We start from the raw sequence: 72089 nt of genomic DNA on the forward strand, positions 1-72089 counted from the left end.
AAAAGTTAACTGCTTCTTTAAATACATAGAGGCAGGAGCGGACTACCTTCTGCTTAACCCCTTATGTCCTGCAGTGTATAAGTGACCCAAAGTTCAAAAGACAAGGAGATATCTGCTTTACTGCTGGTGCACTGATAACCCCGTACCTCTGCACGGAGCTCTGCACGTTTTCCTACTTGATTGAAAACAGAGGTCAGAGGCTGTCAGAGGAGATCTCCATATCTTCTGGTTGTTAATTAGAGATGAGCGAACATGCTTGTCTGAGCTTGGTACTCGATGGAGTATTAGGGTACTTGATGGTACTCGTTACTCGGACGAGCATCTCGCGATACTCGAGGAAATCTCATCATCCATTTCCTGTAAGTTTGCGCGCTTTTTCGCAGCCAATAAACATGCAGGAGACTCTTTGGTACATCCTGAGATCACGTGGGACCCATACACGTCGATAGCAGTGATTGGTTGGCCAGATCAGATGACCCTGCCATATAAAACACGCAGCCGGCAGTGCTCGCTTCAGACGCATGCTGTGAGAGATCAGGGACAGAGCTGCTGCTGGTCAGGGAGAGTGTCAGTGTAGGATTTAGCGTTCCAGTAGGCAGGGTATATACTAGCAATATAAACAAACAGCCCTTATCAGGGCTTAAAAGCTTTTATTAATACTATTACTACAGACTGCTGGCTGGGACTTGCAGTGCTGCTACCGCGATTTAACCAGCACACTGTGGTGACCGGCTGCTGGCAGAAAGGGGACATTAGGTGTTGCATACACACCCCTAAGAAGTGCTCAGTGTACTCCTTTTTGATTTTGGGGCTGGTGGTCCTGGTGTACTGCACTGTATAGCTGGGAGTTGTAGTGCATCTCGCATAGAACTTACTTCAGTGCTCATATTGTATTGGGGTGACAGAAAGTGTGTACAGTTGTTGCCCATACCAGATAGCACCACCTAAACTAGTGTGTACTGCACTGTATAGCTGGGAGTTGAAGTGCATCCAGCATAGAACTTACTTCACTGCTCATTGTATTGGGGTGACAAAATGTGTACAGTTGTTGCCCATACCAGATAGCACCGTCAAGCCCCCCCTAAACTAGTGTGTACTGCACTGTATAGCTGGAATATGTAGTGCATCCTGCATAGAACTTCACTGCTCATTGTAAGGGGGTGTCACAGCATGTGTGTATAGTTCCAGCCAATGCCAGATTGTACCGTACAGCCCCCCCTAAACTAGTGGGTACTACACTGTATTGCTGGGATTTGTAGTACACCTGAATAAAACTTCACTGCTCATTGTAAGGGGGTATCCCAGCGTGTGTCTAGGTCCAGCCACTACCAGATTGTACTGTACAGTCCCCCTAAACTAGTGGGTACTACACTGTATTGCTGGGATTTGTAGTACACTACCCCTCAAGTGATGATTCCTTTGCATGAGACAATTGCCAGATCCTCAAGGATGAAAGTCAAATTCAAAATCAAAACAGCGGTGGGGGGAGAGGTGGTGAGTCACATTATGCAGGGAATGCAGTCAAATTGAAAATCGAAAGGGTGGTGGCGGGGGTAGAAGTCAGTAGTTACATTATGCAGGGAATGTTACCCCAACTGCTACAGTCAAATTAAAACTCGAAAGGGTGCTGGGGGTTGTTGGCTACTTGTTGGCTACTGCGGGGCCTTAAAGGGAACCATTCACCCCGTGGCCCCCGGCAGAATCTGACATACAGTGACATAAAGGTCAATATACTTACCACATCGCTCCCGGTCCCGTCCCGGATCCCGTTGTTGACACAGAGAAATCGGCGATTCTTCTTCTCGCGCCCATTATGGTAATGAGCGCCCCCGGGTCCGAAGTCCAGCCATCTCCCCGCCTCCGACACTTGACGCCGGGTCCTCTTCCTCCTCGTCTTCTTTCTTCTCGCCAGATCCCGCGCAGGCGCCGTGACAGTCGTTTTCGGCGCATGTCGTTTTGTATATATGTATATATATACATACTACCGTTCAAAAGTTTAGGGTCACATTAAAATGACCTTATTTTTGAAGGAAAAGCACTGTACTTTTCAAGATAACTTTGAAGATAACTTTAAACTAGTCCTAACTTTAAAGAAATAAACTCTATATATTGCTAATGTGGTAAATGACTATTCTAGCTGCCAATGTCTGGTTTTTGGTGCAATATCTACATAGGTGTATAGAGGCCCATTTCCAGCAACTATCACTCCAGTGTTCTAATGGTACAATGTGTTTGCTTATTGGCTCAGAAGGCTAATTGATGATTAGAAAACCCTTGTGCAATCATGTTCACACATCTTAAAACAGTCTAGCTCGTTACAGAAGCTACAAAACTGACCTTCCTTTGAGCAGATTGAGTTTCTGGAGCATCACATTTGTGGGGTCAATTAAACGAACAAAATGGCCAGAAAAAGAGAACTTTATCTGAAACTCGACAGTTTATTCTTGTCCTTAGAAATGAAGGCTATTCCATGCGAGAAATTGCTAAGAAATTGAAGATTTCCTACAACGGTGTGTACTACTCCCTTCAGAGGACAGCACAAACAGGCTCTAACCAGAGTAGACAAATAAGTGGGAGGCCGCGTTGCACAACTAAGCAAGAAGATAAGCACATTAGAGTCTCTAGTTTGAGAAACAGACGCCTCACAGGTCCCCAACTGGCATCTTCATTAAATAGTACCCGCAAAACACCAGTGTCAACATCTACAGTGAAGAGGCGGCTGCAGGATTTTGGGCTTTAGGGCAGAGTGGCAAAGAAAAAGTCATATCTGAGACTGGCCAATAAAAGAAAAAGATTGAGATGGGCAAAAGAACACAGACATTGGACAGAGGAAGACTGGAAAAAAGTTTTGTGGACGGATGAATCCAAGTTTGAGGTGTTTGGATCACAAAGAGGAACGTTTGTGAGACGCAGAACAAATGAAAAGATGCTTGAAGAATGCCTGACGCCATCTGGTGGAGGTAATGTGATGGTCTGGGGTTGCTTTGGTGCTGGTAAGGTGGGAGATTTGTACAGGGTAAAAGGGATTCTGAATAAGGAAGGCTATCACTCAATTTTGCAATGCCATGCCATAGCCAGTGGACAGCGCTTGATTGGAGCCAATTTCATCCTACAACAGGACAATGACCCTAAACACACCTCCAAATTGTGCAAGAACTATTTACAGCAGAAGCAGGCAGCTGGTATTCTATCATAGGTAATGGAGTGGCCAGCGCAGTCACCAGATCTGAACCCCATTGAGCTGTTGTGGGAGCAACTTGACCTTATGGTACGCCAGAAGTGCCCATCCAACCAATCCAACTTGTGGGAGCTGCTTCTAGAAGCGTGGGGTGCAATTTCTCCAGCTTACCTCAACAGATTAATAGCTAGAATGCCAAAGGTGTGCAATGCTGGAATTGCTGCAAAAGGTGGATTCTTTTAAAGAAAGCAAAGTTTGATGTAAAAACAATGTTATTTCAAATACAAATCATTATTTCTAACCTTGTCAATGTCTTGACTCTATTTTCTATTCATTTCACAACGTATGGTGGTGAAGAGGTGAGACTTTTCATGGAAAACACAAAATTGTTTGGGTGACCCCAAACTTTTGAACGGTAGTGTATATATATATACACTGCTAATCTGTGGCTATGCTGTTTGTGCCTTACCATAGTGCGGCATGTAAATGTGTATCATATCACACACAAAAGCAAGATTCGAAGATTTTTTACCCGTGCGGGGTACATTACTATTAGTCTACACTCCTGGAGATGGTGGAAACCAGGTGTCAGACTATACTTTTAATTGGATGCATTTAACACTTTCCAGGTGCATTTTATATGGAAAATTACACTTCTAGGTTTACACTCATTTACCCATGACAGCCGTTCAAAGGTATGATAGTGACTATATATGGAAATGTATATTTGTACATGAATGTATTTTTACAGATAAAATAGACTGTAACGTTAAGAAGCATGACTGAATGAATACTGGATCAGGTTCTACAAAAATCTGTTTTCTTATTTTTAAGAGTTCAGAACTCTCACATTTATACAGCGGTATTTTTTGTATACTCAGTTGGCATAGACATCCTAAGCTAAATGTTCCTCCTTATAAGGGTTGTGTATGGGGCAATGATACACATACTCACTCAAAAGCACAGTTTGCGTACGAAGGACAATACTGTCTATGGCTATACAGGTCATCACAGCTCTGTAAAGGTGCTTTTACACGTCACGCTACCCGCTGCAGCTGGTGCTTGGGGTTGCGACCTGTTAGCTGAACCAGGACTTGCCTCTTTAAGCAATCATTGATGAATCACAAACCCTTGCTGTGATTGATAATTGCAGGATGAATAGGTCCTTACAGTACAGAATGTGTGAATATAGCCATACCTGTGTGTTTTCACCCGTATTGTTTGTTTGTGTAACTCTGCTTACCTTCACCTGTCTACCAGAAAACCTCTTTACGTCCACTGTTGTTTCTCCACCAAATTATATAGCATTACCATTTTACTTGCACTTGACTAAACCTGAATAGAGGGAGTGATAGGTTTATATAGGACGCACTTGATTAATGTTAGAGAAGACAGATCAGCAGCCAATTGTATATTTTATTCTATAATTTGACTATTTTCATGATGTGTATAAAGGCATTGGGGTTTATTTTTAAAAACATTTATTATTGTGAATTTTAGGAATATTATATTTTAACAAATCAGACACCAAATATGGTTATTTATAGGAGAGTTGTTGTTTTTTTAACAAAATTTTTTAAAATTCTGTTTAAAAATATGTAAAGATATTGAGAGAGTACAAATTAAACCACAAAAGAATCATTACAGATCATATTCCTGAAAACATAAAATGCACTGACAGCGTAGGCTAACATAGAGATCACCATCAGTTGTACACTTCTGATCTATTCCAAATAAACAATTAAAAAAAAAAGAAAGAAAGAAAGAAAGAAAGAAAGGACTGGGCATCCACCAGAGAAATTAAAGGGGTTATCCAGCGTGGGGGCTATTTTTAGATGTGGCCCGGGAGGAGGTGGCTGAAAAAAAAGATGTCCACAACCGGGGAGGTGAGTGGACATCTTTTTTTTCAGCCACCTCCTCCCCGGCCACATCTAAAAATAGCCCCCACGCTGGATAACCCCTTTAAACAAAACGAAAAGACAAAGGCATTGTAAAATATGCCTGTAGTATTCATAGGGTGAGATCGGTAGACCTGAGAGTTATCAAAGAAATTTCCAAGGGGTATAATGTACATCTGAGATTCTTCTTAAGATACCATTGTGTAAGAGTAAAAGGTCCCAAGGCATAGGCGATTTCAGTGGAGGTGAAATGATTGGCAATTAACCTATTTCATTATTATTATTATTATTATTATTATTATTTTTTTTTTTTTTTTTTATCCTTTTTCCTCAGGACTTCCACTCTATCCAAGAAGAAAAGCTCTTTGAGACACTCTAAACGCTGACACAAGGATGGAGGATGAGGAGAAAGCCATTTACGTATGATACATAGTGATGAGCGAATAGTATTCGATCGAATAGCTATTTGATCAAATAGTATGATATTCCCGCTATTCGATTGCGTTCGAATATTCGAACGATAACGCAGTAAAAATTCGATTTGCCCTCCCACATCCCCTGGTGTTTTTTTTTTCAGCCAATAAACATGCAGTTGGAAGGACAGGCACTTGGAATAGGCAGGGCTTTAAAAAAAAACTCTAACTGTGATTGGCTGGCTAAACTATGTCACCTCCTGAATATAAGAATAGGGGAGTTCACATTTGTGTCACTTGCTGGTTGGAGCTAGAGAGGGACAGACTGTATACCAGGGAGAGAAAGCTTTTAGGTGAAGTTAGGTAGAAAGGGACCCCCAAAAGCCCTTGTTAGGGCTAAAACTGTAAAAACCTTATGTTTAGAAGCTGTTGTGAGACAGGCAGTGTGTTCAGACATCTACTGATCTACTGACCCACATCTGGGATTATGGGATAGTACCTGTTATCTTGCTACTACTGATTTGCTCATAGACTATAATGGGAGTTGATATTCGTTCGAATATATGAAAATCAGGACCTATTCGATTCAAATTACGAATTATCAAATATTTCACTGAGGTTGAGGTGTTGCTATTGATCCTGATTGTCTGTCCTAAACAGGTATACTGATGTGAAATAGGGCTTCTTAAGGTCCCAAATTTTTTTTTACTATACAAACTCAGGCCCCATTCACACGTCCGTGTCAGTTTTTACTGTCAGGAAATCCTGATCATGATGAGGCATGATGAGAGTTGTACTTGTACTGCAACCTGGATGGCCACAGGCAGCAGAACTACAACTCCTATCATGGCCTGCCAGCAAGGAATGATTGGAGTTGTACTTCTGCAACCTGGATGGCCACAGGCTACAGAACTACAACTCTTATCATGGCCTGCCAGCAAGGAATGATTGGAGTTGTACTTCTGCAACCTGGATGGCCACAGGCTGCAGAACTACAACTCCCATCATGCCCTGCCAGCAGAGGCATCATGAGAGTTGTACTTCTGCAACCTGGATGGCCACAGGCTGCAGAACTACAACTCCCATCATGGCCTGCGTAATGGGAGTTTTAGTTCTGGGGGGGGGAAGGCGGGATGTTTCATCTCACCTGTCGGCAGCAGCTGGTGGTGAGTCCCGGGCGGGCGGGGGTGCAGAGAAGACGAGTGGTGAGTTCAGGGGGGGGGGGGGGGGGGGGAGGGGTGATCGGCTGATCTCCTGTCCGGTCCGAGGGGGGGGGGGGTTGTCTGGGCGGCGGGCAGCTGATGTCCGGTCCGGTGTCCGGTGGGGGGGCGTTGTGATCAGCTGATGTCTGGTCCGGGGGAGGGGGTCAATCATCCGGAATCACGGGCACTTTCCTGGTGTACATCAGGAAAGTGCCCGTGATTCCGGCACTCCCATAGACTTCTATGGGGGCATCCGGGCCGGAATTCCGGATAAAAATATACTCACCTTTTTTTCCGGATCTATTTTCCGGAACGGACACCCTTCCGGAAAAATCCGGAAGGGTGTCCGTGACTAAAGTCTATGGGTTCAGAAACCTATCAGGAAATCCGGATGGTTTTTCCGGACGTGTGAAGGGAGCCTAACTGTGCTAGTCAAATTGGAAACTTAAGCCCAGAAAGAGCCATGGTAAGGATATATACAGGGCCGTTTCTATAGGCGGGCGGGCCGGGCGACCACACGGGTCGTCGACAGCTAGGGGGCGCTCGTGTCACCCGCGGCCGAACGCCCGCCCGTCCGCCCCATCATCTGCCCCTCTGGCCGCCCCTTCGCCTACCCCATCACCTGCTGTGGCGCCCGCTCTGCTCAGCTTGTGGCTGGAGGCTGCATGCTGCCTCCGGCCACAAGAGGCCGCTGTCTCCCCCCAGAGCTCCAGCACAGGAGTGACGTCACTCCTGTGCTTGAGCTCAGAGTCGGGGGAGAGGACGCGGGACGCAGGACCTGCTGTGCTGCATTAAGGTGAGTATAACTGTTTGTTGTTTTATACAGAAAGCCTGGGGAAATGCCTACATAGGGAGATAGGGAGGGAGGGGGGGGATCTAACAGGGGATATGCCTACATGGGGGGATCTAACAGGGGGGATACCTACATGGGGGGGATCTAACAGGGGGGATGCCTATATATATATATAGGGTAGGATCTAACAGGGGGGATGCCTATAGATATATATAGGGGGTGATCTAACAGGAGGGATGCCTATATATATAGGGTAGGATCTAACAGGGGGGATGCCTATATATATATATATATATATATATATATATATATATATATATATATAGGGGGGGATCTAACAGGGGGGATGCCTATATATATATATATATATATATAGGGGGGGATCTAACAGAGAAGATACCTATATATATATAAGGGGGGATCTAACGGGGGGGGGTGCCTATATATATATATATATAGGGGGGATCTAACAGGGGGGATGCCTATATATATATAGGGGGGGATCTAACAGGGGGGATACCTACATGGGGGGGATCTAACAGGGGGGAAGCCTATATATATATATATATATATATAGGGGGGGATCTAACAGGGGGGATACCTACATGGGGGGGATCTAACAGGGGGGATGCCTATATATATATATATATATATATATAGGGGGGATCTAACAGGGGGGATGCCTATATATATATATAGGGGGGATCTAACAGGGGGGATGCCTATATATATATATATATATATATATATATATATATATATATATATATATATTGGTGGGGGGGTCTAACAGGGGAGATGCCTACATGGGGAGTTGATCTAACAGGGGAGATGCCCATATATATATATATATATATATATATATATATATATATAGGGGGGATCTAACAGGGGATATGCCTACATAGGGGGGGGGGGGAATCTAACAGGGGATATGCCTACATAGGGGGGGGGGGGATTTAACAGGGTATATGCCTACATGGGGGGGGGGATCTAACAGAGGATATGCCTATATAGGGGGGGGGAATTTAACAGGGGATATGCCTACATAGAGGGGGGGGGGAATCTAACAGGGGATATGCCTACATGGGGGGGGGGAATCTAACAGGGGATATGCCTACATAGGGGGGGGGGGAATCTAACAGGGGAGATATGCCTACATAGAGGGGATATGCCTACCATGGGGATGCTATCTGCTAGGGGGCTAACTAACTACCTAAACTGGGATGTCTCCTACATTGGGTGTTACTATATATAGGGGGGAATGTTTAACTATCAGGGAGATTACTTACAGGGGTTATGGCTAAATGCCTAAGGGGGTGGGGGCTAACTAACGGGGGATTACCTGCAGAGGGAATACTACATACTGGTGGGCTTACTATTGGGGGGATCCCTACCTGCTACGTACTGTGGAGACTACCTACAGGGGATTAGCTACACTGCGGACACTACCTATTGGGGGAGGGGGGGCCAACCTGCACAGGGAGGCCTAACTTCTAAACAGATGCACACAGGGTGGCCTGTGGACATTATTACTATATTGGGGGACACAGCAGAGGATCCTAGATACAGGGGGCAACCCACATACCTACTGACTTTACTGCAGATGACACAAAAAAAGTGGAAGTTGTTGAAAAAGTGCGGAGCCTAAGATTTTTGTCTGGCAGGTTCAGAAGAGATGAATTGTGGCTGCAAGAAATTGTCATGGGGGTACGGGCCAGAAGGAGAGGAAAAGGGGAAGTGACGCCTCAGATCAAAGAAGACGTCACCCGTGAGTAACCGACTGTTTTTTTGGCCCAAATTGAAAAGGGTTGAATAACTGTGCTCTATGCCATAATACATACACTGCTTCTCCCTAGTAACAAATGCCCCCCCCCCCCCCCCACATCGCCTGGGGGGGGGGGGGCGCTTTTAGCAAGACTCGCCCTGTAGTTAAGATTACCTAGAAACGGCCCTGGATATATATATATATATATATATATATATATATATATATATTATTTTTTATTTTTTTTTTATTTTTTTTTTACTCTTAACTTTTTCTCTTTTACGCTTTTTAAGTCCCCCCTTGAGACCTTTTATTAACAATATTTAGATTGTTACACTGATCTATACAATGCATTACATAGATCTGTAAAATTGGTGCTCTCCAAACAGCAGAAACACTTCAGGTGCAATGGAGAGTAGGTTTAGACTGCAAGCTTGTTAAAGGACAACCCCGGCGGTACAAAAAAAAAAATGAACATAGACGCACACATTTTATACTCATCATCTCTCCGATGACAATCGCCACTTGAATCTCCCACCAGTCACGTCCCCGTCAGCTCTGGTCGATATCTTCAGTTGTCCTTTAAGTGACTCATAGGCACCCTGCAATCATATTGATGACTTGTTGTTCGGCCGCAATGCTGCAATCACATTATATTATGGCATTGAAAGGGTTAAATGATTGCCACCGGTTTCAGTCATTAGCTCTCTGTCTATGAAGCAGGCCTAGCTCCTAAGCCCTCTCTATTTTCCCCATTTACGTCAACTCAGTTTGAAACTCAGTTCCATTAAAGTAAATGGAGCTTAATTGCAAACTGCACTTGAACTGGAGACAACAGTAGGGGGAAAAGTGGCCATGTTTTTGTAGCCCTGGATAACCCCTTTAAAGGCCGTATTAGAAGGCCCAAGCCATGTTGTAAATTAGCAGTGATCTCCTAGATTAATATTTGTTTACGGCTCGATAATTGTGCAGCCAGGACTGCCGGAACAATTACTAGATTATTTGTGTGGCCCTAGTGTTAATCAGCCATCTGCCGCACATCCCTAAAAAACAAGGAGATGCAGCAGAATGCAGATTATCTTTTGAAATTTCAGAAGTGAATGATCTGCTGACGGCTGACCCTATTACACAGGATGAGATCTACCTGACTGGGCAGATAATCAACTTGTGTAATTTAAATGAGATCAAGCAGAGAGCCAAGAAATGAAACACACTGAAACCACTTCTTCCGGCTTCTTGCAATCAATGAGCACTGAGACCCTGACCCATCATGTCTGTATAATGTCAAAAAAATTTAAAGTAACAGGAATTAAGCACATAGAAATTTACCCTCTTAGAATCTCTATATTTATTAAGAAGAAAATTACAGAAAGATTTAAAAAGTACAGTCTACAAAAGGACCCTAAACTGTATCTCTATAAAACATTTTGAACAGACCTTTTTTATTTTTTACTTTTGCAATGTTTTATATACATACAGCCTTGCTACTGTTTTACAAGTGCTGTCTTCTATGTTTTATCTTATGTGTTTTACAAACTACATACCACAACTTTATAGTCTAGTTTTAATCATGTAGTAGTTTTTACTTGGTTCTTTGTTCCTTAAAATGGTTGGCAGCAGTGACCCATTGTAAACTATATTGGCTCTCCTGGAACTTGGCTGGTTCTGAGTAGTTTCCAGTTACAATAATGTCTGCCAAATTTAGCGTTCATTGGTGGTTCGGTTATAAGCTGAAATTTACATTTTCCATGGAGACCACCTGCCTGGTGTTAATTAGTTATGGTTTGGTTCTGAATGAACTTTTTCCTTTTTTTTTTACTTTTAAATAAACTAGTTGATTTTGCTTTGTTTATTTTTTATGCCTAATTCGATTGACTTTTGACGGACCTCCCATAGACAGGGAGTTAATCAGGTGAGCTGAGAGGAATTATCAATGGAACAAAGGGTGACAACATTTATTGAAAATGTGCGTTAAGGAATGACGTGAGTGTCTGACTCATTCCTGTCTGACTTATTTTGGACAATCGTTTTAAAAGGTTGGCACGGTGTTTAATAGTTTGCTTTCAGTATCTAAAATTTGCTTCTTTTTCTTTTTTTTAAAGGCTAGATTCACACATAGCATTTTAACGAGTTTTTCTTGGCGGTTTAATTGAAGTGTTTTATAGCATTGCTTTTGGACAAAAAACTGTGGCTATATGTTACTTTAAAGTCTATAGATAAATATGTTAAAGTGTGTTAAAAACTAAATCCAAAGGACAGCGTCTCCTTCATATAAAAAAAAAAAAAAAAATGTTTTGGCCCTCAAGAGCACATACTGAGGCTTTCTCTAGCTTATTTACTTATTGTTAAAGCAAATTTACCATCAATACATTTGCTATTATTTTGCGCATAAATAGAACAGTGTTAGCACTGGAAAGACGGTGCCGTGGTCCCTTTTTTGACGTCGGTATATTCATGTGCAAAACTTAAAGTGTAACTGTCGTTATAACTTTCAAAATCGAAATCAGTAGTAGATGTGAAATAAAGAACGTTTGCAATTTACATTCATTATTTTTTTGTTGTTATCATGCTGTAAAACAAAGCTGTACTTTCTGACTTGTGCTGGCTGAAAAAACAGACTAAACACATGAATTCTGGCCAGTACAGAGAGTCACAGCTTAATGTGTCCATCAATCACATGACTGCCTTCTCTCTGTGAGCGCTCAGATGGCCTGAGATACACAGGACTTCCTGTTTTCTGACTCTTCAAGAAAAAATGAGTCAGCAAACAGGAAGTGCCGTGTTCTCCATGATAACTAAAATAAAATAAAAAATGAATGTAAATTTCAAGCTTGCTTTATATCACATCTACTTTTGCTTTAGATTTTGAAACTTATAACGACAGGTACACTTTAAAGCGAATGTACTGATCGTATATTTGCTTTAATTCTAAATGCACATGATTTTTGTTTTGGACATTGATTGTGTGCTTATGGCCAGTGTTTTTTCTTGAAATATTTTTTTTCTAATATATATATGTGTATATATATATATATATATATATATATCAGCCAGACTTCTACTTTTAGAGCAGCGTTGGTTGGTAACCTAATCAACAATCTAACAATCTGTCAATGGGTGGTAAAGAGCAACATATAAAGGAAGGAGGCAATGCTGTTTATGCAAAATATTTAACTTGAAGAGTACTACAAGTTTATTTATATTATTTAATAAGGGAATACCACTTTGAGGACATGGCCTTATAGACGCAACATATTATTGAAAGCTGTAAATAGAAAGAGCTGAAATAACCAATATGTAAATTACATTCTTTGGTTCTCTGGCCCCTCATTACAATGGTCAACCCACTGGCTTCTTTTTAATCCCCTACTTCATGTATGCATAAAGTAGTGATGTCTTCTTCCCCTGGCTCAAGGTCCTGTGCACTGTCACTGCTCAAGCGCGGGATCTTTGGCCAGGTGGGGAAAATGTCACTCTTTTATGTTGCGATTTCATCTATGACTGGAAGTTGGTGATCTAAGTGCTCCCCTTAAAAAAAAGGAGAAGAAAAATGTTGATCTAAGTGCTCCCCTTAAAAAAAAGGAGAAGAAAAAGAAGTTGCAGAAGTTGTTATGAACAGAAAATTCCTCCAATTTTTTAAAAATAATAATGCAAAATGATTGGTTTTATGAAACACTTTAGAAACAATAAAACAATAACCCAGATTTTTCATGGGCTCTCAGCAGTCCACCCCAAAACCTTAAAAAAAAACACAGAAAAGCGTTTCTTTGGCAAAATTAGGCTGCGGTATTTTAACCCCTTCACGTCAGCCATCTGTATATATACGTTCCTATTGCACATGCCCCGTGCAGTAGGAATGTACATATACGTTCCTGACTTGAGGGGGCTTTGTGATGAGAACGGGATCGCTGCAGGGACAGCGATCCCGCTCTCATCTGTGTACAGCACCGGAGATAATGAGGATCAGCTGCGATTCCGCAGCTGACCCCCATTAAGCCCTTAGTGACCGCCGAAACGGCGGTCACTAATGGGCCGGTGCCGCCTCTGTATTTCATCTCCCCCCACCGTGAATCCACGGTGGGGGGAGATGAAATAAGTAAAAATCAGACCCCAGATCAGCCCCTAGTGCCCCAGTCACTAACCCCCCCCCCCCCCCCACTGTGAACTAATGTCTGTTCACAGTGATCAAAAAAGAAAAATGAATGAAAGCCCCATGCTCTCCGCCACCGGAGGTAGCGGAGAGCATGGGGCAGTCATCGGGACCCCCCCTGTGGGGTCCCGGTACAAGCGATCAGCGGTATATACTATATACCGCTGATCGCTTGTGCCATGTGCCGCCGGCAATTTTTATCCCCTGTCACCATGAATGATTGGTGACAGGGGATAAAAAGTGATGTCCCCCCACCCCCCAAGTCGCCCCCCAGGAGCTCCAGGAGCAGGTGAGTATATGGGGAAGGGGGGCTTCCCCATATACTCACCTGCTCCTGGAGCTCCTTCCTCTTTCGTGTCCTGGCTGGTTATGAAGTGCGCATGCGCTCCACAACCAGCCAAGCTCTGAAAATTTAAAGTGACAGAGACCAATTTGGTCTCTGTCACTGAACTATGATTACTGTGATAGAAAATATCACAGTAATCATAGTAATACAGTGAAAATGAATGTATAAAGTACAAAAAGTGACAAACATACAAAAAAATAAAACACACACTTTTTATTATAGTAATAATTGCAGTTTACTCCCAAATTACCCCTAACTCCCCCCCAGATTACCCGTAACCACCGCAGGTTGCCCGTAACCACCGCACGTTGCCCGTAACCACCGCACGTTGCCCATAACCACCCCAGGTTGTCCGTAATCACGTCAGATTGCACGTAACCCCCCAGATTACCTGTAACCACCGCACGTTGCCCATAACCACCGCACGTTGCCCGTAACCACCGCACGTTGCCCGTAACCACCACACGTTGCCAGTGACCCCCTCCAGATTGTCCGTAATCACCCTAGATTGCCTGTAACCACCCCAAATTACATGTAACCACCCCAGATTAGCTATAAGCACTTCACTCTATCCGTAACAATTCTAGATTGTCTGTAACCCCTCCAGGTTGCCCGTAACCACCGCAGGTTGGGCATAACCACCCCAGATTGCCCGTAATCATACCAGATTACATGTAACCCCCCAGATTGCACGCAACCACCACAGGTTGCCTCTGACCACCGCACCTTGCCTCTGACCACCGCACCTTGCCTCTGACCACCGCACCTTACCTCTGACCACCGCACGTCGCCTCTGACCACCGCACGTCGCCTCTGACCACCGCACGTCGCCTATGACCACCGCACGTCGCCTATGACCACCGCACCTTTCCTCTGACCACCGCACGTCACCTATGACCACCGCACGTCGCCTATGACCACCGCACGTCGCCTATGACCACCGCACCTTGCATCTGACCACCGCACCTTGCCTCTGAACACTGCACCTTGCCTCTAACCACCCCAAATTGCCAGTGACCCCCTCCAGATTGCCCGTAACCACGCCAGATTACAGGTACCCACCTCAGATTACCTATTAGCACTTCAGTTTATCCGTAACCACAGCAGGTTGCCTGTAACCACCCCAGATTGTCCTTAACCACCCCAGATTGTCCGTAACCACCCCAGATTGTCCATAACCACCCTAGATTGTCCATAACCACCCCAGATTGTCCGTAACCACCCCACGTTGCCCGTAACCACAGCAGGTTGCCCGTAACCACCCCAGATTGCCCGTAACCACCCCAGATTGCCCCTAACCACCCCAGATTGTCCGTAACCACCCCAGATTGTCCGCAACCACAGCAGGTTGCCTGTAACCATACCAGATTGTCTAACCACAGCAGGTTGTCTGTATTCACCCCACGTTGCCCATAACCACCCCAGGTTGCCTCTAACCACCCCAGGTTGCCTCTAACCACACCAGGTTGCCTGTAACCACCCCAGGTTGCCGTAACCACAGCAGGTTGCCTGTGACCACCCCATGTTGAACGTATCCACCCCAGATTATCCGTAACCACCCCAGATTACCCGTAACCACCTCAGACTGCCCGTAACCACCCCAGACTGCCTGTAACCACCCCAGACTGCCCGTAACCACCTCAGACTGCCCGTAACCACCTCAGACTGCCCGTAACCACCTCTAGATTACACGGAACCACCCCAGACTGTCCGTAACCACCCCACATTACCTGTAATCTAATTTTTTTTATTGTATTTTAGTAACTGCGCTATTCTAATAACTGTTTCTAGCTGCGGTTTTGCTCCAGCAAATTGGCGCTCCTTCCCTTCTGAGCCCTGCTGTGTGCCCATACAGTGGTTTATGCCCACATATGGGGTACCGTTGTACTCAGGAGAACCTGCGTTACAGATTTTGGGGTACATTTTTTCTCCTGTTCCTTGTGAAATTTAGAAATTTCAAACTAAACCAACATATTATTGGAAAAATTCAAGTTTTTCATTTTTACTGGCCAATTTTGAATACTTTCCTCTAATACCTGTGGGGCCAAAATGCTCATCCTACCCCAAGATGAAATCTTTGAGGGGTGTACTTTCCGAAATGGGGTGACTTTTGGGTGGATTCTATTCTGTAGACATTACAGGGGCTCTGCAAACGCACCTGGTGCTCAGAAACTTCTTCAGAAAAATCTGCAGAGAAAATGCTAATTTTCGCTCCTTCCCTTCTGAGCCCAGCTGTGTGCCCATACAGTGGTTTATGCCCACATATGGGGTACCGTTCTACTCAGGAGACCCTGCGTTACAGATTTTGGGGTGAATTTTCTCTCCTGTTCCTCGTGAAATTGAGAAATTTCAAACTAAAGGAACATATTATTGGAAAAATTCGAGTTTTTCATTTTTACTGTCTACTTTTGAATACTTTCCTCTAATACCTGTGGGGTCAAAATGCTCACCACACACCAAGATGAATTCTTTGAGGGGTGCACTTTCCAAAATGGGGTACCTTATGGCGAGATTTTACTCCGCTGGCACTACAGGGGCACTGCAAACCCACCTGGCGCTCAGAGACTTCTTCAGCAAAATCTGCATTGAAAAAGCTAATTGGCGCTCCTTCCCTTCTGAGCCCTGATGTGTGCCCATACAGTGGTTTATACCGACATATGAGGTACCTTTTTACTCAGGAGAACCTGCGTTACAAATTTTGGGGTACTTTTTTTCTCTTGTTCCTCGTGAAATTGAGAAATTTCAAACTAAACGAACATATTATTGGAAAAATTCGAGTTTTTCATTTTTACTGTCTACTTTTGAATACTTTCCTCTAATACCTGTGGGGTCAAAATGCTCAACACACCCCAAAATGAATTCTTTGAGGGGTGCACTTTCCAAAATGGGGTGACTTATGGCGAGATTTTACTCCGCTGGCACTACAGGGGCTCTGCAAACACACCTGGCGCTCAGAAACTTCTTCAGCAAAATCTGCATTGAAAAAGCTAATTGGCGCTCCTTCCCTTCTGAGCCCAGCTGTGTGCCCATGCAGTAGTTTATGCTCACATATGAGGTACCGTTGTACTCATGAGAACCTGCGTTACAAATTTTGGGGTACTTTTTTTCTCTTGTTCCTCGTGAAATTGAAAAATTTCAAACTAAAGGAACATATTATTGGAAAAAAATTTGAGTTTTTCATTTTTACTGTCTAATTTTGAATACTTTCCTCTAACACCTGTGGGGTCAAATTGCTCATCCTACCCCAAGATGAATTCTTTGAGGGGTGTACTTTCCAAAATGGGGTGACTTATGTTTTTTTTTTCTCTCTGCTGACACTACAGGGGCACTGCAAATTCACCTGGCGCTCAGAAACTTCTTCAGCAAAATCTGCAATGGAAAAGCTAATTGGCGCTCCTTCCCTTCTGAGCACCGCTGTGTGCCCATGCAGTGGTTTACGCCCACATATGGGGTACCGTAGTCAAGAGAACATGTGTTACAAATTTTGGGGTGCTTTTTCTCTCATGTTTCTTTTGAAAATGAGAAACTTTAATCTAAATGTATATATTATTGGAAAATTTAAATTTTTCATTTTTTTACGGCCTAATGGTGAATACTTTCCTCCAGCCCCTGTAGGGTTAAAATGCTCATTATACCCCTAGATTAATTCTTTAAGGTGTCTAGTTTCCAAAATGAGGTCACTTATGGGGGTTTCCAGTATACAAACCTCCTAAATCAACTTAAAATAAGAACTGGTCCCTAAAAAAATCAGTTTTGGAAACTTTCACGAAAATGTGGTAATTTGCTGATACATTTCTAACCCCCGTAACACCCTAAAAAAGTAAAATATGTTTTTGAAATGAAGCCAGAATAAAGAGGACATATTGGTAATGTGACTTAGTAACTAATTTATGTAATACAACTTTCTTTTTTTAGAAGCAGAGAATTTCAAAGTTCATAAAATGCTAATTTTTTCAATTTTTCATGATATTTTGATGTTTTTCACAAAAAACACACAAAGTAGTGACCAAATTTTGCCACTAATATAAAGTGCCATATGTGACGAAAAAACAATCTCAGAATCGCTAGCATACGTTAAAGCATCACTGAGCTATAAGCGCATAAAGTGAGACAGGTCAGATTTTGAAAAATGAGCCTGGTCTTTTAGGTGCAAATAGGCTTGGTCTTGAAGGGGTTAATAATGCTAAAATCTTAAAAATAAGAATAAATCCTGAACAGCCAATAAAAGCAGAACAACAATAAATAATCAGATTCCTCATCCTAAAACTGTTCTCTCAGCGCAAGCTGGATGACCACCCATTAAAAGAAAACTGCGACGGTCCATAAGGGCAAACTAACCCAAAGGTGGGGGTGTAGGGCTTTTCTTCACACAATTTGACCACATAACTTGTCACAGATGCCTTCTCTTCTCCTGACGAACTGCACTTCCAGCCTGCCTTTTCTCTTCTATAATGGTTGGAAAAAGCTAGACGAAACCACCACAGCCAATCAGCTTCCTTCCTTGGCAAATCTGCCCAACAACAGTACCTATAACTGAAAGTTCCAGAGAGGTTAGTACCACACTGTCTCCACCACTGATGGGGACCAAACAATCCAGTAGCAACCCACTGACTTACTCCCAAGAAAAGGGGGAAAAGGAGGGGTCTGTTTGCTTCCGGGGGGCCCCATTCATTTTGCTTAAAACCCATAGAAACCAATCACAGCTCTGCTTTCATTTTACCAGAGCTTTTTGAGATATGAAAGACAAGCTGTAAATGGTTGCTGTGGCTAAATCAGACAGTTCTGCTTTCGAACAGATTGATAAAAGCTTAAAGTGTACCTGTCGTTATACAAAACTTTTGACATGTCATAGAGAAATGTCAAAAGTTTTGATCGGTCCGGGTCTGAGTGCTCAGACCTGAACCAATCGGGAGATAGAGCAAGGAGAGGACCGCAGCTGCAGCACATCCACTCCTCACTCTGAATGAAAAAAGAGTAGAACTTAAAATGGGCTCCTGTGGAGCCTGACTCTTTTTTTTCTAGCTCAGAGCGGGGAGTGGACGCACTGCAGCTGTGGTCCTCATCCCGCTCTATCTCCCGATTGGTAGGGGTCTGAGCCCTCAGACTGATCAAAACTTTTGACATGTCTCTGTGACATGTCAAAAGTTTTGTATAGCAACAGGTACACTTTAAAGGGGTTGTCCAGGCTTTGAATGCATGGCTGCTTTTTTCTAGAAATATCACCACATCTGTTTTCCATTTGGGTGCGGTTTACCAGCTCAATTCCATTGAAATAAATAGAGCTGAATGGCAATATGAATGTTGCAATAACAGCATGGTGCTGTTTTTTGTATGAAAATAGCTGTGTTTTTTGTAATTGTGGGTAATCCCTTCATTGGTTACAGAACACAAGAGGGTGCTTTCATTTGAAGATTACTAGAACTTTTTGAACAAAAATCAAATGCTATTGAACTACACTTGCGAAATAGCCCTTCTTATTATCTTCATACGGCCCACAGTACCACAGGCCAATGGCATCGCCAACATGCTTGGGTCTCAGGATGTCCAATTTCTAGACTTAGTTAGCCAGCTTACAAAGACCTGGCAGTAGTCCTCTCTAAGCTTGGGCCTAGCAGTCCCCGAATCAACATTTTACCTTTCACACCTTTCTTATTTTAGTATTTTTTCCACCAGCACTGACCCCTCCCAAGGCTGATAGTATTCTTAGCCTTCACTATCTCCATGATAACAACCTAAGTTCTCCTCTTCCACAGCTAAAGGCCCTATTACACAGATTGATTATCTGCCGAATCATGCTAATATTGTCCCAATCGGCTGATCGTTGTCTTTTAGCATGTTATAAAATCATTGTTTTCCAGTCGCACATCGGTAAGTGTAATAGGTAGTTTGGCCGATCGCTGTGCATAAAATAATGAAGTATACACTACCTTCCCCAGTGTCCTCCTGGCTTTTCTTTGCCCACTGCAGCTGCTGCTGGCCCACTGATACAACTCTGGAGGGACATGCCTCTCAGCCAATCACTGATCACCATGCTGTCCCGTCTCGGTTAGTGATTAGCAGAGCAGCCTGTCACTGCAGAGATGGGCTCACAAGCTCTAGCGTCGGATGCGGTCATCTAGGAAAAAGCAGCAATGCCCCGGGGAGCTTGGACAGGTAAGTTTGTACTATTTGCTATGTATATTCTTTTTTATTTTTGCCCCTGCTGCACGATTATTGAGATTTTTGGTCTGAGCACTTTCAAATCATGTCATTCCTCACAGACAACCAACAAGGTACTGTACTGTGTAAAAGTTTTAGGCAGGTGTGGAAAGAACACTGTAACCCTTAAATGCTTTGAGGAAAAGAAGCAGCATTTTTCCCCACACATTTCTAAGACTTTTGCATGGTATTTTATATGTTAAAATGTTGGGTCCCTCACATCAATGCTGGAGACTAATACCACAGCTCTATTCACTATCAACTCCAGCTTTTAATCCTCAGCTAGTTCAGCACAGAAAAGTCAGTTGAGCGTTGGACAAACTCCAGTTCCACTTACTCCATTCAGGTCAATCTTAGGGTCCTATTACACAAAACGATTTTAAACAATTAACGACTACTGATAAACGATCGCAAACTAGATTGTTTATCGTTAACCTGAAATCGTTCACCATATTACACTGAACGTTAGTCGTTAGTTATGATCATTATTATGATCGTTTACTCCATCTGAACCCAGCAAAAGAATGAACGATGTGCAATTACACTGATCGATTAGCGAACAACTATCAATGATTTTAGGGATAGATCTAATTCAACAATCAACGACACAAGAACAATTTTTCAATTGTTGCCTGCAATTAAACAGGAAAATTATCATTTAAATTTGAACAATATGATGATTTTCACATGATAATTGTCCAGTTTAATAGGACCCTTTCCAAAGAATTTTTAACAGGTCCTCACTGCTCATCTCTCAGCATTGTAAGGCAAAGTTTTGACTTTACAACACCAGTGTAAGGCCTTTCCCTAGACCATGCAATCTCTAGCACTTTGCTCCTCTTAGTTGACAGCTGGGAACAGATTCATCCACCATCCATCAAACTGAGGAAATCTAGTGAGGCTGCCTAGCATTGAAACCCACCAACCCCAACAACTCAATTACTAAATAGTCTAGTTAAAGGAACTAGAGATGATCGAACACGTTCGATCGAGCTCGAACCTTCTCGAACCTCAGCATTTGATTCCTGATGCCTTCCCATTCCGTGGGGAAGGTGGAGGCAGCCTGAATACCATCTGGAAAACAGGGATACAGCCTAGGTAATAGATTTTCCAGGCGGTACTCGGGCTGTCTCCACCTTCCCCACAGAACGGGAAGGCAGAGGGAGTCAAATGCTGAAGGTTCGAGAAGGTTCGAGTTTGATTGAACCTGACATTTCCCGATGTTCGATGATCTTTAAAAGGAACATGCAGTCACTTTTCTCTGAGTGGATCAAGTTATATAGTTTCCTGGCAGGCCACCATCTTGGATCTTTTTTTTTTTTTTTACATTTTACATCTTTTATTTAGCCCCAAAATAGTCTACAATGTTTTACAAATAATTGTAAAGCATGGGGAGTTTATCAAGGCAATTTATTCGCCGGTCTTAAACAATCTTCCACCAGTGCAACCCCATAAATTCCCATATGTGTTCCAAATCAAACTCACTATCCAGTTTCCCTGTTCCCTTAGGGACAGTTTCACAGGAAGCCAATTAATCTAAGTGTTTTTGACTCTTGGAGAAAACCTATGCATAGATAAGCTTCTTGCCAACGCTAATCCAGAGTCAAACCTGTAGTTCCAGTATGAGGATGTATTGTTGGAGTTCAAGCCACTGTGCTGCCATGTGCATGTATAACTATACAATACAACTATAGCTTGAAAAGAAGCAAAGGAAATAATTTACCAAAAAATATAACTAATGTCAAATACTTAAAGTCCTAGTTGCCGTCTTCATGACATGCTGTATCACCACCGGGGCTACAACTCTAAACTTCTTACGGCCTTGAAATGTTAAAAGCTTCATATAGAATAAACAAATGGCATGTTAGAATCGAGGGAGTCTACAGGGACAGATCTGTTAACCATCAGTGGGCATGTTTCATCTCACCGCTTTCCGAGTATGTAAAGGAAGCTTTGTGTACCTGCTAGCAGACAGGAGCTGGGAATCTCTGACACAGGAAGCCACATCCTTCCCCTCAAGCTCTCATCCAGATAATATATACAGTTCTTTCTCTATTCTTCAAATACTTCCCCTCAGGCACTTTGTACTTTTAATATATTCAAACATCAGTGGTAAAAAAAAAAAAAAAAAAAAGAAAAGCTAACAATCCCAAGTATTTTCAGCTACTGTACAATTACAGCCATTAGTATATGTTACTGTAAAATATTATTTTAATTATTTTATTTACTATTTAATCCCAACATGTATATTTGTGCAGATTGTAACTACAAAATATAGTTTTAGCCTTTTTGAATTTAATAGTATTAATAAATTTTAACATAATCATAGAATGGGGGTAATAAAAACAGTCTCCAATAAAATCCTGTGCAATTTGCAACAAAAAGAAAACTTTGTAATTTGTTTTTAGAAACGTTTTCGGCACCTTTTGGCTATGTTCACACAATGTCAAAAAAAGAGAAAAGGCCTTTTCTATTTAAAAAGATGGCCGTTTTTGCTGCGATTTAATTGACTTCAATGCAATGGATTGAATTCAATGGGATGATGGACGTCCAATGCACATAATGTATTAAATGTCAGACGTTATCTGTGTAACCATCAAAATAATGATCATGGAAAAACTCTGGTGTAAGAACTCTACCTCTAGTGCAGTTATGGAATGGGTGTATAGCGAGTGCACTACTTGGCTGGCACCAAATGACCTAATTAGTATGTATAATTAGTAGGCTCTCTAGCAATACCCCTAAAATATTATCTCGAAGTATAATTAAATCACAAGTAAATATGTATATATAACACTTTATCTAAATCAAAATTAAAATTCATAAAAACATATAAACAAATGAACATGTAACTACACGCTTACAAAAAAATCTCTGTATATAAATCTCATGCGGTTGCAAATGGTATAATACAGGATATAGACTTGATTATTTGTAGGTTAAAATACATATAATGCGGTTAAAATTAATATAGTACGGTTAAGTCCGCATGTAGTTGTTGCATCTGGTGCGGTTAAAACCGCATGCGACTAGTGCAGGGCCCTTGCAAGTCGCCATGGTTTATTACTACTATATTTGATCAAGTCAGTTATCACTGTTCTGTTTCAGTTCAATATAAATTGCAACAGTTAGTGGCGCTTATTAGCGTTTTCACAGAAATATGTTAAAATAGATTCGGTGGGAATCCACCTCTGACCGGTCTGAAGACTCTGATTCTATGAGGTCTGCGGCCGCAGACTGGTGGGAGCAGACAGAGGGTTATTCAACTCATGTAACTCATTACTGAGGAAAGAGCTGAGCAGTGCTCTGAAACGCGTATAAAGAGTTGCTACTACTATTGAATATATTGCAGAAATATACTGCCATAACCACCTACCACCGGTCCCACCATTTATTAGCTCACAGCATAGTGAATGCATACAAATACTCCTATGCTGACAGAGAACACGGGAGCAGCTCTTAAGGGTAAACACCCATCTGATGTCAGGAGAGACAACCGAGCACTGAGCATTGAGCTCCAAACCGGACAGTACCCTAAACAAGACCCCGTGTACAGGACACGAGGAACACAGAACATGAGGAGAGCTCCTGACTACATCTTCAAGTAAATAACCCTCTGTCTGCTCCCACCAGTCTGCGGCCGCAGACCTCATAGAATCAGAGTCCTCAGACCGGTGAGAGGTGGATTTCCACCGAATCTATTTTAACATATTTCTGTGAAAACGCTAATAAGCGCCACTAACTGTTGCAATTTATATTGAACTGAAACAGAACAGTGATAACTGACTTGATCAAATATAGTAGTAATAAACCACGGCGACTTGCAAGGGCCCTGCACTAGTCGCATGCGGTTTTAACCGCACCAGATGCAACAACTACATGCGGACTTAACCGTACTATATTAACTTTAACCGCATTATATGTATTTTAACCTACAAATAATCAAGTCTATATCCTGTATTATACCATTTGCAACCGCATGAGATTTATATACAGAGATTTTTTTGTAAGCGTGTAGTTACATGTTCATTTGTTTATATGTTTTTATGAATTTTAATTTTGATTTAGATAAAATGTTATATATACATATTTACTTGTGATTTAATTATACTTCGAGATAATATTTTAGGGGTATTGCTAGAGAGCCTACTAATTATACAAAATAATGATCATGACAATTAATTTGCAAACAGTGGACGTTACTTTTTAGTTGTTCACACACAGTTTTTCTTTTTAAACCGTCCTTTCACCGTTTTTACTAAATTTAATGGACTTTTCAGTTAAAGACACAGCCAAAGGGCAATTAGACCAACTAAACTAGAATAATGACAATTGGCTGTTAGCCGAAGCCGGACCCGTGCACCCTCTCTCTACATACCAGGATCCAAACGAACCCCAACACGAGGTGAGCTGACTACCATCGCTTTTAAACTAGAATAATGTACCAACAGCTGTCATTACACTGATGGGTGGGCAAACAGCAAAATGACAGATACAATTGTAAACTCAAAATGACGAAAGTCATTTTAAACAGAGAGGCAAAAAAGTTGTGTGAACATAGCCTTTGACCTAGCTCCATAAAGAGGTGGGGCTTCTGTGAAATGGGGACACAGCTTAAATGCACCACAGATGCACCAAACATTCTTTCAACTGTGCACCAAAAACTAAGTCAACTTACAAGAGGGGCAAGCTTAACCCTTTGGTGACCAGGCCAATTAAAATTTTTGCTCTTTCATTTTTTTTCCTCCTCATGTTTTTTTTTCCATTTTAGGGGGTTTCATGTTTATGCCGTTCACTCTATGGTAAAACTGACTTGTTATTTGTTCTTCAAGTCAGTACGATAACAATGATAGGCAACCTATATTTTATTTTATTCCATTTTATTTTTTTAAATGTTCTTAAAATTGCTCTATTACCATCCTATTACCAAGTGTTTGATTGCTATGGGCTGGTGGAGCCCATATCAATCGAATGCTTAGCCATTGGCTAAGGCCTGGCCCGGCAAGAAGCAGGGATTGAGGAGAGAATTTAAATGCAGCTGTCAGTTTTGAACAGCTAATAGCCATGGTCCTGGCTGCTGAGAACCTAGGTTCTAGTGCAGCATTTGCCCCCAAAAACCGTAGTGTTGGTATTTTACCTATCAGAAATTGATAGCTTACCCTGTGGATAGGTCATAAATGCATAAACCCGGGAAACCCTTTAATCTAGACCATGGGTGTCAAACTCAGGCCCTCCAGCTGTTACAAAACTACAATTCCCATCATGCCTGGGAGTTTTGTAACAGCTGGAGGGCCTGAGTTTGACACCAATGATCTAGACAGTCAGAAAGCTGCATCACATTTTCAAACAGCCTGAAGCACTGTTGACAGTCTGGCACATTGTTAGACTGTAGAGTTGATCGAACCTTGGAAAATCCTAGGTTCAATCGAACTTGAACATTCCCGAACCTTACGCATTAGTTTGCTGATGTCTTCACGGTCTGTGCGGAAGGAGGAGCGTGCCTGGGGACCGCCTGAAATTCCGGGATTAAGCCTAGGTAATAGGCTCTCCTGCTTCCCCACGGAATCTAATTCGGAAGATTAAGGAATGTTCGAGTTCGATCGAACCTAGGAATTTCCGAGGCGCAATCAACTCTATTAGACTGTCAAGTTTACATTGTCTAAAGGTCTCCAAATGCCTTATACTTTAGTCGAGGGGTGGGTTCAGCCATTGGTATAAAGTGAATAGTGCTCTCGCAACCATCCACCAACCGATGATGTGGGCGGGACATAGGAGTTGAGCATGTTGAAAAATTAACACCCATCAACCATCGATGGTCAGTCATTAAAAGTGTATGGCCAGTTTAAGTTTTGAAAGTTTTGATTTACCCCCCCCCCCCCTTCCCCCACAACTTATTGATCACCAGTAATTTCCAACCAGAAATATGACTATAATTACAAATTATTTTTCCATTTTCTAAAGCCAGTCATTCTGGAGGTAAAGTCCTTTTCAGGTAACCTTATTTGTACATTTAACACAAACAATTGTTTCAGATGGCTGACAGTATACTAATGCAAACTAAAAATGCAATCTGCAAAGTTGGATTTTTTCAACAGTCATTGGCTGAAAAAAGTTTTTGCCATGATTAATTAAAATATGTATGGCCAGCTTACGCTTACTTGGACTTGGTGGTGATATAGCTCATGTATTAATTTATTATGCCATTTCATTCTGGATTGCTGGACAAACTCACAAAGGATGTAAAATTGTGATTTTGCAAAAATGTAAAAAAAAAAAAACTTTTTGTCAAATTGCAGATGCAGTGAAATCTTTTGGAAACTGTCTGTAGGCATTTTATAGTTCTGTGTAAAGTAAGAATGAATGCAGTATCCGATGTCATATGTCATATACCACAGTGAAAACAGTGACACCTTCAGGCAGTTAGCAAATAAGGCAGTGAAAATATTTTACAAAAATGTTGAGAATTTTTTTCGAATGATTTCCTTTAGTAATAAGGAATTCAGTCCAATCTATGCAGATGGTGTTCTATAAATCATTTATTATAAAATACTGCAAAGCAAGATATTTCCCCACTGGCAACGTTTGATATTCTGTTACATTGCAGGTATAACATTCTTCTGTCATTCTACATTTCTCTGCTCAAGTATACAAGAACTATGACATGTAGTGTGTAGGCAGCAGACTTAAGGCATATTTAGTTATATGGAAACGAAAATCATCCAGCTGATGGCTTTAGGGTAAGGTTTATGTACAGACAATTCTCTGCATCAGGTTGTGCTCCCAGCTGCAGCTGAAAGCCAGTATGAGAATATCTCACGCTGCTTGTTGTATATCCTAATTTTCATGATAAAAACTACACATTAATGAAACACAGAGGAACAAGCAGATGGGAAGGATTAACAAATTTGCTATACAATTGACCAGTACCTATATTCAATGGAGGTGACTAGATAAGCCTTCGCACAAGTGCATTAAAAAAAATTAACTTTTTGATCTTAAAGAGGATGTACCACCCGGTACATCCTTTTTAACCTGAATCCACGGATCGATCGGCGCCGGCACGGGGAAGCTGGTGCCGCGGTCCGTTTTTCGGACCGCCGCCCGGTTGCAGTGCACAGCGCCGTTCAATCCAGCGGTACCGGCCGGTACTGAAGCATTGGAGGTCGGCCAGGCCGCCCCCAGTGGGAGGGACTTCCCTCCCCTGTATGACGCGGCTCCGTTCATTCTAAGCAAGCCGCATCATACAAGGGAGGGAATTTCCTCCCACTGGGGGCGGCCCGGCCGACCTCCAGTGCTTCAGCACCAGCCAGTACCGCTGGATCGAACAGCGCCGTGCACGGGAACCAGGCAGCGGTCCGAAAAACGGACCACGGCACCGGCTTCCCCGTGCCGGCGCCGATCGATCCGTGGGTTCAGGTTAAAGAGGATGTACCAAGGTGGTACATCTTCTTTAATCAAAATCAAGGGTTCAGTACAGGGCTATGAAAAACTTTCCTTACTTAAATAGCAACTACACAATTGGTATAACTGTATTATTTATCTAACACCGTGAGCACTGTAAAAAGGGCAGAAATATCCTGCTGGGGTGCCCAGTGCCAGTTATGGAGGGAGATCTAGTTTAGGATTCGCAGGAAGACTCCGATTTAGAGATGAGCTAAATGCTGATCTCAACGGAGCGAAGTGCTTTGTTTGATCAGCGCTCTACTCATCAAGCCTACAGTTTTTTAGCGCTGCTCCGTTCCCTGCAGCTCCAACCTGGGTGCCAGGGAAAAGCTGGATCCAGTCCTGGGATATAGGAGAAGTTTCCCATGATTGGATCCAGCTTTTTCCGGCATCCTGGGAGGATTGGCAGGGAGCGGAGCAGCGCTGAAAGGCTTGATAAGTGGAGCGCTGATCAAAGATCTTCACTTTGTTGAGATCAGCGATTCGTTCTAAGTACCATTCTAAGGCTATGTTTCCACATAGTATTTTTGCTAAGTATTTTGGTCAGTATTTTTCACCCAAACCAGGAGTGGATTGAAAACACAGAAAGGCTATGTTCACACACTGTTGAAATTTGGATGATGTTGAAAGTGGATGGCCGTCATTTCATGACAAATAATTACCATTATTTTAAAACAAAGTCTGTTGTTTTGAAATAACGCCCGTTATTAGACGTTAAATGGGGGCCATTCACTCAATTTCAACAGTGTGTGAGCATAGCCTTTCTGTGTTTTCAATCCACTCCTGGTTTTGGTTGCAAAATACTGAGCAAAAATACTGCGTGGAAACATAGCCTCAGGGTAAATTCACACTGGCGGATCCCACGCAACCAATCAGTGCACAACCCCGCCACAGTCAGTGATTGGCTGGGCGGGGCCTCCAGGAGTCGGGAGTCTCAGATGCGGCTGGATCGTGCAGCCAGTAATGTATCATCCCGGGTGGCAGTGGGTTAATGGGGCCGGGACTTACATACTGGCAGCGGGATGACAATCCCGCTGCTAGTATGTAATCACATTGGAATTCACAGAGGAGGTATCCACAGTGGATTTAGCTGCGAATTTGCAGCGTTAAATCCGCTGCGGATCCGCCCATGTAAATTTACTCTCAAAGTGTTTTTTTTTTCCCAGAGGGAGGAGTTTCTGTGACATTTGGGAGCCCAATGTTTATGTTCCCATTGGACCTAAAAAGAAATAGGGTCTGATAGAATATATTTTATAGTGACATGGTAACATAATAAAAATATAGCAAACAACCGTGTAGAAGGACATCGGAGAAATATATTTTTATTGTATGGTTGAAATAAAATGTATGTGTTCTTTATCCAATATCAACATAGATTTTTACAAAGTTTTCCAAGCTTTCCATGTTGAAGAAAAAATTATCCATAGTGTGTGGCTCCCAATGTGCTAATTCTTCTAAACAGTTAGCATGTTAGTGACATGACTGCCCATCATCAATATACCAAATACACAGATTGCCGACTTGCCTTTGTTTTCTGGCTTCCATAACTGCATGCCTCTTTCAGGACGGCCTTGTAGGATGTGTAAAAATAAAAAAATCCTGTGCAGGTCATAGAACAAGATAGAGGAAGACTTACATATAATCTTTAACTTTATATAAACAGAGCAAATGAACATGTGGTGGTTAACCCCTGCGGGGCTATGGCGGAGGCACAGCCGGTCACATGCTACATGGTAGAGTGTGACGCCACACCTGTGGTGGTTGGCCGAGATACAGCCTGGCCCAGTAATGTTATGTTGTGATGCCAGTGCCGGTTAGGCACACAGGTATGGTGGCACACCTGCTTTTAGTTCCTGTGGTCAGTGACCTGCCAGGCTGCTGAGGGGTCCCTTGGGATATTATCACGATGGGCCGGAGTGGTGTAGTGACCCCCCGGACTATCGGTACCGCCACCCACAGAAAGGGGAAATGTCCCAAGGAGTGTGTGTATACTGTGTTGGTGCGGTGTGAAAAATCACAGAATCTCTTTACCATAAACAATCTCTTGTTGACTCTTAAAGTTCTTACGGTACAGCAGGACATACAGCTGTGCATTGACAGGATAGGTTACACTTGATAGATCCCTTGATAAAACACTTGACAATACAGGATCCAGATATGTGATAGGAATATAGTGAAGAGTACAGTTGTGCTGACTGATTTGCGTGTTGAGGGAGTCGTAAAAGAATCAGAGGAGCAGAGAGGAGGATGTCATCAGAGTACCAAGTAGTAATGTGCTCTGCCGGGATGTTGGAGGATGAGGTAGAAGAATACTGAAGAAGAAGAGGAGAATACCTGTGTCCGTGTTTTGACCTTTGGGTCTTTGCACCACCTTATGCCCATCAGTGTCGTGTGACCTGTCCTATGAGGGTGACACAAGCCCCAGACCTTGTTACCTGGGATGAGCAGAATGCTGAGGGTTTCCTGCTGACAACCGCTCTGAGAGATAGAGTTCCTAGGCTTCTAGCAGCTTTGCTCTATCTGAATCAGTTCCTAGCTTGTTTGCTGTCTGTGGATACTGTCCTGCACTGTGACTCTCCTAGTCCACGTCGTAGGTTTAGATTATGTCTGACGTGTCCTCTCCTGTGAGGGGTTTAACACTGAATATTGTTTAGTAAAGTGCTTGAGGAGAAACTGCTAAGTGCATCATGTTTTGCTTCCACATCATACAGGAACCTGACTAAGACTGCTTCTTAAGGCTGGGGGACCTGGCAGAGGGCCAGGGCCCAAAGGGGACCACTGTAGGGAGCTTTCTAGCCTGTGTCCTTCCCCTACGGAGTCCAGTGATAAAAGACCTCTACACTTCCTCTACCCATGTGACTTCCTATCTACAGCATATCTAACATATGCTGTGAGTGGGTGAAGAGTGCATAAGAAGAAGTAAAGTAAGAGGTGATAGGACAGAAAAAGAAGATACTCCCATAGGTTCACAGATCTGCGTGACGCATAAATAAACAATAACCCTTTACATACTTCAGCCGTGCAACTACTAAGTGCATATATCTATATAAGCAACATCTAGTGGCGAAACTTCATCACTACTACATCACCACTTACTTACAATAAGTACAGGCTTTTGCGAAGGGTGTAACCAATAGCAACACCCGTGGTGGGACACCACAAACACAGCTGGGACTGCACCGTATTAGTTCACTGTGGACTGGTATATATAATGTCAAAGAACCGAAAGGGTTAGCTATATAGTTGTATTATGGGTTAAGTGTATTATTATTATATTTATTTATTTTTCTAAGCATTTTTTTCCCGTAAACTTCATACAAAATTTGACATAGTGGGGTTAAAAAAAACAGAGAAGTTTATCCAGTTCAACCTATTCACCTAATAAGTCTATGGAGACAAAAGCAAAATTCCCATGAGGCATGAGAGATTTTTCTCAGATTAGAAGGACAACAATTCCTGACAGAAAAAAACAAGAGGAAGAAGGTGTAGAGCAAGAGTAACAAAGTGTTTGAGCACACTGTGACTTTACATCTGGTGCAATCTTTGATAAATTCCCCCCATAGCCTTCAGGTCATCATAGCAGAAAGCTCAGCTTGTTCCTTTTGTAGGGATTTTCCCACCTTTGAGTCCTTAACATAGCTAGGTAATGTCTATCCTCAGTAATATTGGTAGTGATAGTGTAAGCTGCTACAACCGTCAGGTTAAAAGAAAAACTGTGCAGTACATTGCACCACCACTGTACAAGGAAACACATAATTGTAGAAACAACACTACTCTTGTCCTCAGGTTGTGGTATTGCTGCTCAGTTGAAGTCAATGGGATTGAGCTGTAATACCAGACATGCGCTGAGGACAGGTGGTGTTTTTTTTTTAAAGAAGGCAGGTATGTTTTTTTACATTTTGGAGATTTGAATGCTACGTACTACTGAGTTATGGTGCCTTTAAACAGAAAGTCTTTCTCAGTCTTTCATTTATGACCTGTTCTCTGTTTGTAGTCTGTCCTTGGCTTTGGCTTCAAAAATTTGTCTGATAAATCTCTCTGTGTAAATGCACCCTTAGGCTATGTTCACACTACGTAACAGACCGGCCGTTCCGTGACATTGGCCGGGTCACTGAACGGCCGGTCTGTGCCTGGATCATCGCAGGCAGTACTTAAGTACCGGCCGGGTGATCTTTCCGGCCGCGGAGCTCTGATGCGGGCGCATCAGCGCGCACCCGCATCAGAGCTTCCCATAGCACAGAGTGAAGCAAGCGGCCGGGGGGGATCCCTTTGCAAATAAAGCTATGTTTAACTCCTCAAAACTACGTCCGTAGTTCTGCGGCGAGAACTACGGCCGTAGTTTTACGTAGTGTGAACGTAGCCTTAGAGTTCCAAGCACAATCCATGGATAGGTGTGGTGCTGTTTCTGTAGAAAGAAGACTTATGAAAATGCTTTTTACTAACAGCTTTATGGCTTCTGCATGTGACTGTAACATGGCTCTGAGCACATTCCATACGATATAAAATCAAATCAAAATGTGCTAACCATAGAAGTCTATGGGGCTATACTCAAACTTAAAGGTGTTTTCTGATGGTTTTAAGTTTCTACCTGGTGCTATCCCCTCCAAGATGCAGAGAGTGGGGCAAAGGCCCAATATCACAATGTTCAATAGTTGGTGACACACAATGATCTTTTTGAATCTGTATGGTCTGGAGGAAAGAAGGGAAAGGGGGGACATGATTGAAACCTTTAAGTATGTTAACCCATGCCTCTGCAGCCAGTTTTGGCCTTAATGCCCGGGGCCTATTTTTCAAATCTGACCTGTCTCTCTTTATGTAGTGATAACTCTGCAATGCTTTTAACTATCGTGGTTATTCTGAGATTGTTTTTTCGTGACATATTCCTCTTTATGTTTGTGGTATACTTTGGTTGATACACAACATTTGCACAAAAATTTGAAAAATTTACATTGCTTTATATTCAAAATTCTCTTTTCCTAAGAAAGATAGTCATGCCACATGAACTAAATTATTACTGCAACATCTAAAATATGTCTACTTTATGGTGACATAATTTATGAACGTCCTTTTACTTGTTAGGATGTTATAGGACTTTGCAGGGCTTTTTGCAGCGATTTTTCACATTTTCATGAAAATTTCAAACCTGATTTTATTAGGGACCAGTCCAGTTCTAAAGTGGATTTGTGGGGTCTGTATGTTAGTTACCCCCATATATCCCTCCACTGTAAAATCTGCACCCCTCAAAGTATTCAAAGTAACATTTCATAAGATTATTAACCCTTTAGGTGTTTCGCAGAAATTTGAGCAATTTGGAGGGGGAATTTAAAATGTTAATTTCTTAGGCAGATATTCTATTTTAACAAATTTTTTACTCTAACACAGCAAATGCTAACTGAGAAATACCACTCACTATTTATTCCCCTTATTCCAATGTTTCTAGAAACCCCCCATATGTGGCCGCTGTACGTCACCTGACTCAACCACAGGCCACAGACATGACAGAGACCTGGTGGATTTTTCAGGGGTTTTTTTAGCCATTATATCATGTCACAGAGGCCTTGCGGTGCCAAAATATTTGTGTAAGACAAGTTGACATTTCCATTGGTACCATTCTGGAGGACATGTGACACCCTGATAATTTTTTTATTAAATGTTTATGAGGTGGTATGAATAAAAAACACAATTTAGCAGCAGTTTTTCACAATTTTCTATACTACTATACTATACTACTATACGTCACATATGACATGTTATCGTTATTCGTCAAGTTACGATTACAGTGATATCCATGTTATATAGCTTTTGTTCTAGTTTATGGCATTTATACTATAAAAACTGTTTGTGCCTTGCAAATTGTAACAGCAGTAATATTTTAATTTTTTTCGCCAATGGAGTTATGTGAGGATTTTTTTTTATGGCATGAGCTGACGTTTTTAGCGGTACACCGTTTGGGTACATGTGACGTTTTGATAGCTTTTATCTATATTTTTAGGGGGTGGGATAAACATAAAAATTGTCATTTTTATTTTATTTTATTTTTTTTGCGCCATTAATCGGGCGGGATAATTAATGTAACGGGTTAAAAGACAGGGTCATTACGGACGCGGCGATACCAAATATGTGTATTTTATTTATAGGGGATCATTTATAAAGGGGGATGGGGAATGTATTTATTTATTTTTATTTATTTATTTAATTAATTTATTTTTTATGTATTTATGTAAGTATTTGTGTGTGTGTGTGCTTTAACTTTTTGCAGGTCTATCTATAATACATTACACCACATGATCAGTGCTGCAATGTATTATAGAATGAATGAGCTGTCAGCTCATTCATACGATCACGACCCTACCTCAGTGCAGGGGCCTGATCGTCTTATACCATAGCAGCCCACACGCATTAAGCAGCATCTGGGTTGCTATGGTAAGCCCCACCCCCACCCTATGGAGCCGCCCAGACACTCGAGCGGCTCTGGGGGGGGGGGGTGAAGGGGGCGTCGGAGGGAGCGGATTTCCCTCCGGCTGCCCCATAGACACTGCAGTTGCCGGGACCGCGGTGCCTATGGGGTTAACTGCCCGGGTAGGAGCGCAGCTCCCCTCCGGGCAGGGGCAGTGGGAGGAGGCTGTGTTCGATTGTTGTTAGGGACAGCGTGGGGGAGGCAGGGACAGCATGACGTTCTTGGAACTTCATGGTACAGGAATTACCTGCTTTACATGACGTTCCAGGAACGGCATTTTGCGGCAAGGGGCTAAAGGACTAAATAAGGTTCAGGAGGTAAGTGTTTTTAGTAAAAAACAAAACAAAAACTGAGCTCAAGAACAAGAGGACACAGTGAGAGATTAGTTGTGGGAAAGACCAGAAGCAACGTGAGAAAATATTACTTTACTGAAAGAGTAGTAGATACTTGGAACAAACCTCCAGCAGATGTGGTTGGTAAATCTACAATAACAGAAATTAAACATGCCTGGGATAAACATATATCTATCCTAAGATAAGAAGCAAAATACTAACAGGGCAGACTAGATGGACCCAGTGGTCTTTTTCTGCTGACAATCTTCTATGTTTCAATGATTGTGACTTAGCCCCGCCCCCTGCATCTCTGCGGCTTACTTCCAAAATCTGAAAATGAGTTCCGGCCAGCAGAAGGCTTTAGCCATCTTTTGCTCACCGAACGATCCCTTTAACATGCCTCAGGTTTCGCACAGAAGCACCGAAAATCATTTTCCGTTTAAAATTGTGCCTTAGGGTGCCTTTACACAGAGAGATTTACCAGGCAGAAGCCAAGAAAACAGCTCATAATGACAAGACTGAGATTTCTCCTCTTTTCAAATCCACTCCTGACTTTGGCTTCACAAATCTGTCAGATCAATCTGAGTAAAGGGAGCCTTACAGAGCCTTCAGAATATTTGTGGCCAGATTCACACTGAGCAGTTTGATGCAGTTTATAATGGCTCCAAAAGAATAAATGACACCCCCACACACAAACACACACACCTCCCCATTCCATTACATTTTTTTTTTTTTTGGCTTACAAAAATAAGTAAAAAAAATATATATATATATATATATATTTTTTAAATAGCTCTATGTACAGTAAACTTGCAAAAACCTTAAAGGTTGCTCAAGTCTGAGCACATAGATGTAAATGCACATTACATACAAGTGGTCTCCCCATTAGACGTCATCTTTTATATCCCATTGTTTATTTAAACAAATTGTTATTAGAAGCTTTGGTTATGTGGAAACTAATATTGTTTTAATTATGAGTAAAGTGCTTCTAAGCCTAAAGAAATGAATTCAATTAGCCTGTATGAAAGTGCTAGGAAGCTTCATCAGCCGATTTTCCCCTTATTATTACTGACTATGTAACATGAGACGCATTTGCTCATAATGGTGCTTTTTTTCACACACTAAGCACATTTAAATCCCTCACCTGCAAAACACTGACGCCTCAAGGGTTTTTTTTTTTCTTTAAGTTTTTTTTTTTCTTTTTTTTTTTGTGTGTGTGTTTGTGAAATGGCCCCTCTAATGCTTCTCTGTGAACGACAGTTTGGCTGTCATACCTAAAAAGAATATATAAGGCTTTAACTATGTAATTTGATCGTTGAATTCAAATCAAACATCGTATTGTTTAGAACTAGAATAATGTCATTTGTCCAAAGTCCAAAGAACGGTATTAACAGCACTTTGCATGATTCAGATTCTAAAAATAATTTACATTAACTAAGTCTCTTAATTTTGTGTGGGAAATTTCAAATCCTATAATGATTTCAAAGCTAATCTGCAGATGGGAAATGAATAGCAGCTTGGAGCCGTGCCTTTGCTTTTTATTGTCTGGGTTTCTCGTCCTGTTTGATCGTAGTGTAATAATCAATTTAAAGGGGTTTTCCAGCAAAAAAAAAAAAAAAACTTTCACATTAACTGGTTTTAGAATATTATATAGATTTGTAATTTACTTCTATTCAAAAATCTCAAGTCTTCCCATACTTATCAGCTGCTGTATGTCCTACAGAAAATGTTGTTTTATTTTCAGTCTGATACAATGCTCTCTGCTGCCACCTCTGTCCGAGACAGGAACTGTCCAGAGCAACAGCAAATCCCCATAGAAAACCTCTCATGCTCTGGACAGTTCCTGTCTCAGTCAGAGGTGGCAGCAGAGAGCACTGTTAGACTAAAATAACATTTTCTGCAGGACATACAGCAGCTGTTAAGTATGGGACGACTTGAGATTTTTTAAACAGAAGTAAACCAGTAAACCAGTAAACCAGTTGATTTGATAAAAAATATTTTCAATAATTGTTAAGCATGAAAAAAAGGAACATATTACTTTTTTGTGCATTTTCATGTGGATTCACTACAGATTTCTCCCTTTGTAAAACCCCCAATGGTAGGCTATGTTCACACAACATACTATTTTTTAAAACAATGGCCGTTGTTTTCATACTGCAATGACATGCTTTGATGTCAATGGAACAACGGCTGTTCTTTTAAAAAATACACAGATTTCTGCTCAGATTTTGAGACAGACTTTTCTGCTTCTTTTAAGGGGTACTCCGGCTCTTTAAAACTCTATGCTACCCTCATGTCCCTTGGCGGTATCTCCGGATCCCTTGCTGAACGCTGTCACTGCCACTTCTGGAGTGAATCGTCTTAGTAGTAACAGCTGGCCTGGCCAATCACAGCCTGCGTGGTTTCCTGTCTTAGTCAGTGATTGGCTGAGCAGGCTGTAACTGCTGAGACAAATTAATTTCAGTGGTGGCGCAAGGCAGTCAGTGGGAGACTCAAAGAGACTGCAGGAGGACACTGGGGGAGTGTGGAGAGGTAAGAATAAGATGTTTACTATGCTTATTATTATGTCCAGCATTATATTTTTAAGTTTTAAAGTAAAAGCAAAAAATATCATAGTACCTATAGATTCTGCTACAGAGCAGATTGAATAAACTAAGCCTTAGGACTTAACCTTCCATTGCACACCACAGGACTCAAACTCCTCTTTTACATAACTTTAACCTCCGCAAGTTCCTTTTTGTCTTAACTAGGCCACATTTTTAAGTGATACTGTCACCCCCACTTACTCACCCTCCATTTCATCTGTTAAACCTGTCAACTGAGCAGGGCTTCATGGCAGTTGGTCTCCATCTCCTGGCTGGGGAGAGGGCGTAACTGTTATGAAGCTCCACCTAGTTGACACTTTCCACTGATGAAATTAAGCTATTTTAGAGCAGAAAGAAGTTTTATACAGGTGTATATCAAATATGCAGCATCTATGCTTGTGGATGATGTGCAGAAGTGCACATAGCGTAACGGGGGGGGGGGGGGGGGGGGGGGTTACAGCATCACTTTAAGATAAAGGGGCAGACCTACCTGGACATACTGCATATCTACAAGATCTGGAACAAATGTCTCATAGATGCTGGTCTATCCAATACAAATTGTAGCTATCTTAACTCCTAAGGTCCCAAACACCCTCTGGCCTGACTATAGACGCTGGAAAACATGGAAACAGCCATAGACTGTATCCAAGTTTTCTTGGCAGCCCTAGGGTGGCATCAAACTTCTGCAGCCCCAGGAAATCAAACACAGAGCATTAAAGTGACTCTGTACCCACAATCTGACCCCCCCCCCCCCCAATCCACTTGTACCTTCGCATAGCTGCTTTTAATACAAGATCTGTCCTAAGGTCCGTTCGGCAGGTGATGCAGTTATTGTCCTAAAAAACAACTTTTAAACTGGCAGCCCCCCCTTGCCCTATGGCCGGGGCTTAGATTGTGTATGCATTAGGCTGGCACACCCTCTCTGTCCCTCCTCGCTGCCCTCCTCATCATTATAAATGCTCCAGGCAGATTCTCCTATTCCTCAGCTGTGTGAATACTGAACATGGGCTGGATCGTTAAGGCACCTGTGCAATGTTCAGACAGGAGAAAATGTTCCAGTGGCATTCCTAATGATGAAGAGGGTGGGGAGGAGGGACGGAGGGGTAGTGCAAAGTTAGGGCACAGATACTCTAAGCCCCGGCCGCTTGGCACGGGGCTGCAAGTTTAAAAGTAGTTTTTTAGGACAATAACTGCATCAACTGCCGAACGGACCCCAGGACAAATCTTGGATTAAAAGCTGCTATCCAAAGGTACAAGTGGTTTGGGGGGTTCACATTATGGGGACAGAGTCGCTTTAAGGTTTGTATAACGTTGCCAAACCCGAACATTTCGAGAGGTTCACTCAATACTGAACCTAATAAATGGTTAAAATGACAAAACTTTATAATGTAGATTCCCCTTTAAGCATGTGGTTTCTAAAACAATAAATTTCAACCAGTACATGAAGCACCACACACACTTAGCTATACCTGCTTCATTAATGCCAAGTTAATAGGCACAAGATGGATTAAAAACAATCACACATCAGGCCTCAGGATTTTTGTTGTCTCCATGTTTCTTTATTTCCCTAAGCAAATGCATTATTATAGCTATGCAAACCTAAACATCAACTCATAAATCAAGCCTGAAGCCCAGAGCACACAAAGCAGCTGGTGCACAAACTGTTTTTACAGATACTTCATTAAAATAATTTTAGATAAAACAAAACATTTCTTTGCATGATTTAAACATTTCAGAAACCAAATTTTTGTGGCACAGGTTGGCGTAAGCAGCGCCTAAAATACACAGATGCAAATGTAATACCGTACAAGCTAACTTCTGCTTAGTTTTTGATTTGCACAGTCTAGAATCATTGCAGTCTGGATATTTCCATGGGACAAATGAAAGCTTTGTCTTCCACTTATGATGATGGCAGCTAAATTAAAGTGTACCTGTCACCAAAAATGTATTGACATCAGAGATGAGCGAACCGGGTTCGGGTTCGAGTCCATCTGATTAGCATTTGATTAGCGGGGGCTGCTGAACTTGGATAAAGCTCTAAGGTTGTCTGGAAAACATGGAAACAGCCAATGACTATATCCATGATTTCCACATAGCCTTAGGGCTTTATCCAACTTCAGCAGCCACAGCAGCCACAGCAGCCAAAAGTTTGGGTTCGGATGGACTCGAGCATGCTCGAGGTTCGCTCATCTCTAATTGACATGTCACAGAGACATCTCAAAAGTTTTTAATCGGGGTCTGAGGGTGTTATTACACGGGCCGATGGGGGCCCGATAATAACTGTAGACGAGCACCGATCTGCTAGATCGGCGCTCATTTACTGGGTCTATTACACGGGCCGTGCAGTAGTGCTGCATTGCAACTATATTCCAACCATTGTGTCCAATAAGAAAACTATGCTGAATAGTAGGAACAATAGCTGTGCATGCTACAATACAAGCTTTGCTGCCTTTGAAAGCATATAATCCTTCGTATAAATACATAAACATGTCCTGAATAGTTGCAATATGGGAACAATCTAATTCTATTTTATGCATCACGGGAATATATTGTAAGTGTACGATATAAAAATTTTTATAACATTATAATATAATAACATTTATATCATTTTTTTAAATGGCAAAATAATTAAAAAATGCTATTCCACAATAGTTGTTATCCAATTCACCTTTAATGGCTTCTATGGGGAATTCAACAATGTAATTTTTTTATATTGATGAATTTGATTAAATAAAAAATAATTTAAAAAATCTAATTCTTAGGTTCTTTTATTCTCTCATGCCTCTGCTGCATACCTCTTCAGCATTATAAAACCTATTAAAAAGAAAAAAAAAATGTTTTTAATTGTATTTTTTTAAGCAGCTTTGAAATTGGTTTTAAATTATTATTATTATTATTATTATTATTATTATTATTATTAGTAGTAGTAGTAGTAGTAGTAGTAGTAGTAGTAGTAGTAGTAGTAGTAGTACGAAAATAAGAATGCTCATTCTTTTATTGTACAAATACACAATGAGGCCATGTTCACTTTCTGTATGAACATCGACTGTTCCTGGACCCTCAAACAATGGCCAATGTGTGTCTGTATCGGAAAAATACAGTGTGAACATCCTGCCTCATGTAACAAATGTATTTGTACAAAATGTTCATGTTGTCCAGAGTAACAAATCTCAAGTATATTTCCTTTTCTATGGAATATGGAATCTGAATCGCCATCTTTTTATAGACCCATTTGATTCATATTGCCCTTTGTGCTCTTGGAAAATTTAAATGATGTCAAAAAGTTATGTCACCGTTTCATGAACGATATCAGGTTCCCATTCATTAGAGACCAGCAACTTACAACATGGGCATTGAATATGATTTTTTTTTTTCCCGGGTATTAAAGCAGTGTGGTATGTTTTCTTTTCATTACTATTTTCTAGGAAGGCTGTGACGACTTAATGTAACTCCCTACCATCAAGTCGAAAAAATCTTTTCAATTAGAAATGTATCTCCACAGATGGTTTTGACATTAGAGTGTGTTAGGCGGCTCAGCTAGAGTATTTCAAACATTTGCCAATAAATGAGTGGGTGGAAGAGAGAGAAGACACAAAAGTGTATGGGGTAACAGGGGTTTTATTCCAGGTTCTGGGGGGCGCGGATTCATCACTGTTTTCTCTGAAAGATACACAGAAAACCTACTCTAGCTCTCAGCTCATATAAACACCAGCCAAACCACTGCTTTTAGAGAAGGGTGCTGGTCTGTAACCCAGGCAACAGGAGTTGTCAATAATGGGATGGACAATTTTGCTAAATTAATGTATAAGCAAAAGAGTAATACTGTGACGACTGTTTTTACTTGCATTATTGGGGGTCCCTTCACCCACTTGACACTGCCACAATGTAATCTCCTGATCTTCTGATATAGTCTGCCTGTGGCAGGCTGTGCCAGAAAAGTGAAGATCTAACATTTCAATGCAATACATATGGATTAGACCAATCTGTTATAAGTAGAGATGAGCAAACTTTTCAAAACTTCGGGTTGGCAGGTTTGCCGAACTTTAATGTACAGTCTGGGTTCATGCTGAACCGAACTTTAACGAACTGCATTAAGACAGCTAAACGCCTGGATGTTTTTTTTTTTTGTTTTAATGCAGTTTCTAATGGCCGCTCCTTATACTTACATGTCTGCTCTCCCTCTAGATCCTTCTTCTCTGGTCCCATCCTGACGGTAAAGGCCCGCTTAGCAAATTACAGGCTGACTAGGACAGGGCAGCACCGCAGCTTGTGATTTTCTGTCACTTTTCTCTCTAGAGTGACAGCCCACTCAGCCAATCACAGGCCGTGGTGCTGTCCCGTCCCAATCAACCTGTGATTGGCTGAGTGGGTTGTCACTTCCGAAACCAGAGTGGCTGCCCGCTCAGCTAATCACAGGCTGGGGTGCTGTCCCATTCTAATCAGCCTGTGACTAGCTGAGTGGGCTGTCACTCCTGAAACAAGAGTGTTAGCCAAGAGTGGTAATCCCACTGTGAGTATGGAATCTTATTGAAGTTACAGTGAAGGTGTCCGCAGCGGATTTCGCTGAGAACACGAAGCGTGAAATCTGCTGCGGATACAGTATATAGTGTCACAGAGATGTACAGAGTGTCACAGCTCAATGTGTCTATCAATCACATGCTTTATCTGTGAGCCCTCAGATGACCAGGAATTCCTGTGTTTAGTCTCTTCTTTTTTTGGAGACTAAATACAGGAAGTCTCGTTTCCCATCATAACTGTGCAGCACAGACATTATCAAAATAAACACGTCTCAAAGGGTCTAATATAAATAAATATTTTATTATTATTATTATTTAGTAGTTATTTTGTACACTTTAGTAAAGGTGGGCGTTCACTCCTACATTTTCTGCGATATGAAGAATCTAAGCAATGTATTGTCCTTGATCTTTTACTTAAGAAAATCTGAGGATTAAGTATTAATCCCATACTATATAATTGAGAAAATGGGATGAGCACTATAATATTTGTTACTGGGAAGAACACTGCACAACAGACCAGGTGCTTTGTCCAGAAGCTTCGGCACCATATTTTCAATTACATATGACCATCTGGTTTACTTGGTTTTAGCAGCTGGGAAGGAAACCTTTAAAAAACATACAAAATAATTAGGTTTTCTGCTAATTTCTTGGCTTATTGTAATGGCAAAGCTGTGATAACAAGGAGGACATCTGCAAATGAATTGTCTAGGCTGTTTTATCCCTAAGTATATAGAAATAAATATTAGTGCTAATGAATTATACATGATGAAAAGCAATTGCTCTATGATTCATGGGTAAAAAAAAAAGAAAAATAATGTTTAGGCTATGCTTCCAGACAGTATTTTAGTTTCAAAATACTAAGCAAAAATACTGTGTGGGGACATAGCCCAAAACAATATTCAACTTTCCAATAAAATGTATAGAGAGCTAGTTTTTCGTAGATGGAAAACTGGTGAATATCCCCAAACCAGTCTACGAAACCACCATGCATGACAATAAACTCTAAAAAATGTAGAGGGACATTTATTAAGGAGTCTAATGTGTGTGACTATTCTAATAAGGATTGGTGTATATTTTGTTCCTACATCTTTTGACTGATTTACTAAAATGTAGCACTGCCATAGTGAAGTAAAAAGTCGTAGGAAAAAAATCGCAAAAATGCAAAAATTGCTCAAGCATATTCACCTGGTACTGACCAGACGTAGGCCTGCACCTGTTTGTGTGACTTTTTAAAAAGTCGCAAATGATAAATTGGGTACTAATCCCAGATTGTGTGAACGTTTTGGTGAATACTCAAAACAGGCAGATAAAAAAAAAAAGTTGCATCTAATATACATTCGCCCGTCGAATACTGGTTCATAAATAGAACTTAATGTTTTAAAAAAATCCAATTATTCACCTAAAAATAGGCTCAAAACCCTTGAAAATTTCCCCCTAAGTGTTATTTAGTAGTATATGTAGGAATTAGATTGCGGTATTATGTGGACATTATATGATGGTATCGTGTGCACTTTTTCCTGTGCGCTCTGAAAATTAGAGTGTAAAAACTTCAATCGACATGAAGCACTGCTGCTATTTAGCTTGTTAAATCTAACCTGCTTATAGCCCCGTATAGTGCACGGGGCACAGAGGAGAGAGGTATGTGTGTTACTTCGCGGGTGATGGGGTGGGGCAGTGCTCCTAACGGTGCTCAGGACTGTTTACACTGCTAGAAGGATTAGACTGCTAACAGCATGGGAACAGCACAGAGGATGAAGGTAAGAGATATAGCTTCCTCCTTGGTTTCCCGTGCACAATAGGGGGCTAAGAGCATGTTAGATCACTCTAACCTGCCAATAGTTTCCCTTTAACCTTAATAATATGTTATTTTATCTCTTTCAAGTTTGCAGCTTCAAGGGAACAGATTGTGTGCCTATGTAGGGATCAGCTATTAAACTACTAACGGGTGATGTGAATAACACTGTGGTGACAATGACTCCAGTTAATGGGTGGAATATATTAGGCAACAAGCGAACCATCAGATTTCTTTTTTTTTTTAAGCAGACATATGGATCTAAGGGAGATGAACAAGGGCCAGATTACAATGATGAAATGACTGGGTCAAAGCATCTCCAACATGGCATGCGTTGACAGGTCACAGATGATTTAATGGGGGCCTAAATAATGTTAGCCAAGTGGTTTTAATGTAAAACCAATCAGAGTGTATAGTCTAGCAGTATTCTTTGGACACTCTATAGACATATTATTCTTGCACTACTTGACAATATTATTTGCAGTGAATAGTTGTGTTAAGTGAGTAATATGAAGTACGACAAAAACTGTTGAGCTGCAAAATGAACCCTGAATCTATATGTAGCAGATTATATTTAGATAACCATTCTTGCATATGGCTGTTTGAGCCTTAAACTCAGTGCTGACAGTGCGGATCCTGTCATGGGATAACAAGAAAGCCTTTCCCAAAGAGAGGTATTAAGAAAAGCATATCTGATTTCTCAGGATGGGAACTAAGCCTGACCTTTGCCCTAAATGTATGGCTGAAGTAAAGAGCCAGTAGATGGCCATGTTCATAATCCATAAGCCTTTGCTAAAAATAGTATGTTACAACGTTCTCTAAAGAACGGGGCTACATTTGGTGTTACTCTGATTTTTCTTCAACGAGTAACTATGGAAGAAATAAAAATTAGACAAGACAAACAAAGATTGCCAAAGGGTTTTTCACCCATGTGATTTTGGCGTGGGAATCATACTTTCCTCTTAAAAGCGTGTTATGTCACTTTAGAAAACCTCAATCCCATGTACTTCAATGGAAGATTCCAGCCCCAGACCAAAACCACAAGCTGAATGGCGGTTTCGGCCGTCAGTCAGTGATTGACATTGTCCCACACATGTGCCGCTTAGCCAGGGGCAGTAAAGCCCAGGCTCGGGCTAAAAACCAGGACGACGACTAGCACATAGAGAAATAAAGACATCAGCTAGTACAGAGGTTATCCTAAAAACAATTGCCCTACGTGGACCAGACCATTCCAGTAACCTTAGGCTATAACTTAGGGATATTATAGTTACAAGTAATTCAGGGGTATTTTTGCATGTGAAACATTTAACATGTTATAGAAAATGCAAAACTAAACCAATTTGCCAATGCTTCTCATTAGGAAAATTACTTAGTTTAGCATTTTGTCCCTCTTCTGTTACTGTAGAGTTGACAGCTCATTGTCTGGGATCCAAGCCACCGCTCTCCACTCTGTGACGTGACACGGATGGTCGTGGTAAGAATGGTGCAAAAAGCAGATGCAAAAAGGGATTAGTGTTAAAATGGGTCACTAAAATGTTAAATATTTCTCTTGGCTAAAATGACTAATAACTTTGATATTTCATTGATATTTGACTTGTGTGGTATTAATAAAAACAACAATATGTATATGTAAAGAAGTGGTTGTGGTATATACAGAATACCGAGCTGGTGGTCACTGAATCCTTATCTGTTTCACATCCAGAAACCACCAACTTCAAATGCAAATACAATATTAGCTTTCACTGCGGCTAGGATTGTATCATCGTGCAGTAACCTGTGACTGCCCAGCCTTACCAGCATGGAGAAATTAAAGGGATGTCTGTTACGGAAAATCCCCGTCCATATGTCTTTTCTGCAAAAGAATCCCCTCCTCTTGCAAGCATAGATGACTATTCAGCTTAAAAACAATCCTACATGCAAATACCCCTTTAAGAGGTTTCACAACTCTCTGCAAGTAGGAACAAGGATTTGTATTAAATTTCCAAGCCTTGACAATACATCAGAATAACATAATAGGTAATAAGATTTGTATGGAATACATTTTCCTGTACTTCTCATCTGCCATTAGTGTCACTGTGCCTGTCGAAGCTTCAGCATTTTTTCAGATGACAGGGAGGCAGATGTAGATTTGTTGTTAATAAATGAATGGGAACTGTTTATATGCATACAGTATATTGACCCTATTCAGGGTATCAGTGTATTCTCGAAATGTTATTTCTTTTATGCATAAAGTATTGAAAGGCTTTTAAGTATTTAAGGCTCCCAGTTATGCCAATATATGCACATAATGACACCAGTATGCTAATACTCTGGCTCCTGAATAATCGGATTGTCAGTGAACCTGCTTACAAATATTGCTTACTCTGTCAGTGCCTTCCAACATGTTTTGCTGTATACAGTATAAGCAGTATCTTCAGAGGGTTGGGACACACAAAATGGCACAAGCTGATACAGTGATCCATCAACTTACAATGACATTAAGTTAAATGGTCCATAAAGGACCTTTGTATGTTAAAAATATTGTAACTAGAAATGAGCCAAACTGTCAAAAATTGGTTTCAAGAGGTTAATTTGTGAATATTTGCAAATCACATGCATCATCTATTGTTGTGAATTGGAATATATCAAATTTTAAAAAAAGTCAGTCAATCATTTAGTTTTGACCCTAGATAGTAATGAACCTTGGTGGATCAGCGGCATAAAATCAATTTTCTCCCAGGACAGTAGTGGACATTGGTGGACTAGTGGCATCAAATCAAAGTTGTTGTTTTTTCTATGGACAGTAACTTAACAGCACCCACAGACTGGTTTAAGTTGACACTAACTTAACAGCACCCACTGACAACCACCCACAATGTACCCTCCTATTATCTCCTCTATGTCCCTTTCTCTCTATTTCTTTCCTTGCCTTGCACTAAATGCCTGCTGCCATCCTTCTCTCCTCTGCACACACAGCCGACTGGCCGCTACAGGCAGTGGCTCACACTATATACAGGGTAAGGGGGCGGTGCTGACATAACAGAGGGGCTTGCAGGTGATTGGACGGCTGCAAGGGATTATGGACAATCCCGCCAAGTGACAGTACTGTTCCTTAACATGTGCGTTAACTGTGCCAGGATGAGTTGTTCCCACCAGGTGAGGGTGGTTTCCTTTATTTTTCTGGGACTCTGTGTGAACTGTACAGGACCCTGTGTGAACTGTACTGAAACCACTCTGGTTCTTTACATAGAAGGTAATGTACAGTCTCTAGTATCTCATTCTGACTGTTGTATGTAAGCCGTGGGAATTTTCTCCCGAGTTGTAATGATGTCATGACTCGGGAGAAAAGGCCTGTCCTAGCTGATGGACTGGCTGTTCAGCCAATCAATGACTGGAACGGCGCCCCACCCCAGTCACTGACTGGCTGAGCAGCCGGTCCATCAGCTGGGTCATGGCGTGTCAGCACCGGAGATCCTGAAGCCCGATGGGGTTCCCGAGGCCGGTCCAGCCTCTCACCGTGGGTACGGGGAGAGGTAAGTTCATACTTCAATCAAATTCCCCCCTCCCCCTGTCTGTTTAAAGATTTTTAAAATCGCTAGGCTTTCCCTTTAAAGCTTGTTGAAACAAGCTTTTCAACAAGCTTTTCTATACTGAGCACCGGAGCAGCATGTGGTGCTCAGTCAAACTATTGAGCACCCTGATGCTCCACCTAGTATGCTCGCTCAATACAAATTAAAATACAAAATATTTAAGGTAGTCTTAAAGTCTAAACCTTATATAAACCTTATAACATTTTTATATTCTAAACAGGGTTGAGTTTCTCCTACGACTCTTTGTGTCCAGTCCACTGGAGATAAGGGCTGGATTGAATGATGACAATATCTGGACAGCGCAGGGGAATATGTATATAGTGGATGTACATTGTATGTATATATGTATGCATACACATTGAAGATGCAAAAAAGAACAAAAAGATACCTGCAGGCTACAAACTTTAGCCCCTAAAAACCCCTAAGATGGCTATTACCTTTGAAAACATCCTTTTCTCTTGTAAAATCTTTACACTAATGCCCCTAACATCAAGAAGATGCCTTTACTAATAGACTCTTGGCCAGATTAACCCCCTCCAGTCACATGTCTTTTGTTTGGCTGTTCTTTTGAAGCCTGTGAAAATATATGAGTGTTAATAGTTGTCAGAACTACACACGTAGGTATTGGCAATGAGACAAAAAGCAAAGCTTGGGAAACATTGTTTTGATTCTTTATTATGTCACATTCTTCCCTGTAGCATTTCTGGAGGACTGGAAGAGTAGCCTGCTTCAAAATACAGATTACAAGCTCCTGTATGAAACTGTAGAGTGTGAGAATGACCTGCACTGGGCGACTCCATGAACCAGCAGCCTCAGGTGAAGTTGTCTGTTTTCATGACAGGTTGACAGCTAATCTCCTATTAAACCTTCATTTCAGGATGTAAAGGATTTATTATTGCTATCATGGTCTCAGTGGCTTCCAGGGATCTGAAAATGATATCAGCAGACAACTAACAAGGGGTTTATCATGGAAATTATAAGATGATATTTTGCAATTTACTGAAGATTTTTTTGAGCTGAATTTTTTTCTTTTAAGATATGGCAACTTTTTTGAGTTAAAAAAAAAAAATTTTTATATATAAAAATATATAATACTGTATATATAGTAATAAATATGACTATGCTCAGCGAGATTTTCGCTTTCTGTGGTGCCCTCATGGATAGAACTATGTTTTTTACTAACCAAGTTAAAAGCTGTTTGCGTAAAAAAGAAAAGTAATAATGTTCCAGATTACCAATGCAAAATAATAATAATAATAATAATTATTATTATTATTATGTTTCAGCTTTACCCATGCAAATGAGGCAGAATTTTGACTTATACGACTTACACCACATTTATTATCTGTTTTACACACCTTTTGAATACTTTTTCATTGGGTACCACAAACTAGTGGGTCCCACAAATAAATGTTTATTAGGTATGAACTAAAAGTTGATCACTTCAAAATAATTCCTGTAACCTCAAAAAGTGTCCCAACGCATTTCCCTCCCCTTGGAAAAAGGTTCATCAGGGGACATAATACAAAACATCCTTAGTAATAACGATTGTTAACAGCAGCTGGCATGGCCCTGTTGCAAAGATAAACAAAATGGCATGTATAATAGATAAAAGGTCCAATGAAGGACCATTAATTCAGATACCAGGTATGATGACCGACCAACCAACCACAGCACTTTACAGTTCTGAGGGCATATAGACATTCAGAAATTACAGAATATCTACATCTTTTGGGTTTTATTCCAAATAACTTGTGCACCACAACTTAAATTATAGAAGTTGTTAGTTTTAGACCATAAGAAGAACATACAGATGATGGGGGTGGTAGCCAGAAATGAGGGTGCAGTACTGTATACTGTAAGCGGATCACAGAGGGTCTGACTGATGGTGCCCCTAGGAACTGCTAAACACCATTATGGGAGAACCCATGTTAATATTTGTTGTGACCTCCCGCCCCTCTCCACTTGTGAAACTGATTGTACCAATGCCAAACTCAGCATTTTTAAAACCCCATTACCGACTTATAAAAATAACTTATTAATATACAGTGTAATATAATAACCTAGTAAAGTAGGCTTATGTGAATTGTCACCTATAATTCTTGTTCTGAACACATTATAATGAATAAAATCCCCGAAGTTTGAACTTGTCGGTGAACTTATCACACTGGGAAATGATCCATCCACCATGAAAAGGGAGTTCACCCAGTAACATCACCCAGCATAAGCAAACAGGTGATAGAGATGGTGTCTTGAATGTAACTCAACAAGTCCCAGATAAAAATAGAGGCAGTAGTGGTATGCGACGGGAGGGTAACAAGCAGCGGCATGCCCAAAACTGCAGGTCAGTGGCCAACCGGTGATCATCAGTACACAGTACAATTAATTCATTGACCAAAACATGTGGGTTTTTTCCAAGAATATCATACATTCTCTAACTCCCTCATATCCTGGCATACTAAAAGAGTGTCTGCAGAAAGCATTCCATTTAGACGAGTCTGACGAGTCGTTTACGAATAACCAAGTAGAATCTCTCATCTTTTAATATCAGGGCTTACTATATATTACCATATATCGTCATAGAAAGAGTATTGTGATAAACATGTAGACAATTGGAGTAGACCTCATTGACTTGGTAAACTTTTCTCCTACTTCAGTTGCTTTATCAGATCCTTTGTGTCGGAAAATATACTTGTTTACACGAATGGAAGTCATTATAATGTCTCCTCCGATCAGCTTAAAATCAATACGTTTTGGAAAAGTTTTGGAAAAACATTTTCAGTAGCCCCAAGCTTGGAGGAAGACAGTGTCAGTATTGATTAGATAGTGTGTAGGACATGACCCACTGACAAGGGGAGCAATAAGGCTTGCTTGTCAATTTATTTATACATTTCCAGGAGGAATAACAGAGGACTAGTACAATGCATAATTAAAAAAAAATAATAATAATGATACAAAGGGAAAAAATACGTGAGTGCTACTTAGTATTTGGAAGAATACTAAATTTGTCAATGTAGAAATAAGCACTTTAATTTCAATTAACGTTTTTTAAGAACCAGATAATAAACAAAGAGAAAGTAGTGTGAGTTCTACTGCTTATCACTTGGCAAGGTAAACCTTATTATTCCTATACCCAAGGAAATATATTGCAAAAAATTATATATAGAAAGGGAGTTAACGTCCTGTAGATGAGTTAAAAAGAGTGGAGAGATGAGCGAATAGTGAGATATTCGAAAATTTGATTAGAATAGCCCCCGATATTCGTATATTCGATCGAATATCAAATCCCATTATAGTCTATGGGAGAAAAATACCCAGGACTTTAAAATCAATATTCGACACCTCAAGAAATGATGCCAACACCTCTGGAATGCATTTAGGACACCAGGGGAAGCATGCCTGGGTTCATCTAACTTTTGGGGGTCCCTTTCTACCCAAGGGCCCTATTACACGGGATGATTATTGTTTACTAACTATTGTTCGCTAATCGTTCGCTAATTGTTTGATAATCGTTTGCTGTAATTCCACATTCATTCGCTCAAGTTCCACATTTGTTCACTACTATTTGTTCATTACGTTCAGTGTAATTGCACATTGTTCATGGTTTTGCTAGGATCAGATGGAGTAAACGATCGTAGTAACGTTCGCAATAATGATCAGAACTAACGACCATCTGTGTAATATGGTGAACGATTAACGATACAAAAACTAGTTTGCAATAGTTTATCATTTGTCGGTAAACGTTAAAAATCGCTTTGTTTAAAAGGACCCTGAACACACTGGGGGAGATTTATGAAAGGGTCAGCTCAGCTTTCAGCTCCGGTAGAACAAAAGTGGAGCTGTGATTGGTTGCTGTGGGCAGTTTACACCAGGCGTATACTTACACCCTTTCATAAAACTCCCCCACTGTCTCAAAACAGCTTATAAGTCTCTGATTTCTATACTTTTAGCCCTGACAAGGGCTTTTGGGGATCCCTTCCTACCTAACTTCACCTAAAAGCTTTCTCTCCCTGGTATACAGTCTGTCCCTCTCTAGCTCCAACCAGCAAGTGACACGAATCTGAAATAACCTATTCGTATACTCAGTAGGTGACGTAGTTTAGCCAGCCAATCACAGTTAGAGGATTTTTTTAAAGTCCTGCCTATTCCTAGTGCCTGTATCTTCCCCCTGCATGTTTATTGGCTGGAAAAAAGCGGATTTTTACTGCGTTTTCATTCAAATATTAGAACGAAAACGAATAGCTCGAATAGAATACTATTCGATCGAATAGTATTCGCTCATCACTAATAGAGTGTAGAGAAATTATATTTAATCTAGATAAATTTATACAAACATATAGTACACACACATACAGTATAAGGCTGGGTTCACACACTGTATACTTCAGGCTGTATTTGGTCCTCAAGTCAGGTCCTCATAGCAACCAAAACCAGGAGTGGATTGAAAACACAGAAAGGCTCTGTTCACACAATGTTGAAATTGAGTGGATGGCCGTCATATAACGGTAAATAACTGCCATTATTTCAATATAACAGCCGTTGTTTTAAAATAGCAGCAAAAATTTGCCATTAAATGACGGCCATCCACTCAATTACAACATTATGTGAACATAGCCTTTCTGTGTTTTCAATCCACTCCTGGTTTTGGTTGCTATACAGCCTCACAAATACAGCCTCAAATATACATAGTGTGAACCCAGCCTTTAAAATTGTGCACAACATGGGCTTAAAAAAAGACAATAGAGTAAAAATAAAAAAAATAATAAAAAGATGGAATTTTTTTAAATATGGTTCCGAGAAATCGTGCATGCAATGAATAGCTTCTTATGTATATGAGTTCATCAATACTAAGTATTCGGTATCATTTAGGTTCATCACTAGGTATTTAACTTGTCTAGAGGACCTTAACTCCCTTTCTATATACAATTTTTTTTAAGAAACATATTTAAAAAAATCCATTTCATGGATAAGGGGACTATATTGTTCACACAGGCTGGTCCTCCGGGGGTCTATTATTTTTACTCCAATCACGCCTTCAATGTAATATTATCACAGCAATAAAAACAGATGCATTAGTGAAAAATGGAAGTGGAGCATATATCCTTTCATCAAGTCAGATTGCGGACTTTAATCTTTCGAAAACCACTTGTTCAAATTTGTTTTTCCTCTCCTTCTGAAGTCAGTAGAAATACAAATGTCTTCTTAATACTTTGTTACTTTTACATGGAAACAATTCTGCTGGGATTCGAAGAAAAACATGTCATTAAAAAGGTGGAAGAGCCATTACACTTCAGCTTTCTAAAAAAATAAATACCTTATCAGGAGAACATATGCAGATTCCCTGCCCGGTCCATATAAAATGTTTGCACAAATCACACATAAATCATCTCATTTGCTTAGTGTCAGATCTGTTTATTTGTGTTTTGACTGATCCTTTGATCATGCTGATCAAACAAAGGCCCCTTGTCAAGCGCTACTCTCCGTCAAGTCCTCGTGCTCAAATATTCAATATATTGATGTCATAAAAATCGTTACCAATAATGGAGTTCAGATAAAGAGGCAAAGCAATTAAATCTATGATTGAGGCCCTAACTTTAATCAAGCACATTATCTGTTTTCACAGTGCAGGGCTCTTATTTTCCTCCTACAGTTCAGTAGGGGAGTCCTGAGATGGCAATTTGCATGCTAACTGAACACAGGCCCCATGTAGATGTCTCAGGACATCTGTTTCTCATTGTTTAGCGCCAGCCTCTTCAGAATATTGTATGAAAATGCAAAAGGTAAAGGCAAATTATTTGCCCTGGCAGCTACAAAATGATAATGATTAACTCCTTCTATAGCAGACAGAATATGATGCTTATCACAAGACTCTATAGGTTTATGTGAAACAGTGGTGGGAATATATCAATCCGTTTATTAAACTTTCTTGGTATAAATTTCACCAAAAACGAGTGCATTGTATTGCAGATTGCTTTACCACACTATACCTAGTGTTCAGTTTCTATTCAACATAGGGATATGTTGGTGTAGTGTCTAGGTTTATTATCTATAAATTTGTTTCCCAAAAATAAAAATAAATTGACAAGATTTAGAAAAGTTTATTTTCCTAAACAGTGTAATTTTAAAGGAAAAGTCCAGAGAGGGCTACCTCAGAGGTACTGTCATTTGTGTGGCCATTAAAATCCATTATTATCGGCTGCACATCTCCTGTTTAGACAGAGAGATGTGTGACTGTCAACGATGATCTTACCGGCCACACAAATGATCAGATCAGCGATCAGCTGATCGCTGGTCTTTTTACAGTTTGAAACCAAATAAAATATAAACTCTAATTTGTAAAGCAGTGATGTCCAGAGCATAGAAAATGTATGGTTCCTGAAAAGAGAGGGCCCAACCCATAATAATAATAATATTAATAACAATAATAATAATAATAATAATAATAATAATAATAAATGAGTAGTAAATAGGGAGCTATCCACCCAAATATTCTGAGAAGGAGACAGAAGCAAATATGTAACAAGTACCAAGTGAATAGGGGTGTCAGACAGCAGCAACGGGAGTCCCAGTCTTAAGGCTCTATTATACTAAACAATTATCGGCCTTACTTACACGCCATTTTGTGAAATAGGATAAGCCGCAGCCTACCAACGCTGACTTCAATGAGACACCCGAAGGAGCTAAGAATCGACAGCCACTCCCTCTCCTCCCTGCTCACTGTCTATGCATGAAATAGCACAGGCAGTGAGCGGGAAACAAGGGGAAAGGGAGTGCTAAGCTGACAGGTCGGAGCTCACTTCCCCCAGAAAATAATGCCATATAATACCACCTTAAAAGGAAACTCCAGGTACAGGTTAATAAAAATGAAACTTCTGCAGAAGCATATCACATTACTTACCTATCTATTCCAGTTTTGAAACTACCAAAAATCCATTTGTTTTGGAGGGGTTTGTTCTGTTTGTGTTTCTGCACTTCCTGGTTTATCAGTTGTACACAGTACTACAGGTTCCAGAATGCAATGCTTTCCCTCAGCTGTTCATCACAGTCCCCCACCTTGCCTATTCCCCACCAAAAGCTGTTGCAGAACATCTAGGCTGTGTTCAAACATTGCAGTTTCATTGTGTTACTGAATTATTTGCAGTAATTTATGATTTCATTATGGTCCCACCTACACAGCACGTTGTATTCTCTACCTGTAACACCACACGGCACGATGTATTCTCTGCCTGTAACACCACACAGCGCAGTATTCTCTACCTGTAACACCACAAAGCACGCTGTATTCTCTATCTGTAACACCACAAAGCGCAGTATTCTCTACCTGTAACACCACACAGCACGCTGTATTCTCTACCTGTAACACCACACAGCCCGCTGTATTCTCTATCTGTAACACCACACAGCACGCTGTATTCTCTACCTGTAACACCACACAGCACACTGTATTCTCTACCTGTAACACCACACAGCACACTGTATTCTCTACCTGTAACACCACACAGCACGCTGTATTCTCTACCTGTAACACCACACAGCATGCTGTATTCTCTACCTGTAACACCACACAGTGCAGTATTTTCTACCTGTAACACCACACAGCACACTGTATTCTCTACTTGTAACACCACACAGCACGCTGTATTCTCTACCTGTAACACCACACAGCACGCTGTATTCTCTACCTGTAACACCACACAGCACGCTGTATTCTCTACATGTAACACCACACAGCACGCTGTATTCTCTACCTGTAACACCACACAGCATGCTGTATTCTCTACCTGTAACACCACACAGCACACTGTATTCTCTACCTGTAACACCACACAGCACAATGTATTCTCTACCTGTAACACCACACAGCACGCTGTATTCTCTACCTGTAACTCCACACAGCACTCTGTATTCTCTACCTGTAACACCACACAGCGCTTTATTCTCTACGTGTAACACCACACAGCACACTGTATTCTCTACCTGTAACACCACACAGCATGCTGTATTCTCTACCTGTAACACCACACAGCACGCTGTATTCTCTACCTGTAACACCACACAGCACGCTGTATTCTCTACCTGTAACACCACACAGCACGCTGTATTCTCTACCTGTAACACCACACAGCACTGTATTCTCTACCTGTAATACCACACAGCACACTGTATTCTCTACCTGTAACACCACACAGCACTGTATTCACTACCTGTAACACCACACAGCACACTGTATTCTCTACCTGTAACACCACACAGCACGCTGTATTCTCTACCTGTAACCCCACACAGCACGCTGTATTCTCTACCTGTAACACCACACAGCACGCTGTATTCTCTACATGTAACACCACACAGCACGCTGTATTCTCTACCTGTAACACCACACAGCACACTGTATTCTCTACCTGTAACACCACACAGCACGCTGTATTCTCTACCTGTAACACCACACAGCACGCTGTATTCTCTACCTGTAACACCACACAGCATGCTGTATTCTCTACCTGTAACACCACACAGCACACTGTATTATCTACCTGTAACACCACACAGCACGCTGTATTCTCTACCTATAAAACCACACAGCAGGCTGTATTCTCTACCTCTAACACCACACAGCACTGTATTCTCTACCTGTAACACCACACAGCACGCTGTATTCTCTACCTCTAATGCTGATATTGGAATAAGTAAAGAACACACACAAGACAGAGGCATGGAAGATTTGTCTGGATTTCTATCAGCTACCAGTGTGGCAGAACCGTACAGATACGGTAATACATTGTATACATTGACACCAGTGGCGTAGCTATAGGGGTCGCCATGGTCGCCATGGCAACCGGGCCCCTAGCTACAGGGGGCCCGCTGGGCTCCCTCGCCACTTCCTGCCTCTCAGTGCAGAACTGCACTAAGCTTACTGCTGCCTAACGCTGCAGTGTGGGGTCCCTGATTCCTCCCAATCACCTGCTTCCTGCTCTCCTCTGAAGTCGTGCAGGGAGGAGGGGGAGGGACGGGAGAGCATGGTCCGGCACCAGGAGGAAGAGGAGGGAGGAGGAGGGAGGCCAGGAGCTGCTGAAAAGTGGATTTTCCTTATAATAAGTAAGTGTTTCTGTGCTGTGTGTTTGGCTGCCTGGCTGTGCTTCCAGTATTTAGTATTGCACTTCCTGGCAAAACATCCTCCAGCAAGGTGGTTTTTTTTTATGAGCCTCTGTTGAGAGTTGTGGATTGTCTGCAGGGTTCTCACATGCATGGATTTTTATCAGGACTTTGACTTGGCCAATCAGGAATCTTTTTATTTTTTCTAAGTTCCTTAATGAATCTCCTATCTTGGCTATAGTCATGTTGCAAATTGCATTTTTGCTGAACCTAAAAATCCAGTATCACCATGGTAGGGTCCAACACCCATTACTTCAATACTGTCTCTGACTATGGACATACTGTGCAAAAGTCACTATTCATATCTGAAAATGTTAAAATGTTCAGACCCTAACCAATCACAAGAAGTGGTGTTTCCTCATAATAAGTGTGTGTGTGTGTGTGTGTGTGTGTGTGTGTGCGTGCGTGCGTGCATGCGCACACCTGCATGTCTGTGTATGAGAACTGTGGATGTAAATGTGCAGTGTGCAAGTGTATATGTATAAAGTGTGTTTCTGTATGTAATGTGTATTGTATGTGTAAAGGATTTACAGTATGTGTGTATATGATGCATGTGCAGTATGAGTGTGTATATGATGCATGTATATGTGTATGCATGTACAGTATGTGTGTAGGTGATACATGTGCAGTATGTATATGTGTAGTCTATATAACAGTGTGAACAGGATCCTATGTTGTACCTGGGTGTTGGGTGTGTTTCACTACAGCCGCTCCACAGTTTTCACAATCACGTATTCGTCCATAAAGAAACACATACAATACTTCTTTTCAAATGGGCAAATTTTCATTATTAGCAAATTCCAGCAGCACATACAGATGTACATTAGTAATAACATCCATGTATATCACCCAGTCCATACACCGCGGCTTCAGAGAACATCTATTCCTCCAAGTTCAGTCTCTGACATCTCAGGCGTTGATCACAGAGGTGAGATGATCCATGATACATGTGCAATGTTTAAAGCCTTGACAAAAAGAGTGTTTTCCCTTGAAACATTGCACATGTATCATGGATCATCTCACCTCTGTGAATAACGCCTGAGATGTCAGAGACTGAACTTGGAGGAATAGATGTTCTCTGAAGCTGCGTCGTATGTGTGTGTATACATGTACAGTATGTGTGTATATGATGTATGTGTATGCATGTACAGTATGTGTGTATATGATGTATGTGTATGCATGTACAGTGTGTGTATATGATGTATGTGTATGCATGTACAGTGTGTGTATATGATGTATGTGTATGCATGTACAGTATGTGTGTATATGATGTATGTGTATGCATGTACAGTGTGTGTGTGCATGTACAGTATGTGTGTATATGATGTATGTAGGGGGGTCCAGTATACCTGTAGTGTAGTTGTAGTTTTCAGCTAGAGAGTCAAAGATTGGTACACAATGATTACAGAATGTCACAGTACAGTCCATTAACTATAGGGGACAGTGGTACAGTACATGAGGGGGAGGCAGTGGTACAGTACATGAGGGGGAGGCAGTGGTACAGTACATGAGGGGGAGGCAGTGGTACAGTACATGAGGGGGAGGCAGTGGTACAGTACATGAGGGGGAGGCAGTGGTACGGTACATGAGGGGGAGGCAGTGGTACGGTACATGAGGGGGAGGCAGTGGTACGGTACATGAGGGGGAGGCAGTGGTACAGTACATGAGGGGGAGGCAGTGGTACAGTATATGAGGGGGAGGCAGTGGTACGGTACATGAGGGGGAGGCAGTGGTACGGTACATGAGGGGGAGGCAGTGGTACGGTACATGAGGGGGAGGCAGTGGTACGGTACATGAGGGGGAGGCAGTGGTACGGTACATGAGGGGGAGGCAGTGGTACGGTACATGAGGGGGAGGCAGTGGTACGGTACATGAGGGGGAGGCAGTGGTACGGTACATGAGGGGGAGGCAGTGGTACGGTACATGAGGGGGAGGCAGTGGTACGGTACATGAGGGGGAGGCAGTGGTACGGTACATGAGGGGGAGGCAGTGGTACGGTACATGAGGGGGAGGCAGTGACAGATTATTAAGACACGGTAGCACATTAGAGGGTGTCACCTTAGAGTCATCTGATAGACCTTTTTTTGTTCTCTGACTGCGCTCATCTGATGGGTATGGGGGGGCCCAAGCTAAAATTTTGCACCAGGGCCCATCAGCCTTTAGCTACGCCTCTGATTGACACATATATTTAACTTTTAATGAACTTTCAAAAGAAAACAAGTTTTTCTTATCCGGATTTCCCCTTTAAAGGGAACCTGTCACCAAGACAATACTATATAATCTATCCCCATCATGTTATAGTACAGAAACAACTGAGCAGAATGATATATATCTTTGTGGGAAAAGATTAAATATAACTTGTAACTTGTTGATTTAAATCCCTGATAATTCTGTGTTAAGGAGTCCAGTGGGCGGTGTCACTCAATAGACTGAACTCTTTAGCATGGAAACATCTGAGATTTTAATTAATGAATTGCAAGTTATACAGAATCTTTTCCCATAAAGATATATATATCAATCCGCTCAGTACTTTCTGCTTTATAACATAATGCTGATAGCTTAGCTTGCATTTTTATGGTGACGAGTTCCCTTTAAATCTTTCCCATGAAATCCCTCTCATCTCTATGAAAGCCCCTAGGATACAATGCTATCAGAGCCAGTCAAACTATTTCCCATATGAAGTGCATTATATAATACACATAATCCATAAATTAGGCATTAATCTTAATAATGACCTAGACAGCTACTTACTACATCTACCCTTCCTCCCAGCCATGTCCACCACAAATCCCGTCACATCTTTTTAATTGGAATGTGGTTAATTGTTCTGAGCTACTTGTTGTACATGAGGCTATATATATATATATATATATATATATATATATATATGACACTTATATAATCTTTAGATGTTTTAATACTGGATAGATAGATAGATAAATAGATAGATAGATAGATAGATAGATAGATAGATAGATAGATATTTAATAGATAAATATATCAATACAGGATAGATAGGAGATAGATAGATAGATAGATAGATAGATAGATAGATAGATAGATAGATAGATAGATAATTGATTTTCATAGTCACTGAATTCTATTTTTAGTTTTCAAGTTTAAAACCAATGACATGGCATCCTCTCCAGTTCTATTTCCCCTTGTGAACTAATAGTTACATCTGCTTCTTTGGTTCCCTGTAGAAAATCCAAGACAGAACAAAACTTGTTAAAAGATAATCTGTCCCCTATCATCTTTCCAACAACTCCGGAGTTGGCAGCAGAGAAAGCAAGTAGAAATTCCAATTTGCACAAAAGTAAATTCTTACTTTAAGCAATGACTGCAAACGTAGGCTGAGATTGTGATGTGTCCAGCAAATGGTCGAAACACATGGCAGTGCCAAAATAAGGCATTTATTTATCTGAGGAATAATTCTCCATTTACAACCTTGATTAAAATTTGAGGATTAATAATATCAGTCAAATGTGATCCTCTATAGATTTACACAAAACAAATACATATACCATGTAATGTTTGTATACTTTGTTATGTGATTATACAGGGTGATTCAAAAATGATGGTGCAAAAGTAAAGGCCTGTGATGGAAACAATTCACCAATGTTGTGCTGGCCTCTATAAGCCACCAGATGCTGCAACTCTTTTTTGTGGGTTTGCATCAGGGATGAGGAACCTTCGGCCCTCCAGCTGTTGCAAAACTACAATTCCCATCATGCCTGGACAGTTTTGCAAACAACTGTAGGTCCTAAGGTTCTCCATCCCTTATTTATATCTAAGGGAAGGTATATCCAGAACTCCCTCCAACCTACCACCATACTGCATTGATCCACTATATTGGCTCGCCATTGGTATAGCCTGCTGAAGGCAGGCTATACCAATTGCATAATCAGGCAGCCATAGGAGGACTTAGGGTTCACTGACTATTAATCATTTATGATAAGTCATTTAAAGCTACTGTAAGTTTTTACACCGGCATCTAAATGGTATAATATATCCATATTTTGACATTAAAATGACGGCTGTAGAATAGCCAAAGAAAGACATAGGCTATGTTCACACACAGTAATGTAAAGGCAAAATACAGTCGTAATATGAACAGGTGAAAAAAGCCTTTTTTGCAGGTCGTAAATAACGAGTGTTCATTATTTGATTGGTTATTCTATAAGGTGTCTGCACTGCCGTCTAATTTCCCATTGACTTCAATGGAGTATATTTACAGTATTAACAAAGTGAAGTGCTTATCAGCCAGCTGCCTTTGAACTCTATGATGCTCCATCCCGCTCTGCCCTCGGTGCCTAAAAAAGCTTGATGCAGTTTTGGGAAACTTCTTCTTTTAGTTTCACAGGACTGGATCCAGCTTTTCCAGGCAACTGGAGCAGAGCGGCATGGAGCAGCACAGAGTCTAAAGGCTGCTGGCTGACAAAAGAACTTTGCTAACAAAGTACTTTGCTTCTTTAATACTAGAGATGAGCGAATACTACTCCATCAAGTAGGTATTTGATCGAATAGTACATTATTGGAAATACCCCAATGAATATTCAATCAAAACCCCAGTAAAAATTTGATTCCCCTCCCACCTTCCCTGGCGTTTTTTGTTTTTTTTTAACCAATAACTATGCGGGGGTTAGGACAAGCACTAGCAGCTTTATCTGCAACACTGCAGCTTTTTTGTAATGCTAGGAGGGTTATTCTGAGGTCATGTTACTAATTAACTCACTGTGATTAACCCTTCCAGCATTCCAAAGAAGCTACAATGTTGCAGATAAAGCTAGCCAGGGACTTGTTTACATCAGCTGGCTCAGAAGGTGGGGAGGAGGGGGAGACAGAGAGAAAGGCTCACACACAGATTTTGGTGTTTTCAGCAGAAAGCAGCAGCTCAGAACTGGAAGAAGGAGACTGATTACATATTAACAAGTATGGAATGAATTGTTAGTCCCACCATTGGCAGCAACATATCAAAAGTTATGTTTGAGTGAAATACTCTTTTAATATAATATTTTACGTAGGGTGTTGTAATTGTAATCAAAGCAGGACTATACCTTTATTATAAAATGTATCCTGTGTACGATTATAGTAGATGAAATAAGGAAGTAAACAAATAATTTTACTGATCTTTATAAATTCCCAGGAATGTATTCACAATAGTTTTTTTTAAACCAAGACATGGAGGGGTTAAGCGATGCCTGTCTAGACGGTGACTGTAGGGGCTACTAAGTACTTGCAGGGCACATTTGTCTTGCCATTAGATTGCATTTTGCTTCACATGGGCAGAAGTAAACTTGATCTTTTGAACAAATTATCCAGAAAATTAACTATACATGTTTGCATGAAACGCCAGCAGCAACTGCACTAGATAAATCAAAGCGGCACAAATGTCTTTGGCATCCGTGGCTGTAGAGGCAATTTGGCTTTTCTTTTGAAGAAAACAAACTTTGTCTTGAACTGTAAATGGTTTAAAGCATAAACAAATAAATCTGTTCAGAACTAACTGTATGCAAGGAGTCAAAACAAAGAGCAGAACAGTAGGGAGCGAGCGCTACCCCCGTAGACAAAACTTGTGACAACATAGGAGTAGATGTTCTTCTGTCCAGTATACCTTTTCAGCCATTTATTAAAGTGTATTGTACTATGTTAATTATTTATCAACGATAACGGGATTGTGTTAGACTGAATACTTAGAGTCTCCACTATATATGCATATCATTGTCATTGCCTTTGGTTGCTATGTCTTAGCTATGCCCAAACCTGTTGAACATATTTTAAATGTGGTCTGACTAATAATATTATAGATAGAATATTGAGCAAAGTAAAAGGAAAGTGTTTGTTAAATATTCTGTTTAAGAACTCGTTCACAAATTGAAGAGGCGAAATATTTTGCCTTGAAATCCACAACTAAAATCTATGCAGATTTTTATGTGGATTTAAAAGCTCCTTTTGATGTCAATGGGTAAATCAAAGCCTAAGTGTTTAGAAAAGGGACTTTTCTCGATGAGAAAAATCTGTGATGCCGTTTTTTCAGTCACATTGATTATTCAGCATGGTCTGGAATTTCCAACTAAAGTCAATGGGAGTAATGTAAAATGGTTTTAGGCAAAAGTATATTTGTCATGTATAGAGAGAAGCAAAACTCTAAAAGATTCACTGTAGACAGTTGTTTCTGGGTTCTTACCCCTCATCCGTACACAGCAGCGTGCTGGGATGGCTGGTTACTCCATCTTTTAAAGGATATTCTGGCTTGGCATGTAATCCGTGATCATATTTTAGGGTTTTTAGGTTTTGAACATTGATTGCAAAGGAAGTTACCTTCAGTAGAGCAATATTTCACCTTCTGAAAATAAGCTGCATTGTAGTTCGTAAGACTCTATACGTCATTTTAGCATCTCCTAAAAGAAGAGGTTCCACAAAACAAAAAAGGCAGACAGCAGGAGGGTGTTAGGTGGACTTGCGGGAAAATAATAAATGCAGTTTTATTATTGGGGATGTAGTGTGTTAACTTAAAGAGAAAGTCCCATACAATTGAAAAAAGCCCACCACCACGTCCCCGGCCTGTTTTTTTTCAAGTTTGTGGGACTTCCTTTTTAAGTAATTACACTATATCCCTAGACCCTTGTTGAAGGCCTCTCACTAGCCAGCCAGAACCCTGCTAGGTATTGTTTAACCCCCAAACAGCTGTGTATAGACGGCTTACTCCCCCTTTGGAGGAGATTCTAGCTTGGTACAGGTACATAATCCCAAATCATGTTTTACTATTAAGGTCTGGTCTCTGTAAGGTAAGCTTCCTCCAGTATGGCTAGGTTCACACTGCGTTTTCAGCATCCGTTTAACGGATCCGTTTTCTTTTACGTCTATAAAAATAGGGTCAGCAACGTTTTTTGGTCCGTTTTGGTCCGCCAAAAAAAACGTATCCGTTTTTTTTATAATGGAAGTCAATGGAAAAACGGATGCACACAAATGAATCCGTTTTTTGCAATCCGTTTTTCATGCTTTTTTTGCAAAAAACGTATGCGTTAAACGGATGCTGAAAACGCAGTGTGAACCTAGCCTAAGTATCACTTTAAAGCAAGTTCTTTTCTTTCTGGAATTGAGCTACATTGCAGAACCTATTGTTTAGCATTGTTGATTTAGCATGTGTTGTTGATGTTTTCTGATCCATTAGACCAGTTTTTTGACCTATACAAGCTTTATAAAAAAAAAATAAAAAAAAAATTACAATTCATTTGCCTCTATTCTTCCCAATACTTTTAAGACTTTCCTTAAACTCATCTAAAACAAAATATAAACCTCTTAAAGGGAGTCTGTCAGCTCAAATTTTTTATATAAGCTGCAAACATGAACATATAGTTAAAAGGGCAAGGACATTAAACATGAGTTCCTTGTGATGGCATTTAGATAAATTCATGTATGTACAAGTTGCCATCGCAAGTTTTAGTGTTTCATTGCCTTGCCCTGTCATCTAGCTGCCCAAGTCTAAGATGACAGATTCCCTTTAAAGTGACTCTGTACCCACAATCTGACCCCCCCAAAACTGCTTGTACCTTCAGATAGCTGCTTTTAATCCAAGATCTGTCCTGGGGTCCGTTCAGTAGGTGATGCAGTTATTGTCCAAAAAAACAACGTTTAAACTTGCAGCCCTGTGTCAAACTGGGGTGGCCTTGAGTGTCTGTGCATTAGGCTGGCACAACCTCTATGTCCCTCCTCCCCGCCCTCCTCAACATTAGGAATGCCCCAGGCAGATTGTCTCCTATTCCCCACCTGTGTCAGCCCAGCACATGAGCTGGATCGTGAAAGCACCTGTGCAATGTTCAGACAGGAGAAAATGTTCCAGTGGTATTCCTAATGATAAAGAGGGTGGGGAAGAGGAACAGAGGGGTGGTGCAAAGTTAGGGCACAGATATTCTAAGCCACGCCTGTTGGGCATGGGGCTGCAAAGTTAAAAGTTGTTTTTTAGGGCAATAACTGCATCACCTGCCAAACGGACCTCAGGACAGATCTTGGATTAAAAGCAGCTATCCAAAGGTACAAATGGTTTGGGAGCGACAGATTATGGGTACAGAGTTGCTTTAAAGAGTTTAGTATTACCTACAGAATTTTACATTTTACTCATCAAGATTAGGGCCCAATACTGACCTCTGTGGTTCCTTATGTACAAATACACCTGAAAATGCAAGTGATGTTAGGTTAAGTGTAGATCCACTTTTTATACAGTATGATAGATAGCACATTGAGCAAAGTAAAAGGAAAGTATTTGTTAAATATTCTGTTTAAGGGCTTGTTCACAAATTAAGGTGCTGGAATAGTTTGCCTTGAAATCCACAACTAAACTCTAGACAGATTTCCATATGGATTCAAAAGTTCCTATTGATGTCGACGGGTAAATCAAAGCCTAAATGTACAGAAAATGGACTTTTCTTGACATGAAAAATCTGTGATGCCATTTTTTTCAGTCACATTGATTATTGAACATGGTCTGGAATTTCCAACTAAAGTCAAGGGGAGTCATGTAAAATCTCACTATAATAGATGCAGAAGTCAGCATGGATTCCACACCCAAACACCTGTTGATTTTAGCCATGTGGAGATGTTTTCTTGTTCTTCTTCAGAGACCTTTCATTTATCTTGTAGTGTTTGGATTCCCAGCAGCCCTGCAGGAGAATTTTCAGATTGTTCCATTAACATTATACGAGGTCATTCCTAGTTAGGAAATCCTTTAATATAACCATTAAATAGACAAACTAAAGAATATTATATTAAATTAAATTAATAAAAATTCAAACCGACACTTTGTTTTTCTTTCAGTACCATGGACAGAGCAAATCAGACAACAATATCTCTTTTTATAGAAACAACGTGACGCCAGTCAAGTAAGAATTTAAAATGTGGGAATAATCTATAGACCGTTTATGGCTGAAATACATTCTAAAAATATGGTAAAGTAAAATTAATCTGTATAAATAGCAGATGTTTCCTTGATGATGAGATGAGACGTTGAGTGTCAAATAACAGCCGCTGTATTACGTGTTCCTCCAACCGATAATGCATCGGCTGTAGGAACATTATATTCCACCCATACAATCTGCTGGCTATATATGTGTGAATGAAAATCAATTAACCATTTACTTTTATTTACACTACAGCCGGCAGAATGGCCATGCAGTTTTGGAATAGTCTACTCTCTACGGCCATTGTTCGCGAACAAAAGCCATAGGAAATAGATATGTTCCTTACTTAGTACGACCGGCCGTTTCTCTATTGAAATCAATAGAATTAAATTAACTTGGAAACCTACAAGCGTTGTGTTAAATGACCACTACGGCCGTAGGTTTCCGAGTTCATTAAAGTGAACATGGCCTAAATTTGTATTTAAAAAATTATTATTGCTATTCACAATCATGTCAGACAGACTGCTTGCTGCATGTACATTTTCTAAGCCTTTAAAGGAACACTCATGGCACAATGGTCTGTTTATTGCTTAGTGTCAAGCTTGAGGGCGTGGGGTATGGCCTGGTGGCCATAAAGTAGAAGTCTGGCAAAAAAGTTTATTAAAGTATTGTATTGCCCCTCAAAAGTTATACAAATCCCCAATATACACTTATTAAGGGAAATGCACATAAAGTGCTTTTTCCCCTGCACTTACTACTGTATCAAGGCTTCACTTCCTGGATAACATGGTGATGTCACTTCCTGGATAACATGGTGATGTCACTTCATGGATAACATTGTGATGTCACCCCCTGACTCCCAGAGCTGTGCGGGCTGTGGCTGCTGGAGAGGAATGAAAAGTGGAATCTGATTAATTGCTAGGGGCAATTGAGCCAGTTTTACTTTACACCCCTTTGATAAATCCCTCCCCCTAAATGTGTACAAAGGCAGATCACATCACTGCTTTGGACCCATGCTCTAAGGGGGCCCACAGGCCCACAATGGCATCTAGCACTTTAACTGTGAGCATTCAGGATAGAGAAAGAAACTTTATTGGGGGGGGGGGGTACACAGTTGTTTGCTATGGGGCCCCATAAATCCTACTGAAAACCCCTTCTTATGTGACACTTCAAAGACCAGAACAGTATGTGCTGACACATAACCTATGATACTTCTCTATCTGAAAATGATCTGTGAAAAGTGTTATTCCCTTTAGTTGATTTGTAATATGCAATCTTGCTGTTTCATGCCCATCTTTTTCACTTGAAATAATACAGAGCCGTTCCCTTTACTCTTCTGGAAAGACTTTCCACTAGTTTTTGTAACACGTCTAAACTCCTTTCAATCACAAGAGCGTTTATAAGGTCCAGCACTATGAACACTGGTTTGTAGTCAACATATTCATCCCAAAAGAATGTAATGGGGTTTAAGGTCAGACCAGTCATTTCTCCACACCACACTGAAAAAACATTTATGGACCTTGCTATGTAAAGTACATGTATACATTGGCTGCGACCTAATAATGTGCTTGCACCCTGATATTGTCATAAAATGGGACACAGTTTAGCAAAGATTCATCCCCTGCACCTACAGTATGTTGCCCAAAGAAACATATGTTAGGAATGTGACTTTGCGCCCCCCAGTCCGTGCCGGGCGACCAAGGAACCGCTGAGTTGTGTCTGTGTTTTTTGTATCTGTCTGTCTGAATTGTGTCTTTATTTGCTATCCACACCCTCCTTGCCTGTCAGACATCCAGCAGTGCAGGGGTTACTGCACTGCTGGATCTGCGCAGCTGAGCTTGGTGCTGGGATTAGGACTGGTCCAATCAGCCGCTGGACCCAGTCTCTGATTCTGGGTAAATAGCAGCAGGCTCCTCATTTCCCTGCTGACTATTAAAGTTTACTCACCTGCTCAACTCCCTGTCTCTTCTCTCTGTGCTCCGTATTCCTGAACTTTATCTCCATCCTGGACTTTGCTTATTGCTGTCAGCCCAGACCTCTTGCTAGTGACCCAGACTATTCTCCTGCTTACTCTTTTGTACTACGCCGCCCGACTGTTGCTGACCTGGTTTGTCTGACATCTCTTATTGTGTTTGTTTATCTGTCAGTGTTCTGTGTTCCACGTATTGAGAGTAGGGAACGTCTTTGTGGTTGTCCGCAGTCGCCCACCCTATGTGCTCACCCTATACCCTGCTCATTCCTTCCTGCAGTCTCTGTCATCCCTTGTGTTTTCTATCCTCACTATTCCTGCTATAATGTGCCTACACTTATACTCAGCTATACACACTGCTGTATAGAAAGGTTTCTGTCACTGTCCTCCTGCAAAGCTCGTCCTAATAGGTCCATGCTGAACACATGCCCCTTCCCCTTTGCTGTCATGTGACCACACAAACCTCTTACAGCAGCCATGCTTCTCTATTCTAGCCTATTGTACTACACTTCTGCATTTTGGGGATCTACAGCTCCTTCCTATCTACAAATTCCTGCTGTTTTTTTTATTCTTCTGCACTTACTATACATAATACACTACAAGCTGATTGTTATACTCTACAGTAACTTATAATATGGCATATCCAGCTTTCTAGATGCTTTTTTTTTTGTTTTGTTTTTTTTTTCATTTGTTTTACATGTTATTCAGAATTTTTAAAAATCATTATTTTGGGGGCATGGAACCATTTGTCTGCATTTCAATGATTTCTTATGGTTTAAGAGTGATTTGGATTACAAGCACAGTCCTGGAACAAATTATGCTCTTAATCCAAGGCACCACTGCACTATGTAATATGTTGATGCTACCATATATTAGCAATGGAAAATAGCAATGACCTCTTTCACAAGTGTTTATTTTCTAAAAACAGCCCTCGCGTGTTACCAGAGCAGTTCTACCGGGACATAAATTAGACAATTTATTTGGAAACGTGTTCTACTATTAGTGTTGACTAGGGATGAGCGAATCTCGAGCACGCTCAGGTTCGTCTAAGCCTCAATGCTTGCCATTTGATTACCAGTAGCTGAAGAAGTTTAATGCAGCCCTAAGCCAGACTAGAAATCATGGATATATGTCAAAGGCTGTATCCCTGTTTTCCCGAACTCCCCAGGGCTTAGCCAACTACTTTAGAGGGTGAGCTTAGAGTGGGCTGAAAAACAGGAAGAAAAGATGCACTGACCTGTCGCCAGTGCAACTCTGACATCGCTAGTCTCCACTCTTGATTACTTCCTGTTCCTCTTTTGACATACAGGAAATCACTTGGGGATGCACCTCAGGCAGTGATTGGCTGAGCAGGCATTTCCTGGGTGTCAAGAGTAGAGCAGGAATGACACCAGTGGGGGGATGAGCGTACGAACTGTACATTTATTCCTTTTTAAATCTATTCTGGGCTCAGTTAAATAAAGAATTCATTATCTGGTATGCCCCTTTAAATTATTTTAATAATGAAATGTTGAGTAAAAATAATATAACGCCATGAATAGGGCCGATACACATTCATGTTTGCCTTTTTACTACTGTCTCCATTCATTGGCATCTATGGCTCACCAAGTCTCAGATATTACCCAGAAAACCCTAATTCAATGTTATCTCTCAGCTGGAGGTCAGTCATGTGATTTCTAGTCTAAACCACTGTAAGGTAATATCTATAGATAGGAATATACATCCGTCTTTTCACTCTGTGCGAAATTTCTGGACCAACCGAGAACAATAGAAATGGGCGCAACTTTTTAAACAATGAGAGTAAATCAGCATTTCTGTATAATGAAGGAGAACAGCATTCACTAAATTTCCCAATCCAATGGAGATTTATGTTAAAATGCATTTTCTTTTGTGGTAAATAGCAGGGGGCTGAGGTCATAGCCATAATTAAGTGAACCAGGCAATTTGTAATGTGAAAGAGCATAGGATGAAAATTCATGGTTTATTATGCTTCATGTGTTTCAACTACAGGGTGGCAAATCCTATGATTAAAGGAAGGATTTCTCCTACATAGAAGGTTGATTTAAATAGCGGGATTAAAACTCTCTTTTGTATTCAGGCATTTAATCAATGTGTTGCGTGTGTTTATGGAGGGAAAGTGAAAAATGACAATAAACCTTACAACTAAAATAGAAACTGGACCAGGAGGAAAATAATCTATCCTGTCAGGGTTTTGTTTTAGAAATCAATGGGCTGGCGTCAGAGGAAATATAAGCGTAGAACCTCCAGTAACTTAAAGGGTTACGGAAAATGTGATCCTTCATTCAGCGGGTAATTGGGGGTCCTCATCAATTAGAAGTGTATAGCAGATCATAGCTATATACTATGATTTTCTATGGTGAGAAAAGTCCTTTACAGGAGATGTCTGACCTGGTCAGTGCCTTTCTATGGCAAGAGTCCCCAATGATAATCTGCCAGGTGAACCCCATGATCAGCTGTAATCTGTAAAGCAATGTATTTCCAGTTCTCTCTTTACCCCTGATTTACTGTTTACATTACATGTGGCATTATCGTTGGGCAAACATGCTAAGTCGTGCATAGTGCTTGATCGAACATCAACTGAGCACTTCTTGGGGATCAGGTTAAAGCAACTTTGTATCCACCAACCCACCCAATCAAACTGCTTGTATGATCAGTTTTATGAGAGCAAATCCTTACCAGCAAGTAGGGGCACCTTATTAATATAAGGAGACATAATGTATTATAAATTATTAAAGGAGAACTCCAGGCTGAGGAGATTTTTGGCAGATTGTTGGGAGGGGAAGGATGAAAGATGTAACATGCTCTCGCCTCCCCCACTCCAGCATTAGTGCCAGTGTGCTGTGCCCCCGTGGTGCTATGGCGGAGGGATGGCTGGTCACTTGCCAAGTAGTAGAGTGTGATGCCACTCCTGTGATGGTTGGCCGAGATGTAGATGGACCCTAGGATGTTCTGTCGTGACTTCAGTGCCGGTTTGGCACACAGGTATGAGGGAATACCTGCTTTTATTTTAAAGGGACGGTTACACCTTGTTCCCCGGTGGTCAGTGACCTGCCGGGCTGCTGAGGGGTCCCTTGGGTTGTAGTCACAGTGGTCCAAAGTGGAGTATTGACCCACCTGGACTATTGGTACTGCCACCCACAGAAAGGGGAAATGTCCCAAGGATTGTGTGTATACTGTGCTGGTGCGGAACGAAGAATTACAGAGTCTCTTTACCTGGTTTCCTGCTGGCAACCACGCTGCGAGATCGAGTTCATAGACTTCGAGCAACTTTGGTCTTTCCGGATCAGTTCCTAGCTTTCTGCCTTTGTGTATACTGTCCAGCACTGTGACTCTCCTAGCCCTCTGCGTGGGTTGAGATAATCTCTAATTTGCCCTCTTCTGTGAGGGTTTTAACACTACATAGTGCTGAGTAAGGTTACTTGAAGAGAAACTGTTAGGTGCGTCTTGTCTTGCTTCCTCACCATACAGGAACTTGACTATGACTGCTGCTGGGGACCTGGCAGAGGGCCGGAGCCCAAAGGAACCACTGTAGGAAGCATTCTAGCTTGTGTCCTTCCCCTACAACGTCCAATACAAAAAGACTTTACACTTCCTCTACTCATGTGATTTCCTATCTATAGTTCCCTGTAAAGTGCACTGTGAATGGGTGAAGAGTATATAAAGAAGTAAAGAAAGAGATGATAGGACAGAAGAAGTAGACACTCTCATTGGTTCACAGATCTATGTGACACATAAGTAAACAATAACTCTTTTCATACTACAGCTGTGCAGCAACTGAATACATATACCTACAAAAGTGACATCTAGTGGCAAAACTCTATCACTTCTACATCGCTACTTACAATAAGTACAGACTTTTGCGAAGGGTTTAACCAATAGCAAAACCCGTGGTGGGATACCACACCAGTATCCTGCAGCTCCAGTCCCCCCCGTCCAAGGCGCTTCTGAGTGGGCCTAACACATCATGCCCCAGGTCCTTACTCAAACCCAGAAGCATCCGGGAGCGACCGGGGGCTGGAGCTGGGGGTTGCCGACACCAGTACTGAAGTGGGGAAGGTGATAGCATGTTACCAGGGCCGTATTAACAGCTGCTGCTGCCACAGGCACTAAATCTGAAGACGCCCCATCTTGGGGAACAAGGGGAAGTGTGGTTTTGGCCACATGCATTTCTCTACATGTAGAAACATTGTCTCAATCATGTTTTTCATGGATTTTAACTGCTTAGTGTCTGAGGGAATTCTCACCACAGGATTGGTAGATGGGTAGGTAATAGCTCCAGGTATTTACCACCGCCACCCCACCGGACCACGAGTGCCTAGTGGTAAATATGGCCCTGCATGTTACGTCTTTCATCCTCCCCAACACTCTGCCAAAATTCACCTCAGCCCAGGTGTACTTTTATTTCGGTCTTCAATAAAGCCCCGTCCCAATCTAGTCCAACAAGGTACATGCTCGCACAGGAGAGTGGGGCGTACACCATAGAAAAGGCACAGATTTTTTTGCAAACCACCCATTTTTTCTGTGGTATATGCCAAGGAAACTAATAAAAAGTCTGCCCAGCCCAGGGAGTACAGCAATTTTATATTCAGAGGGCACACTGTACGTAGAAGTGTTACATTCAGGTAGCACAGTGTATGTAGTAGTGTTATATTCAGAGAGAACAGTGTGAGTAACAGTGTCATGTTAAGAGGGCACAGTTTGTGTAGCAGTGTTATATTCAAAGGAAACAGTGACTGTAGCAGAAATGTATATTAGAGGATAAGGATCTGCTGCAAAAGCGAGAGGATATCTGGACATAAGTTATTGAGCAATGGAATTTAATTTTCATTACTTCCTTAAATGATATAAAGGTCTATCCCATCATGTTTTAATTATAATTCACTTATACAATCCTTACTTGATCAGCATAAATGTTTGTTCACTGGAAATAAGGAGTAACGGCTCTATGATATAATAGCAAGCAGAAATCGTAAATGTGAATTGCATGTAAAACTTATCCAGAAAGTATGTTGGAAAACTATATAAGTTTTTTTATTACACAAAGAAACAACCTATGTTTGCTGAAACCATAATACCCCTTTAACCCTGTCCCAACATGTCATCAGAAAAACATCAGCACCTGTTCCTCTGCAATGTGAAAGGAATGATATAAAGAGAAAGAACAATCTGAAGCATCTATAAAGGGGCTTCCCAAAAGTAAAATTATTCCTCTGGATCACTCGGGTAGACCATAAAAATTCTTTAGATTACAACGTGGAAGCTGTTGGAGAAGTCAATTAACGATAGGACTGATCTGTTATAGCAGATAGCTTCCAGTGCTGCATCGGAGTAATGAGAACCATGCCTACATACTCTTGTTATTTTTACCTCGGAGCACCAGGAAACCATGGATCGTGTTTTGATTGGCA

This window comes from Dendropsophus ebraccatus, chromosome 2 (genome assembly GCF_027789765.1).
Source record: "Dendropsophus ebraccatus isolate aDenEbr1 chromosome 2, aDenEbr1.pat, whole genome shotgun sequence".
Lineage (NCBI taxonomy): Eukaryota > Metazoa > Chordata > Amphibia > Anura > Hylidae > Dendropsophus > Dendropsophus ebraccatus.